This window comes from Microtus pennsylvanicus, chromosome 7, assembly GCF_037038515.1.
Source record: "Microtus pennsylvanicus isolate mMicPen1 chromosome 7, mMicPen1.hap1, whole genome shotgun sequence".
NCBI classification, from domain to species: Eukaryota; Metazoa; Chordata; class Mammalia; order Rodentia; family Cricetidae; genus Microtus; species Microtus pennsylvanicus.
This window is the reverse complement of record NC_134585.1, coordinates 75,736,548-75,807,791: the sequence shown is the minus strand read 5'-3', so window position 1 is coordinate 75,807,791 and position 71,244 is coordinate 75,736,548. Positions and strand designations below refer to the sequence as shown.

Below are 71,244 nucleotides of genomic sequence, written 5' to 3'. Positions count from 1 at the left end.
CTTCTGCAGTTAATTTCCCAAGGATTCTTTTTTTTTTCTTCGAGAAAATAAGTAGGAAGTACTTACAGAACTGAGATTTTGCATGAACATTATGGATTCCGGAACAGTCTGAGATTTGTTTGGGATAAATTTACATTTGGGTTCATAGAGCCCTGTCTTTGAGTCTCGCCGGCATTTTCTTGTCACGCAGCTGCCTCTCTGACATTCATCGACCACATTTTTGCCAGTAATACCAGTGGAGCATCTATGACAGAAAAATCAGATTACTGCCCTGGTTCTGGGTGTTGAGTCCAGGGCTTGTACGTGCCAGGTCAACCCTCTGCCATGTGTCTACTTCTTCAGCCCCCATTTTTTTAATTCCTCCATTTTTTTTTTCAGTAGTGGAAGTCAAATCTAGGCAAGTCAACACCCTAAAATATCTCTCAGTGACAGCATCGTGTCACTTGGTCATTGTGTACCAAGAACTCCATTTTGACAAGAGTAGATACAGGGCTTTCCCCATCCCTACCGTGGTTTACATGGAGTCAGCATTTTCATCCTTTACTGTTATTTTTTGGTATGTGTATGTTTGGAATATGTACTCATTGTGCATGTGTACGTATGTGTATGTGTGGAGTACAGAGTATAATCTTAGTATAACCTTAGTGCTTATCCTCAGCCATCCAATTCGCCTCTTTTGAGACAGAGACTTCTTGTCCTGGAACTCACTAGTTAGGCTAGACTGACTGGCCAGCAAGCCCCGGAGTCTTCCTTTCTCTCCCTCCCCAGTGCTGGGACTACAGACATGCACCGCCATACCATCATGCCTATGTGACTTCTGGGAATCAGTTTTAGTTTCTCACTAAGCAAATGCTTCATAGTCTGAGCCATATTCCCTGCTGAGAACTACACATTCAGTTCAGATTCCTTAAACATTCATTGCTTATTAATATGGTCAGTAAACCTATTGTCTTTCTATGAGTTAAAAAGATAGTAATTCTTATATTACAATAATATTGTAAATATTAAATGAACTAAGAATTTTTTTGGCAGAGTGAGGTGAGTCAAAATTATGCTTAAAATCCTCTTAAATATTCACATATGATGCTTACCAATGGGAAATATTATTGTAAGGGTGTGACTTTGTTTATGATACATTTGTTTAACTCTATGAAGCTGTGATACTTTGCCTGTCTGAAATACCTGATGGTCTAATAAAGAGATGAACAGTCAATAGTGAGGCAGGAGAGAGAAACAGGCAGGGCTGGCAGGTAAAGAGGATAAATAAGAGGAGAGATCTGGGAGTGAAAGGTTTTTGGTAATGAAAGAGGAAGGAAGAGATCTTCAGGGGCCAGCCACCCAGCTACACAGTAAGTCACGGAGTAAGGGTAAGATTTATAGAAGGAAGAGAATAGGAAAAGCCCCAAAGCCAAAAGATAGGTGAAATAATTTAAGTTAAAAGCTGGCAAGAAACAAGCCAAGCAAAGGCTGGGCCTTTAAAAGAAATAATGAGCCTCCATGAGTGATTTATTTGGGAGCTGGATGGCGGGCCCCTCCAAAGAGCAAAGACATCCAACAACATATTGGCATGCCAACGTGGCACTTGGATTTCCATAGTGCTTGAGAAAACTTATAAAAAAATATGACTCCTTTAAGAGCTTCTGCCTCCTGGCAAGCTGTTGAGCAGTCAGTAGGTTAAGTAGGAACAAAAAACTAAGTGAAAATCCCTGCCACAGCACAAGCACCGGCATTTTAGAGATCTAGGAAGCTTGGGGGCAGTTCTTGGCATCCTCCAACCAGGACAAGGATTTTAGGACTGGCTTTCATGATGGGAGCGGGCAGAGTCAGCCAAGAGAGCCAAGCAGAGAATCCGGTATGGGTTAGTAGTTTATATGTTTGCTCACACAGTCAAAAAAGGATAAAAGGTATGCAGTACAAAAGGTCCAGATGGGACAGACCTCTGAACTAGGTCACAGTGTGTTTAACGATTGTGTGTAGGCTTAAGAAAAAAGAAAGGGCATAGTCATAGAAAAAATGAATAGTTTAAAAAATGAAATAAAATATTTAAAGAGACAGTAAAAGTAATATAACAGAAATAAGCTTTGCAAAGATAGAAAATACAGAGGGAGTCTGGATCCTGTGTGTTCTTGTGTTGATCTTGAATTTTTTGATTGCTGAAAAGCAAAGGACAGCTGAGAGAGCTGGAACTGGAAGAGGGGCTGTCGAGATAAGCCAGCCTGGATATTTAAAGAAAGCCTTAACTTAAAAAAAAGGCAAAAATTTAATTGTCAAATGGAAATCAAAAATGCTTTGGAGAAGCAGTTTTGCTTTTGTTTCCATAGGAAGCAAGAGGATGTGGATTCCTTCAAAGCTGATATGGATCAGGTTTGATCTGGGAAGATCCCTTGAATCTTGACAGGTCCCAGTACCTATAGCTATCCCGAGATGGGGACACAAGGATTAGTTGGATATATGTTAGCACATAATGGTGCGGCTTGAATATGTGATGAGCTGTCTGAATACCTGCCCACTGGGCTGCTCAGTTCAGAGAGCTGAAGCCATAGGCAAGAAGGTATAGAATCAGTTTACCTTGTTGCTTCGAGAGCATTCTTTCCGTTCTTTCCAGACATGTAGAAGGGCCGGTCTGTGTTATATTCATCAAATACTCCCCACCGGAGATGGGCCCACTCATGGACAAAGACTCTGCCTGAGAGAGAAGATTGTCATCTGTAAAACTGTAGTTAAAATATTTGAACTCAGTTTTCTTTTATTTTCAATCCTTTTGTCCATTTCCAAAATTGAAATTGTTACAAACTCTAGAAATTTAAACTTTTTAGTAGCTCAAAAATTCAAATATGCCAGTTACAATAAGTGACTGATTATATTTAAAAGTTTGGATGCACAAAGAGGTGGAAGGTAGCTGGCATATTTTCAAATAAAGGTGTTACTTAATGTTTGCTTTCCTTAAAGTCTTAGAAATCCACATTAATGGTGGTGGTTTGCTTTTCCCTAGTGGAATATATAAATATATACAGAATAGATATTTCTACCTCGGGGTCCATACATAAGCAGATTGTCAGTCAGTAGGAAGTTTGGAGTAAAGTGTATGTACTGTCCTCTGTCTCCACATTGTCTATAATGAAGCGTGTAGGGCTCATCTCCATATTTCAGATAAGGATCAGCAACTATGACCTCTGCCTAAAATGCAGAACAAACCCAGTCAGATTTTAAGATCATTAGAAACAAGAGACTCTACAAATAAGAACTATCTTAAATCTAAACTGATCAAAGTTATGGCTGTGTTAAGTGGGTTAAAGTGCTTTCTGTTTATGAACAAGGACTGGAGTTCCAGTCCCAACACCCGCTTAAAGCTGGGTATGGTGACCCATGTCTGTAACACCAGTAGTAAGGTGGTAGAAACAGGCAGAGTACCAGAGACAGTTCTCCAGCTGGTCTAGCTAAATTGATAACTCTCAAATTCAGTAACACATCCTGTCTTAAAAAAATTATAGGTCGAAAGTAAATAGAGGAAGGCACCAAGTATTGACCTCTGACTCCTACATGAGCATGTGTGCACACATGTATACACACACAGTCACATACACTACACACATGCACAAACATGTGGACATGTACAGAAACATAGCTCACACACATGTATACACATATATACACTCAACAAAATAGTTATATTACTAGTTACTAACTCAATGATTAATAATTACTAAACCCCATATGTATTCATTTGGAAAAGGCATAAGAAACAGTTTAGGGCCTGGATGTGACACCTACTTTGTCATATGATTCTCGTTTCGGCATTAAGTACTCGGATTTTGACTTCCAGGTCATCGGGACCAAAATGCTTACATTCCTGAAATAAAATCTTCCTTTGCTGGCTTCAAACAGGTAAGTAGAGGCTTGGGTTATCATTTCCTGACAAAATTAAAAGTCCTTGTGGTAAGAATGTCAAAACAAAACGAGCAAGAATGTCTCTACCTAAACCAGAAGAAATAGATGGGGCCTCTTCTTCCTCAAATATGTTTGCACGGGGTAACTGAAAGAGTAGAATACATCTTCCTGAATCTCTGCAGTCTATGAATTCAATCCCATGTGCCCAAGGCCAACTCTGATTCTCACTTGCCCATCCCTCCAGCTAGCGGTTAGGGTGGGGGTGGGGATGAAGTCTCTGGGTGAGGTATAAATGTCATTATGAGCAGAAGTCTGTAGGCAAGTTGTTTATTTAATCAATTTCCTTAGAATTGGATTGTTTGAAAAAACTGGTAAAAGTCTGGCAACATTTGTATTTGATGTTATTAGAATTATTTTTGTTTTACTTGTAGTTATCAACTAAGTAGAGTTTATACATATAAGACTAGATTATAAAAACATATCTTTTGAAAACTTCATGTATAAATATGAATCTACATCACTCCCATCCCCTCCAACTTGCCCCATAACCTCCACTCTCTCTACCAAATTCATGACCTCCTTGTTAATTATCATAGTTACATACACACACACACACACACACACACACACACATCCATCAGAATATAAACCTACTGCATCATTTTAGTGATGGAGTCCACGAAGATATGCAGTAATGACAGCTGGTGTTTCTAAGGCTACACATTAGAGAAATTAATTTTCTGATGGAGGTTAAGTTCTTAATCAAGGTCATATGAAAAATATTGCCTATAAGTAACTGGCTGTTTCTATCTGCTATTCTCGTGTTATCCCATGGTTTCTCTTTATAAACAGCTTGGGAATTGTCCCACAAATTCCGGCAGTGTATTACTCAGTTTCTGGGTACTGTTTGTCTGCGTACTGATAGAAGGATGACTTCTTCCTACGCTATATTTTCTTGTATATAAAACACGCTCCCATAGTCCCATCTTTGTATCATAGCCTGACTGACAAGTCAAATTGGCCATATGAAGTCCTTGTGGAGAGATCACAGGCGGAACATTCACAGAGAGGAATTGCAGGTGTCTGGTCTTGCTAGATCTAAGTCCTTCAAAGATTTATGATGAATTAGGGTAGCATTGCAGGTGTCTGTCCTTGTTATATCATAGTCCTTCAAGAGATTAATAGCGATTTAAGCGGCACTTCCCTGTTCTAACTCAAAATAGCAATTCATGCTTTGTTTACAACTTACACACCAACTTCCGATGCAAGATCTAACTAAGCTCAGTTTACCTTCAGCCCTGGATTTTATGTGAATAACAGATAATTGGCCAGCTGGTTAGCTAACCTAGTGTGAATAGGATTTAGCATTACCCTGAGCTCTACGGTGGAAACCAGCTCCGCAACAGTCAGAGCTATGAAACAATTGCCCAGTCCCTCAGTCATGAACAAAAAGTTACTAGGTCCACTCCCTAGGTTCTGAAATGACTGAAGGGCAGAGAATGGATTCTTAAATCTGAAAGGTTCCCTTTTTATGCAGCCAGCTTTTGGTGAAACTGCTGATACAGATCAGCGCCGCTTACTTCCCCTTTCTTTACTCAGGTTGCCGTGGAAAAGCAGCGTTCCGGTGCTTTTCTTCTCCTCTACCTCTGTTTTAAGGACCACAAAATATTAGCCTACACTATTAGTTACACTTAAGAAATGTAAAATAATGCATGTATTCTTTGCCCTTTTCTTAGATCTCTTAATGGTTTAGGTTCCTCCCTTTGTAACCTGTAGCAGCACCCCAGCCCCTTTAGGAGGTAAGGGAACCTTTACTGATGCAGCTGCTATGGACTGCAGGTTAGCTGGTAAGTTTTGCTACTGTGACTTTTATCATTATCCTCAAAGAATGCCCGTGTCCCTGCGAATTTGCCTTGTAGTTTTTTTTTAAATTACTAACAAGTTGTTAATGATTGGATAGATGTATACTTGGGAATTTGTGTCTGGAATAATAAAGAGCACACGGAATGAAGAGAATTGGCCGCTGCGTGTGAGAAGTGTACTCCTTCCTTCATTCCCGCGAAGTTTTTCTCAGAGGAACCTGGGTTGGGGCTGGGAGCTGGTCTCTCAGCCCTTCCATGCTAGGATTGCCCAAGCACTAATGATAAAGATAAACAAGAATGAATTGTTTCAGCTGTCTGCTTGCTATGATCCTAAAAGCCAACCGTTCCATTGATAGAGGACAAAAACCCTGTGTTCCTAACCACCATGGAGATTTTGAGAGGATCTAAGAAAAAAGTACATTATTCCACAAATGATTTTATTATACAAATACATTTAAGAACTAATCAACTTTAAACATGCATTTAAGAACTAACCAACTTTAAACATGTCTAAGTTTTTCTTGAAGGTAAGATAGGTAAAGATTTTAGCATAAGGCAGCAACTTCTGGGGTTTAAGAGTATATTTGCTAGCCGGGCGGTGGTGGCGCACGCCTTTAATCCCAGCACTCGGGAGGCAGAGGCAGGCGGATCTCTGTGAGTTCGAGACCAGCCTGGTCTACAAGTGCTAGTTCCAGGACAGGCTCCAAAACCACAGAGAAACCCTGTCTCGAAAAACCAAAAAAAAAAAAAAAAAAAAAAAGAGTATATTTGCTGTATAGACTTTGTAAAAACAACAGCATTTATATAAAATATGAGAACATTTCTCCACTTGCTCTAAATCTATTACCTTAAATAGTTAATAATTTATTTAGAGCTTGGACACTGATTTTAATGTATAATAAAAATATGAAGCTAAGCAGATGCTCATCTTGACTATAGGTAATATTCCAGATATGACAAACACAGTCATAGCGGCTTTAGTAAAAAGAATTACTGACATGTAAATATGCAGATAATAAAACACTTCTTACCTTTATGCTTTGGATGAGTTTTTCATCTTCTCGTACACTGGGGTTAATTGCAACGACCACTCCCTCGTACCCATTGTTGCTGAGATGGACCAAGGAGCTTTGCGTCTCCTGCAGGAGATGCAGGCTGAGGAGCAGAAGGACCTTCGGACCTGGCACCATGTTTGCACATGCTAAGCGAGGTGGCCGCGCAAGGAGGGTATTTATGTGTCTGCTCCACTCAGGAATTTGGATGGCGACCAGAATATTTACATATATTTGATAGAGAGAAATACTGATATCAGTTGGTGACCTGCCTTATCCAATCTCCTTAGCCATTAAGTGACATGGGTTTTGTGGTGAATGTGTGTATGGTCGTTTCTAAGACAGTGGACAGTATGGAGCTGCTACAAAACATTGCTAGTCAAGCTCTGTTTGCATGAGTTTGTTTGTACAACTGTGAGTCTTCCAGTGCTAAAGGGGGGAATGAAGAGTCCCTGAACCTGCCAAAGACTACCAGAAAAACTGGCTACTGGGAGGGAAACCACGGCTTTTTGCCATGTTTCTGCCTCCAACTGTTGATGATATTCCATTGTGCCAGCCCAGGCTTGCTGCGGCTTTTCCCGTAAAATCTTTCCGTATTATCTGTCCTGGAGCATCTAAGTGTTTTTTCAGCTTCCCTGAGTCATTGTTATTGTATTTTTTAAATATGTTTTTTTGAAATGTCTTATGGCCTTTCCTGTGAAATCTTTCCATATTATCTGTCCTGGAGCATCTAAGTGTTTTTCAGCTTCCCTGAGTTATTGTTATTGTATTTTTTAATATATTTTTTGAAAGATTCTACATTTTATTACAGGACAAACCACACCACCAATTTAAACACTACCAAGTCTCCAGGTCAAATATTCAACCCCATCTGGTAGGACTGATGGATAGCCACGCTCCCATCTAAACTCTCAGTCTTGCCATGTGTGACTCCTGAAGGCCCACCTTCGCTCTTCTCCAGGCGCTTCTCTTGGATTTGACCTGATTTTCTCACCAGTTTTTATCCAAACCCATTGAGGACTAGGACGATTTTGCTTTTGTTTCTTGGTCGGGAATCACTTGAGTGTGAGAGGACGCGGCGAGAAGCCGAGTTGAGTGTATATGGCCAATGATGAAGGAGGGAGAGAGAGGAGCCTGTTACTGTAGCCTGTGTCCACTGATTAGACTCATTTGCACCTGCATGATGTATCTTCTTGCTACATTTAAAATTTTCTTGTTAACAAGAGATTATTTTCCTGAGTTTAGCTTTGCTCTGAGCCTCAATTTCCCTAACTTAGAACAAGGGCACTGAAATATGCTAAGAGACATTTTGTGAAGATTTAATGGAGTAGCATCTGAAGCTGGGTTTGGGGCCGTAGACTGCTGGGTTATAGGCGGAGTAGACCCTGTATCTTAAAGCCAGAAATAGCAAGAAAAAAAATAAAATGGGTTTCCTGGGGTTATCCGCTATTAAGTGGTCAGCCCTGAAATCATATACATATAAGTAACACTAAATGGGCCAAGCAGGTTATATATCTAGGCATCTATATAATAATATAAAAATAATAATAAAGAAAAAGAAACTGTGATGCTGAGAGGGAGCAAGGGGGTATATTTAAATAAAAAACATGAAGAAAAAGAAAAATGTATATGAAAGCAGTTTTTGTAAGTTCTGTGCAAACAAGGTCCTGAACACAGCAATAAATGTATATTGGCTGTTTATACTCATTCCTCTTTATTATTGTGAAAAAAGATGAGTGTTTCTTTGTGTCCTCTGGCCCCTGCCAGTGCTCTGTTCACCAGCAACCCAGAGCTGAGTGATGCCGGCGTTGTCCCCAAAGAACTCGGAGACTTGTTATGTGGGTTAGACTGGAATACAATAAGAAATGAAGAACAGAGCAAGCAGACTTCTGTAAGGGAATTATACTACACCCCTCGGGGGCGCAGGATTGGGAAACTTTCAGGATGGAGGGAATCAGCCGTTGGGAGAGGACCATTCTTTAGAAACTGGAAGCCCAGAGAAGCTCATTTGTCCCGAGTGAGTCTCAGAGGTGGGGAAATTTGGTATTTTGGGGGTGATTCAACCATAGAGTCTATATATTTAACACATATGCGGCATACCCTGCTTTTCAGAAGTTAGACCAGAGGAATTAACCTTGAAAATCATTCTGAGTAGTTTGTTTGTTTGCTGGCTTCTATTTAAACAAAGATTCAAGAGACTGTAGATCCTTATGATGGTTTAGCATGAGGAAAACCAGACTTTCTGTTTTGTTTAAATATTGGGCCAAATAATGGACTTCCTTAGGCAGGTTTGCGTTAAAGTCTCATCTGTCTAAGTCTTTTATAATAACTTAACTATTGATTCTGGTCAAGTTGCCAGCAGAAACCTTCCAATATCATCTTTCAGTTGGAGCTGAGCTCAAAAGTGGACAGCAAACTTAAAGGCCATGTTGTCACAACATCCTGGAAGTGGGATCTCTGTGTTAGTGACTTTATTAAATGACCTCTGCATTCTCTCCTGGATGCTTGCTTTGAAATGTGCTTCCCTCCCTGGTCACACCGAGGGTTCAAGACTAAAGATGACAACAAATCAGCTGTATACTTCCTTTTTTTTGTTTTTGTTTTTGAGACAATCTTTCATGTAGCCCAGGTTTACCTCTAACTTGCTATGTAGCTCAGGATATCTTTGAATTCTTGATCCCCCCGCCTCCTTCCCTGAGTGCTGGACCACTGAAGAGCACCACTGTGCCCAGCAGTCCATCTTCCGAGGAGTCAAGTAGAACTGAGTCATGTATTTTCCAGTCCAGAATCAAACCCTCTCATTGAGAACTTAAAGTCTTATTTCAGTGAAAACCTTCTAAACAATACTTTTTGGGGTGCCTCTTTGGTTCCTTGTGCTCCTGACTGCTTTTGTTTGTGTATTGGAAGCCTCCTTTGGTAACAGCTAATTTTAGGTGACGTTTAACCTGGGCTCTGGGATGCCCAGGTAACTGCTGGAATGCTGTCCCTGGGGTTATGTACAACAGTAGACCTGAGTGAAGATTGCCTTCCCTCATCCAGTGTCTTGAGAACCCATGAAGAACACAGCGCAGAGAAAATGGACTGGAGAGATGGCTCAGCGATTAAGAGCACATACTATTCTTGCAGAGGTCCTGGGTTCAGTTCCCAGATACACATCAGACACTCCCGTCCATTTTTAACCCTAGCTCCAGGGAATCCAATGCCGATGGCCTCCCTGAGCACCCAAACTCATTTGCATACACCCCTACATACACATACATAATTAAAAGTAATAAAAAGAAATTTTAAAAACATAGAGAAAGGGAACTCTATTCTCTGTCTGAAATGGAGACACTTATTTTCTCTTGTAAGAATTTGTATGAAATGTTGGAAGCACTAAATGAAATAACTTAGGGAAAATCCTTCAGGCAGGATTTTGACACTTTAAGCAACCCCAATAAGTATTATACATTATTATTAACTATCATATGGTGTTGTAAGTGTGAATGTTGGCACAAAACGATTGCTAATTAAAATTTGTTCTCATGGCATTATTTTGTAGACCTGTAAATAGAGTCTTCAGGGTTTGTGCAGGGAATGGAAAGTCCCCGAGCCTTCCTGAGAATAGAGGAAAGCCCTGCGGTGGCAGTGGAACCGCAGCTTTTCTGCATGCTCCTATCTTCAGCTGTAGGGAGTGCCCCACGCTCGCTAGCCCAGGCTTGGTAAAGCCTCATCTGTAGGATCTTCCCACATCATCTTCATTAGGAACAGCTGCTCTTCCCATCTTGAGTCACTGTACTGCATCCCGCCTGTTTATCTTGGGCTAGTTTGTTAAAACATAACATATCACCTGAGCGGCTCATACACTCCATTACCAGCTAGGAAACCCCCTCCCGAGCCCACAACTTTAACCTCTCTCATTCTCTTTATTTTTTTTTTTTAGCTGTAAAATGAGGACAACAGTTTCTTTCTAAAAGCAATGTTACAAAAGTTAAAGTGTGAAGCATTTGCTGGCCTACACTGCTGGCTTATGTATGTAGTGAGACCATGTTTAAAAAAAAAAGCCAAAGCCAACATAAGAAATAAATAGTTAAATGAATGAATGAGTGAATGAAAAGAAAAAAGTAAAAAGAGCACGTGGGACAGCATGTGTTCCCCAAACCCCAGTAAATCGTGGTGCTTTTGACCCACGTGGAAGAAGATGAGTTTGCTTCTCTGTGTTCTGTGCCCCTTCCCAGTGCTCCTTACACGTACAGAATGGAGTTAGTGTGGACATTCCTTTGACAGGACCTGAAGACTGGCTTCATGGGTTAAATTGGAATAAAATAATATTTAAAATACACAACAGCATGAGAGAAGTTCTGTAGAGAGTTATAACACAGCACCAGGGAACCCAGAGTCACAGGACAGCTTCTCAAGCGGAAGAGAACCAGGAAGCAGCCTTTGGGGTGGAAACTGAAGCTGAGGGAGGGAAGATGTAGGTGACCACTGCAGACGGGGAAACTTAAGCTGAGGGAGGGAAGATGTAGGTGACCACTGCAGAAGGCGACCTTCGGTTTCATCACAGGCCATTCAACTTCAGTTTGATTTACTTCTTCACGACAGAGTCTCACTAAGTAGTCCTGACTGTCCTGGAACTCAGCAAAGATGTGCCTGCCTCAGCCTCCAGGGAGCTGGTATTAAAGGCTTGGGTCATTATTCCTGAGCCTTCAGCCGATCTGAAAATGTCATATGACACAGGAGGTGTTTCCAAAGGACACCCAGAGAAGACTAACCTTGAGAAACATTGAGAGTGGTTCCTTTTGTCTCCTTTTAAACAGATGTCCTCAGCCAAAGGGTCAAGAGAATGTGGACTGCTTTGATAGGTTTCGACTCAGAAAAAGACTGCCTTTTTAAATATGAGGCAATGCTCAGCTGCCACTAGGCTTTTGGTATGGTTTGAATATGGCTTGTTTTCTATAAAACCCATCTTACAATGATGCTGAGAAGTGATTGTGCGGTGATTAGGAAGCCTTTGCTTGAGCCGTTCTTTCAGGAACAGATTGGCTCCTGCGAAGGCAGGCTATCACAAAGTGAGTCTGTTTCTTATCTTCGGCTTCTCCCACAGGCTTGTACTTGTCCTTAATCTGCATCAAGAGCTGAAGCTTCACCATGGGCCCCTGCCAGAGGCTGCCTCCCAATCTTAGACTTCAGGTCTCCAGAACCACGCCCCTTTATACCTTATCCACTCTCAAGTGGTCCGTTGGGTGACAGAAAAGAGATTACTACAACCAAATAATTTGCCCACCTATGTATTTTGCCTGCTTTTCTTTTGCTTTCTAATTTTAAAAACAATCACAGAGAACATATCATCACGCCTGAGCAGATTTGAAAGTTTTCTTTTTGGAGACAGGATCTTGCGTACTGGGCTATGCAGTTTAGTCTCACTTCCCATCCTCCTTCCTTCATACCTAATTGCTGAGCTCACCACCACGCACCACCATATCTAGTCAGGTTTTTCTTAAAAGGTTTTCAAAATTCTAAGGCTATCTAGATATTTCTTTCATTTTAAAATTTACCTTTTAATTTGGAAGACTTTTCCGTCCTGCATCCACCCATATGTGTGCAGAATACTACGTTTTTCTTATATTGAGTTAGTTTTCCAGTGCTCTATGGAAATTAGTCCGTGTTTTTTTCCAGATTTAGACTGTAAACAGACAATTTTCTCTTTCTGAGCTTTATATTGTTTCTTTGTGTGTTTATTTCTATAAAATTACATATTATATTTACTGTAATAACTTTTTCAATTTAATATTTGGAAAATGAGTTGTTCAATTTAACTCATCCTCTTCAAAGTTAGATTAAGGAAATATTCTGATTTATATACAGCAACTTAATTGATTTTTAATTGACCCAAATACAAGATTTACAACATTGAACGCTCACTTTCATGTTACAAAGAGTTGTCCAGTAGATAAAGAGGTTAGCAAATTAGTTCTAAATAAGGTTGTATTTTAGTTCTATTACAATTTCTAGTTTAAAATATGAATAAAGTTGCAACAAATACAAAAATTGTCAAACTGGGTACGGGCATTTTGGTACCCAGGTCAGGTACCTGTGGAGGAATGAATTTGACAGCCTGTGCAATGTTGGAGACCTCTGAGGTGAGATTGGCTTCGTTACTGGCCTGAATCACAACGTAGAACTTCGTACCGTTTTCTATTTTCAAAGTTTCTGGTTTGAATTCAAAATTTTCTTTTGAGCCAGCCTCTTTAGGTCTCAGACTAGCAGTATTCACTAAAGTAGCGTTCTTAAAATCTTCTTGGAGATCCTGAGAATGCTGACTCATTCTGATGATGTATCTTTGCGCTGGAAAAGAGACAGAGACAGGTGTTAGTCAGGAGGACGACTCTCTGCACTGCACTGCGCCTGCGTAGGAGTTACCAGCCTTGCATGCCGAGCTTTAGTGATGGAGAGCCCAGGAACAGTTTGTGTCTGGGTATCCCATCTCACTGACTTTAAACACAAGGACAGGAACAGTTATTTAAAAAATGTCCAGGCACAAAATCAGAGAAAAACTTAATTATCATTAATACCAGCTCTCCACCATGAGCCCAGGTTTCTTTTTAGAGAGACGTTGAAAGAGATGAACTCAGTTTTAAATTAGGACAAGGGACACACAATGTTCCTGTGCAGTAAAGACCGTGAGCATCTGTTGTGGCTTTTTATTACGTTGAGAGAAGGCGTAATGGGGTGGGGGTGGGCACCCAGGGAAAGACGAGCCGAGAGGAGCTGAGGTGAGTCAAAGGGCGCAGAAGTGATGAGCACCAAGTACACGTGCTCGGGACCCGGGCCGACCTCGACTGGCACCTTCATTTTACGACTGCCATCTTTCTCATCTCCGGTTTTAAAGTGTAAAACATTACTTAGTCATTTGGTTTATCCAACGAAAGTTTTTGGCTGCTGGTACTCTGAAGTGAGATTTTTAAATGATAATGAGTGAACGGTGTTTGGAACACTTCAGTAAATAATTCACGGTGACTGGAACATAGCTGCTGGGAAGGGCAGGAGCAGCCTGCAGCAGCACTGAATCCCACACCGAGTTTAGAAATCCAATAGAGAAATTGACATAAAATATCTTAAGAATTGTGATCTGTTTGTCTATCTGCTTCTATCTATCTATCTATCTATCTATCTATCTATCATCTATCTATCATCTGTCATCTATCTGTCTGAGGTTACATGTTTACCTATGTGTATTTTGTATTTAATTGATTTCTAAGAGTAGACTTTGTCCCAGAGAGCCCAATAGTGTTTGAAACTGAACAGTAATTGAATAAAATTGAGTAAAACCAGAAATGTTTAGAAAATTGTCTTTGTTTACAATAATAGAACCCAACAGAATGGTGTTACTTAGTCTCCTCATTTAATTTAAAAATAGTTCAAACTGAGAGAGACAATTTGATAAAAAAAAATCCAAAAAAACCTGGGTTGAAAATTTAAAGTATTTAGACACAGATAATTTGGGTCAACTTGTATCCTTTGGGTTTTGAGTTTTTACATCTGAAGTAGGTGAGCAATGGGCTGTTGTAGCCACTCCATAAATGTTACCCAGAATTAAGACTTTGGGGAAGTTTAAGCCAGTGAAAGACAATGAATTTCTTTTAGAACATTTTAAAACTCAACACCTAGCTCACCTTTTCCTTTGTCGAGGACCTCGCCAGGGGCCGTCCACGTAAGGTGGATATGATCTCCTTCAAACTTGGCCTTCAGATCTGTGACTTTACTGGGTGGGAACACATGAGTGTGGTTGCCACCGGGAGGCGCTCCAGACACGGTAAACGACCCTCCAGAGGTTAGTCTGCTGAAGTCTTCCACTGGAGCTTCTGTGGCTTCTGGAACCTCAGGTCTGGGTGGATTCAGCGTAATTTGACCTACACTCCGGCAACAACAACAAACAACAACAAACGACTTTCTATATTTTCATGTCTGTTCTTGTAGGTTGATCTTGCAGCGATTTGGTGCTAATGTTGATCAACAGCCGTCATTGAGAAGTGACAGTGTGTAGGGAAAGAAAAGCTTGTTTTAACATCACTTTGAATTGGACGAGGGAACATTACAATTCTAGCCAAACTATATTTTAACCAGTCTCTGTCTAATACTTGTCCGTAAATCTTTTGAGGACGCGAGTTGTGTTTTATCCATATTTGCTTTTTTTTTTCAGCCTCTAGCACTGAGACGGCGTCATAGAAGATGCTGTGTGAAGCTTAGAAACGTAAACAGAACAACAAGGTGGGTGTTAATAATTTGCAGAAATACAGTCTACGGGTCCACTGGACCTGAATTTGATTTTGAAGCATTCAGATGATTGATTACAAGGAATTATATCCTTGACTTTTCTGTAGTCGGTTATGTTTCTGATGCTTGTTGTGTTCTCTAGACCTACACCACACATATTTCTGTTTGAGTGTTACTTACCATTTTCAATGTAGCCTGGTATATAGAGAGACTTGTTCGGTTGTTTTAAATGTAGTTTAGTGATGTGTTTTCTTGCCTGGGCCTTGACTTTTAGGCTGTATCTCCCATTCCCATGGTACTCTGTGAAGTATCTTGAGTAGATACCATCGTTTTTGAGTGTATCAGCACCTTGGCATTGAAATGTAAGAATTAGTCATCTAGTAAGAACAATGACAGTTGTGACTGTGAGCACAGGTGATGTCGGTGACGTCACAGATAAGGGAGCACAGTTTCAGGTCCATGAGTCCTAAGGTCAGACCATTTTGCCTCCAAGCCTGTCTTGGTCACTTGATAATCCCGCGGTTTTGGAATCATTCAGTCCTTTTATGGTGCCCATTTGCTTAATAATAGCTGTTCTTTATTTCATATAAGAAACTTATCCAAAGAAGAAAATAGAAAGAAAACAAAGTGCATTAAGACGCCGACAATGGAGATGGAGAAAAATTGGCCTCAAGTTCCTTCCATGGGTAAAGTTAAACTGCAAGGGAACTTTAAAGATGGCAATGGTACTTACAGCCATGCAAAGGGTTAACACATTACAAGTAGACTTCACGCACATTGAAATACAGTTCTTAAGCACACAGAGGAAGCATTGAGGGGAGTGCAGTGAGAGAATTTTAAATTCAGTGTCGATGCCAGTTCCCATTACCTGCCCCGTTGTCCCACAGCTTCAGTGTGACTTGATGTCCATCTTCAGCTTCTATAATGGCCATGACATTGGCTCCCAGAACAGGCAAGAACCCTTGGCTGACTCGGGCGTAAACAATCATCGGGCTTGGGTACCGTGCTGTGTCTTGACTCATGTGAGCAGTCGCGATGACTGGGAGCGTGGTAGGACTTTTTGCTCGAGTGGTCACTGTCACCGTTAGCAACTGAGATATGACATTCTTATTTAAGAGGCTGTAAGTCCATGTACCTGTCTGGAAAAAAATATATTTTAAGAGCTTTGATAGTATTTTCTTACTCTGTGCTTAGGATATACAATTGCCTAGAAATCTAAAAAGAAGAATAATAATTACTTTTGTGATGATGGGAATGGAACAAGCTATGCTGGTGCACTGCTCAGGTTCTGCCGCAGCCTAAATAATGACTTTTAATATCTGAGTTTATAAACTAATAGCGTGAGAATGAATCCTTATGTGTTCCATTAGGCTTATTTTTAAGATGAATTATCTGGTACTGTTTTAGTATTGAGAACATAGAAGGGGCCTTTCTTTTCTAACATAAATTGATAATTGATGAAAAGCAAAGAGCAGACTCACCTCTGCGATGCCTGGTATTCGAAGTCGAGCAGAGTATATATTTAGCTTATCGTCTTGGAAGTCTGAGGTTGTGTATTTTTTTCCTTTCGGATCATGAAGAATAATGTCTGGCTTTTGTGCTGTCCAGGTGACAACAAAGAATGTGTCGTTGCCAACGGTGCTGTCCACCAGCACTGTACCATTTATCCGTCCCTTCCCTGCAATAGTCAAGGCTTTGCTCTCCAACTGTTAGAGAAATAAAAAAACAGACATGCTAAAACCTCAAAGTTGTTACTATGGAATTCTAAAATTTAGTTAGTTCAGTGTAATTTTAAGTTTCAAGAAAGTATTTCAGTTAAAATTAAATATATTTCAGTCAAATCATAGTTAAGGAATAAATTAAATTATTAAAATTACAAAGAGTAAAAATAATCTTGTAAGGAATAAAGGACTGTAGGAGCCACGGAAAGCAACTTGGGTAGGGAAGTGCTTTCTCCGTACAATGGGACTGCTCTGAAGGAAGAGGTGTGAGAGAATAGTTAATAATTAGGATGATGGGCGTTCACTGCAACAGTTAGAAGACAAAGGGTTTTGCTGACCTGCAGAGCCTGCTGGGCGATGTTGCCACTCCTAGATGAAATTCTACTGAAAGCATCGATAAGGCCGTTTATGTCTTCATTGGCATAAAAGCGAAGCCCTCCTAAAGGGGAGTTTTAAATGGGAAAACCCCATTTACTTTGTGCGGTCATTGATCGCTTTAACAGTCTATCTAAGATACTTAGGTATACTCCACAAAAGATTACTTTTCAAGATCCTCAGCGTTGTAGTGTCCCAGGCAGAATTCTAAAATTACTAAAACCTTGCTCAAAAGAAGTGTGATAAGAACAGAGGGAAATTTAAAGTATTGAAACTTTTTTCTAATTGATCATCAGTCACCAGAAGTAAGTGCATGCTATCTTAGCAAAGTCCAAATAAAATATAAGACCACAGAAATGAAATTTAAGCCCAGTTCTTAGAAGTTAATGACTCGCTTTTTTAGTTGGATCAAAACCACATCAGTGATAATTCAATACTGATGGTTTAGAATGAAGTAAAGATTGATAAAGATAGATAATGGAGACATTAAGGAAGAGGGAGGTTACTTGCATGTAAGAAGCTAAGAAAGAATAGGTTGCCGAGGAGAAATGATTGCTTAGAATATGATATTCATACATACTTGTAGAACTAATAAATATCAGCAAACCCACCAGCAAGATTACTGAAGTAGCCTGCACAAGGCTTAGAGTTCGTTAGGACCTGACAGAAATACTCCACGATGGGGTGAGTTCTGAATGGGCACCCAGTCAGGACTCTTAGGCAAATCATTTCTAGCCCCTAGGTTTTCCTTTGCGCTTCCTTAGAATTGGGATGTCCAAACATTTGTTGTGGGCTCGAATGTGTTTTTAAATTGAGAAATAGTCATGGATGCAGTTGAGAAACCATAGAGAACTAAGTTCTGATTAGCGGTATTGGTTGAAATCAGGGGAAGAATGACAGCGGATAATGGAGAATGTGAGAAGTCCGCAATGGAAGAGTGGAAGGGAGGAGAAAAGAACCTATGTGGGAAGAAGCAAAGATTAATTTTGAGACGGATTTTTTTTTTTTGAGCAGTTTTCAGTGTATTGGAAAGAACATGTGTGGCAGAAGAGACTACAGACGATTGCCGGTCCAAACTCTATTCTGAAGTGTACCGGTCATGGTTGACAGAGTCTCCAGTTCTTTGGCAGCGGAAGGCCCCAGAGCGATGGTGTGGATGATGGCACCACTGTGTTTGACCTCCTCAAAGCAGGAACTTATTTGATCATCTTCCCCATCTGTCAGCAATATGATCTCAGAACCGGAAGTCGTCTGGTTACTGGAGGTAATTGCCTGAACGGGAAAAGCCGCATTACTAATCACAGGAAAATAATTTCTGAATAAGTGAAAAGCAAGAAGAAACTGCGGTTTAGTCCTGGGGGACTCGTTATATTTCTGCTTTAGAGTGAGCTGAAGAGAACCTTTGTGTTATGGTTCCAAGCTGCAGTCTTGGTTTACCCAGTCTCCCCGCGGGACACAGAGGTGCCGCAGAGAGCAGGAAAGGGTGCTGCTTTCTTCTCACAGATGACTCTTTTGATCAGGTTAGAATGTTATTAAATGAGGAGCCCAGGAACTCACGACCCTTGCTGAAAGTTAAAAATAGTCAATGGCAAGTGATAGTAATTAATTTTCTTTTTTAACCTCGAATCCTTTTCTGAGCCCGTTGCAAATTGAAGTTCCACCACTAGCTTCTCGAGGCAGGTTTGCGCTGATCTCTAGATAGGAACTCTCATTGATCATTCTTATTAGATTATTTTGGATTGTAGCAGTGCTATCAAATGTGACCATGCCAACCAAGGATTCCTTTTCAATAATTTGAATTAAATACAACTCTGCTGCTTGGTTCATTCGGACGAGACGAGTGCCGTTGTTTCCCTGTAAGAAGAGAAAAGATACATGAGCAGCTCTGGAGTCTCTCAACACCTTGTCAGACCGGTGACACACAAAAGTCACCAAGGATCTTGATAATAATTCATTGGTGTATTTTAAAGTTTAGCTTCTTCATTTCATTAAAAAATAAAATCTAAGAAAAAAAATCTTTTGGAGTTTTGACAGCGGTTAAGAATTCCCACCCGCATCTGAAGAGAAACAGAGGAGGAAGAATGGGTTGGGAGAAGGGAGGAGAAAGAAACTTTGGTTGGGATATAAAAACAAAAAGGTGAAGAAATAAAAACTCAACAGAAAAGAGTCCTGTTCTTGCAGAGGATCTGGGTTCTGCTACCAGAGCCCAGATGTGGCTCACATGGACTGTGCCTCCACTTCCAGAGGATCAGATCTTCTTTTGGCCTCTGCAGACACGAGACACAGTGGCTCACATACACATATACACACAAACACATATACACATAAACACATATAAACATATACACAGAGGCTCACATACATATATACAAAGTGGCTCACACAAACATATACACATAAACACATATACACAGTGGCTCACACATATATACACATAAACACATATACACAGTGGCTCACACACACATATACACATGAAATAAAATAAACCCTAAAACTACTAGTTATTTATAAAACTCTTACATTTTTATCTAACAATCTATTAAATAATTATCTGAATGAAATATTTTTTAAAAATGTATGTTTTAATAAATACCAATTAGAAAAACATCAAAGATGTCCAACTATAGGGACTTGATTAAATTACATTATATATATGACATAATCATTAAATATGATGTATCTCTTTTTATTTTTTTGCCATTTTCCTTTTATTGAAAATAAATTACTCTCCCATACAATATATCCTGATTAGAGTTTCCCCTCCCTCTACTCCTCCCAGTTCCTCCCCACTTCCTCTCTCCTGTGGATTTGCTCCCTTTTTGTCTCTCATTAGAAAAGTACAGGCTTCTAAGAGATAACAACCGTACATGACAAAATAAAATATAATAGGATGAAGAAAACTAAGATATTGGACATGGCAACCCCACAGGAGGAAAAGAGTCCCAAGAGCAGGCTCAAGAGGCTCAGTCATTCTCACTGTCAGGAGTCCCATAAAAACACTAGGCTAACAGCTATGTCTTATGTGCAGAGGACCTTGTGTGAACCCAAGCAGGCCCTGTGCTTGCTGCTTAGCAAGACTGACATACGATTAAAATCTTTCATAGAATCATTTTTACATGGGGAGTTTTAAATGCATGTTACAGAAACATACAAAATATGATTGCATTTTTAAGAAAAGGTAAACATTAAAAATAAGAAAAGAATGAAGTGATATGTTTGATGGTGTAATCATGGATAATTTCCCTTTTTTTCCCTTTTCTTACTTTTTTCTGAGATGAGATCTTGCTAGGTTGCCCAGGTTGGCTTAAAACCAATAGACACAAAGACGTTCCTGTTTCAGCCTCCTGAGTAGCTAAGATTAGGTAGGCACCATTTCACTTGACTTCATTTGTGTGTGTGTGTGTGTGTGCATGCGTGCAATTAAAATTTTTTTAGTTAGAATTAAAAGTTTTGAGATAAAATTATCCATAATCTTATAACCTCCCTCTAATCATTTTTATCTTACCATTTTATTGGCATAAGCATATGCGTGTTAGTTTATTAAAACTAAACTAAAATTAAACGATATTTATATTTTAAAAATATTTATATTTAACTTAAGTACTTAATTTAAGGAATTCAATAGAAAGTGTCTTACAGCACCCATGCTTCCAGATTTGTCCAGCACCAAGCAGACCACTCTCTGTTTGGACTTCAGCAATGAAAATGTAGGTGGAGGCGGTGCTTCTACTCCTCCCACGGGAGAGGCATTCCGGAAATCAGCAGACTCCTCGATTACGTCCCACGTGCTTCTGCGGTTGCACATTTTATTTTGCATGTTTGGAGCTTCCTTATTGTGGGTTTTTTCTGTGCAAAATTCAACCACCTGAAAAAAAATCAATGAATGCACAATATTGTAAAAACTTGTAAGGGATCACCTTCTTTTCCAGATATGAAGTTAACTGCCACATGCATCCTGAACAGGATTTGTCTGTCTCCTGATGAGAATCACTTTGTAATCGATTGTTTGGGCACCCATCTTATGCGCTTGGAGTGGAAGTGGGCAATAACATCACTATGTGCAGCTAACACTTTTTGGAGATTTCAAAGTTAGGCTGTCAGTGAAGAATGGCGGCTGCTAATGTGATTGAGTTCCTTGTTTCCTCACCTAAGCTTTTGTGGATCTCCCATCCTGAATGAAATTTAAGGGAAGAGTATCATGGCTCCTGGTAACTTCTGTCCCCTAAAAGTGGCATAGGAGAGATGGCTGTTTTTTTTTTTATTTTTTATTTTATTATATTTTATTTTATTTTTTTGTCTATGACCCACATCTCCATAGTTAGCCCAGAAACTTGAGGACAGGCACTAGAGATCGAGCTTGTTATTATTAGTCCTGATATAAACAATACCCTTGAGAGATAATAAAAGCGTAAGAGATATAGACATTTTTCTGAGAGAATAATCGCATTTAATAATTCTGCCAGTGGAAGTTTTTATTACTATAAACCCTGGAAGTCCTCTAGGTTTTAAAAACCTGGAGGAAGAAGGAAGAGCATCCTTATAAACAAGCACAGTGTCTAGAAAGGGAACATCCTAAAGTAAGGTCTTAGAAACTGCTTTTAATAGTCATTTCATTACTTTCGTCCCCAAATACCACACCTGCAGATTTAAGCTCAGATATAGACTTATGGGCATAAATATATGTGTTTTAGTTTAAACGTCTAAATGCACATTTACAACGTGAGAGTGTTTGTTTCTGACATGGCTCAGATTAAAATCTCCCAAATGGGGTTGCGTAGAATGGGGAAAAATGTGCATGCAAACAAAGCAGTGCTTCGCCTCACTTCCGTGTGTGCGCACACTCTGTCTGTCAACCTGGCTCCTCTGCCCCTGCCACGACCATTGTCCGAATCAAGTCCCTCATCTGCCAATAGCTGTGGATAACCAGCCTGCCTCCCTGCCTCACTCAGCCTCATCCCATCCCATCCTCGCCTCCGCATCGTATCTATTGCTGAGAGAATTGAGCAGCGGGCTCTTCATTCGTCTAAAGCTGAGAAAAACCTTAGCTTTGTAGGTGCCCGATTGTAGGCTCCGCCCCATTGCCCGCCTCCTGCTTGGCATGCATTCCTTGCTTCTGTAGAACTTCTTCTCTAGACTACGACAGAAACCTTCACCTGAATTCCCATTCACCCTAATGGTAATTTTGCATAAATCAGGAAAAAGAAATTCTATTGCAGGTTCCCATTTCCCTAAAATTTTTCCAGTGAGCATTAGAATCTTCAGTGACTACGACGGAAATATTCAGACGGTTCTCAACGTGTACAGTTGCAAGGACCAGCTCTGCCTTGTCTTTTTGTTAGTCTGTCTCACTGCATAGAAGTCTCTCCCTCTGACAACTTTGCCAAGTTCATACTCATTTTCAAATCCCAGCTAAAAACTCATCACATTCTGACATTTACAGTAACACTGCTTCCTATATCTATGTCTCTTCTTGCTTTGTTTTAGATTTTTTCTCAGTACTCCCACCGTTCTCCTTTCATTAGTTCATCAGAAAAATTTATTTTTAATTCTTTACTTCGTGTCAGCTTCTAACACAGCACTGAGCTTGAAACAGAGAGAAGGATGTTAAGGAAAGGATGCACGGAAGAGAACATTCACTATTTCATGTCGTGTATGCTCTGAGTCAGAGCTCAGAGCTCAGGGTTTGGTATGTGATAGGTTTAATCTGTAGCATGATAGTTAGAAGCTAGTCTGGTGCTGGATAAGATATCTGGTTAAAGCACAGTACTTTTTTCTGAGTAGAGTCTTGTGGAATCAGCATCCCTGTATACTTGCTCAGGTGCAGAGGTGTCTTCCTTACTGCTCGGGTCCCCACAGGCAGCAGGAGTTATGTCCTCATAGATACATGCCTTGGCAATGCAGCATTTGGGACAGGCAGTGTGTTCTGATCATCCCCTTGTGTCAGGGGATTTCTTGTCTGTTTTGGTGCTGAATTCTTTTCTGATCTAGACTCAGCCAGGTAAAGTGAACTGTCCTGTGTCGGATATTTCCTGAAGGGAGATCCACTTAAAACCTGGGCTAATTTACAAGTTTCAGAAGAGAGCTTCAAGTCTATAAATTGACTTGAACTTTCACTATTGCCTAGATGCCACAGCAATTTTAATTCTATCAGTGAGGTAGTATTTGTTGCTAGTAAGTTAGTATATAAGGAATCGCTTATTTTAATTATGCTGGTCTTACAATTTAGATATGTAACTTTAATTTGTATCTTAAGTACTTTCTTATCTAAGATATTCTTACATTTGCATGAACTTTTACTATGCAAATATGTTATGTTTATATGAGTTAGGACTGGACAGTGCAGCAAAGGAAATAGCCGACAGTAAACAGACAACCTTCACCAAGGCAAAAACCGCAAACTGTGTACAACAAAGATTTATGAATTTTTAAGAAACTCAAAGAATTCAGTGGCAAAAATTGCCCAGCAATAACATGATTAAAAATCATGAGATGATCCAAATGGGAATTTTTCAAGAAATATATGCAATGGCTGGTAGGTATATGAAAAGGTGTGCATGGTCAGTAACCATCAGGGAAGTGCAAATGAAAGCCACAGTGAGATATGGCCTCACTCCTGCCAGATGGCTGAAATAATAAAAGACAAAAAGAGAATGCTGGAGAGGGTGTGAGATATATATCCAAAGAAAAGGAGACCAGTGTGTTTCAGAGATAACCAACATGCACGTTAGTCCCAGTGGCCAAAATATAGACTCAACTTACAGAATCAAGACTTTGCATGAACATTATGGAGTCCTTGGCAGTCTGTGATTTGTCTGGGATAAATGTACATTTGGGTTCAAGCAGTCCTGTCTTTGAATCTCGCCGGCATTGCCTTGCTATGCAGCTGCGTCCCCGACATTCCTGGACCACGTTTCTGCCAGAAATGCCAGTGGAGCATCTATGGTGAAAGAATTGGGTTACTTTTGTGGGGCTAGCCATTGAACCCAGGGTCTGTGCATCTAGGCAAGCCCTCTAGCCACAAAGCTATACCCTCAGCTCCAGTTTTGACGAGCCCCATCCTGTTTTTAAGTTGAACCTGGGGGAGTCAGCAATAAAGACCAATGTTCCAAAACCCCTTTTTTTCAGTGGCAACGCTGCCTGATCATGTACAAACATTTCTTTGACAAAAGTAGGCACAATGATTGCCTGTACATACCCCTGACTTTAGTCAAAACTGTATTTTCACTGCATACTTTTAAACATCCATTGGCTTCCTGGTATGATCAATAAATCTATTTTCTCTGTGGTTATGGGATAAGACAGTAATTTTAAACTTACATGGATATCATAAAGATTAAATTAGTTACAAATTACAGGGGATTTTTTTTTTAGTGAGGAAAGAAAGTCAAAATATATTTAAAATCTTAAATTTCCAAGTATAAAATATATGATTTTAAATATATAGCAATTTGTAGTTTACAGTTTTATAATCAGTTAGTTGATTATAAAAGAATTGGAAGAGCAATGCATCAAACCATTGGGTTTCACGATAAAGATAATTGTTATATCCCTGTCAGAGGTTAGGGTAGAATAGGAAAAGGATTCTGAAAACTTCTTTATATGTATAATTTCCTCCTATTCATACTTCATGACATTAGCTGGTTACACGCATTTGTTTGTACTGCAAGGACAACGGAGGTTGTTATGCCTTCCAAGAGAGGTGGCTCTAGGGTTGGCCCTGAAGCCTAGCTTACTCACGGTGAGACTCGGAGTTTCTGTGCCCAGTATAGGGAGCTCAGGAATGTGGGCCTAGAGCCTTGCTTTCACCAATGTTTTTCTTTTTTATGACTGATCACAAGGGAATGCATTCATGTTTAGTGTTTTAAATACTCATCATTTGATAATCCGTTGATAGTTTTGACTTTGTTAGAGAATTACAAAAGCAAAACAAAACATTATCCACAGTCTGAAGGATCTTCAACTCTATTGGGGAAAAAACAAAAGTCCTCGGCAGCCAAGGCTGGTTAGTAGACGCCTGCGAGAGGCGCATGCGTACTCTCTGGGAACTCTCTTCCACGCCTCTAACCTCAAACAGGAGGAGCAGAAAGATCAAGAGGAGAAATAATTAAGGTTTAATAGGCATTGTCTAGGCAAGGGGTAGTTTTGTGGCGTGACAGTCGGGGTAAGAGGCCGTGCTGAGAGCAGCCCAGCCTGGGTACAAGACTCCAGGCAGCTTGGCATACTGTACACCGCAAAGGGGACAGGATTAGACATTTCTCTATCGCCTGATCTAACTGACATTTTTTCATAGTGATATTTCCTCCAGACTGATTGTTCTCAACATTTCTTCAATGTTCTACATGTTTGCTCCCTTTAATTTAAAAGTCAAATTGAACACTTTACCACAGATAGGGCTTGAGTACATCAAACCCCAGAATTGTACTCAAACTACCCAACACAGACAGTTGAAGCTGTAGGCAAAAAGGTGTAGAATCAGTTTAGGTTACGCTGTGATACCTTGTTGCTTCGAGAACATTCTTTCCGGACATGTAGAAGGGCCGGTCTGTGTTATATTCATCAAATACTCCCCACCGGAGATGGGCCCACTCATGGACAAAGACTCTGCCTGAGAGAGAAGGTCATCTGTAAAACTGTAGTTAAAATAACTTAAGTATGATTTCCACCTACTTAAAATTCCTTGCTCATCTGCTAACCTGAACTGGAGAACTCTAAAAATCAACATAATTCCATTGCTCCAAAAAAAAAAAGATAAAATAGAATGAGAACAACAAATGACTCATTTAGTTATCAAATTTGTATATACAGCAGGTTGATTATAATCAGTATATTTCTAAATGAAGGTATTGCTTAATTCTTGCTTTTCTTATAGTCCTGAAAATTAATAGCTGTTGTTTGCTTTTCCTCAGTGGAATTAAGAAGTATAAAATAGATATTTCTACCTCGGGGTCCATAGATACGTAAATTGTCAGCCAGTAGGAAGTTTGGAGTGAAGTGTATGTACTGTCCTCTGTCTCCACACTGTCCATATTGAAGCGTGTAGGGGTCATCTCCATATTTCAGGTAAGGGTCAGCAACTATGACATCTGCCTAAAATGCAGAACAAACCCAGTCAGATTTCTAGAGTGCTAGAAACGAGAGATTTTACAAACAAGGATCATCTCATGTTCACCCATAAAAGCTATATTTCTAGTTTACTCCCAACATGATTAGCATTTACCAAAATGTACAAGCATTCATCTGTAAAAGGCACAGGAAACAGGATAGGAGGGGGATGTGACACCTACTTTGTCATATGATTCTCGTTTCGGCATTAAGTACTCGGATTTGGACTTCCAGGTCATTGGGACCAAAATGCTTACATTCCTGAAATAAAATCTTCTTTTGCTGGCTTCAAACAGGTAAGTAGAGGCTTGGGTTACCATTTCCTGACAAAATTAAAAGTACCTTGTGGTAACAACGTCACACAACAAAATCAGCATTAATGTATGTACACAAACCAGAAGCAAATCAAAACTCCTTTCCCTCAAACAGAATAATTTTACAAAGTCTCTTAAATCTGTGTTTCTTTTCTTGTGCCCAAATTCACGTGTGTTTTTGCCTACTGAGGTCAGCAGTGTAGGCTGGAGATAAAAGTGAAGATGTTGGGTTAGTTACAGAGGTAGTTAGAAGTCTGTGGGAGATGGCTGGAAAATGGTGTGGAGGGTTAAGAGTTTAATTTAGCAGTTAGCAATCTGTAGCCCACAGCAGAAGGGAAGAGTTGCCAAAGAGGATCTTGGCCAATGTCCCTGGCTCCTAGAGCTGACAGGACAGCAGATTTACATTGCACTGGGCATCCTCAGCTGGACATTCAGAAATCACTGAATTCTTGCTTCAACTGGAGTACCAATGAATAATCACTAGGAATGGTTGTTCTCCTTATACTGCTGCTTCTAATGGCTTGGATAAGATTATAAAAGTCCTCCTGGGAAAAGGTGAGAAAGTGAATGCTGTCAATCAAATGCTACACTTCCTCTTTTGTGCAGTTTTGACAAACCAGGTGGGGCTGGTGCAGATGCAAATGGTGAACATATGAGGAACAGCAATGAATCCGATGCATTGCCACCAGCAGAGAGCTACTGAAGATGCTTCTCCCGCTCTAGAAAACTGCCACGAATGCCCAAGAGGCAGAGGGTAACACCTCTCTACACTTAGCCTGTGATGAGGGCTGAGTGGAAGAAGCAAGGTGGCTGGTGACCCAAGGAGCAAGTACATACACGGGTGATGAAGAAAAGACACCCCTGCAAGTGGTCATAGGTGGCCTGGGTTAGTACTCCAACAGACAGTGGAAAGTTGGGTGACTTGGATTTACTCCTCTTATGTTTTGTTGTCTCTAGTGTCCTGGGAATCAATGTATTGTGTACAGAATGTCTTTCCCGGATGATGAAGTTTGCTCACATCTGAATCTTATACCTTTAAGGCCCCAGTTATATGAATTGAGAATTTAAAGTTTGTTATACTTGATGTTGACTTTGTTTTTAATGAACACACTGTGCATAGAAAAGAGGCAGCTGAAAATAAGTGCAATGAACCTTTCTGATTAACATCAAGTGTAATAACAGGCAAAGTCTCACTAGGTGGTAATAAAATATGAAGGGCTGATTGGTTTCAGTTTTGTCACTTATTTTATGACTATGCATCTCTAAATTTCTCATTTGCATAAGAGTTTGAATCCTTGTGCCTCACCACATCTTGGTGATACCAAGAGCATCTAAGAATAGAATACACATGCTACCTGCTGATACCATTTATTACAAGTAGAAACACACTGACTTCTAACGCGTTGAAGTTTCTCTTTAAAGTAAGACAGGTTTTTTAGGTTTTCCAAAGTTGGGCACGTAGGAGCAACTGGAGAAATGCGTAAGACAGCAGCTACTGGGGTTTAAGAGTATATTTGCTATATAGACTTTGTAAAAGCAGCATCATTAAGATAAAATATGAGAACATTTTTTTCCACTTGCTCTAAATCTATTACCTTAACTAGTTAATGATTTACTTAGGGTTTGAACACTGTTTTTAATGTATAATAAAAATATGAAGCTAAGCAGATGCTATCATGACTATAGATAATATTGCAGACATGATAAACACAGGCAAAGCGGCCTTAGTAAAAAGAATTACTGACATGCAAATATGCAGCTAATACAACCCTTCTTACCTTTATGCTTTGGATGAGTCTTTCATCTTCTGGCACACTGGGGTTAATTGCAACGACCACTCCCTCGTACCCATTGTTGCTGAGATGGACCAAGGAGCTTTGCGTCTCCTGCAGGAGATGCAGGCTGAGGAGCAGAAGGACCTTCAGACCTGGCACCATGTTTGCACATGCTAAGCAAGGTGGCCGCTCAAGGAGGGTATTTATGTGTCTGCTCCACTCAGGAATTTGGATGGCGACCAGAATATTTGCATGGGTAGAGTGAAATACTCCTATTTCTTGTTGACCTTCCTTGTTGCATTCATTCTACAGACGTCGCTGCTGAATGGCAGTGGGGATTATGGTAGGTACATTCATTGTACTTTGGAAGACAATAGGCATTTACTGAAGTGAGCCATCTTTTTGGGTTGTTTGGGTAGTTATCCTCATAGTTGTGGGTATTTGTCATTGCCATGACCACCACCCCCCCAACATCATCTAGCAGTGGAAGCCTAAGTCTTCAGGGTCTGTTCATAGTGAGGGGTGAGCACCAGGAAAGGGCAGATGAAAAGGCTTGTATTAAAAAGCAAACAACCATCAGGACTGAAGTGGGAGTGGCAGTGGTTTATGACTTCATATTGGTTCTTGAGATGGGCATGGGGTGAGCACAATGCTCCCAAACGGCTGTGGATCAAATGCAGACTTTCTTTTATTACTTTCCGTGATAGTTACATGTTTGTTTCAGCTTTCAAATGGTATCGACGTTCGAAATCCTTTTGTAACTTGAGAACTTAATAGACTTCACCTAATATTTCTTTCTTTCTTTTTCTTTTTTTGGATTGAATAAAGAGCCTTGCAGCTTGAGACAGTTGTCCAATGTCATGAAGAGCTGGCTCTGGAGTCAGATCAATGTGAGCCTGACTCCTCATGCTGGTCGCATAATAGTCACGTATTTCTTTGTTAGGGTTGTGCAATTCTTCCTTAAGCTTTGTCTGTTTTCAAAATATCTGAATTATTATGAAATGCTGGCAATGCTAGATGAGTTAATCTAGAGAAAAAACTTCATGCACGTGCCTTGACTCCTGACACCTCACGAAATAGCAGACATGGCATGCTAAAGGCGATTTGTTAATCAGCTTCTCGGCTTTTATGAGTAAATTTTGTAAAACTGTAAAGTTTGTCTTGCAAGCTTTAAATGGGGGGATGGAGAGCTGGCCAGAACTGTGGGTGCCAGAGTGAAATCTGTAACTTCTTGGGGTGCCATTAGCACTGTCTTAGTGTTGCTAGTCCAGCCAAGATGTGGTACCATTTATAAAGTCCTCCTAAAGAAATGGCTTTCTTTTCCTTGAACTTGCTTGAGCTGCTGGCATTTTGTACTGGTGGCGTTGCTTTGGCTGTTTTGACAGACACAAAATCTTTTCCTTACTAGACTGTAAATTAGCTTGGAGCTAAGGGATTTATTTTTAGCATCTCAGCCTCAATTTTGTTACCTGTAAAGTGAGAATAGTAATACCTGTTCTAGGAGTTTTGTGAAGCTTAAGTGATACAATGTGGGAAGCTGGATTTAGTGGGTGGCACTTCTGCCTTATATAGGCAGATCGTTGTACAAGCAAGCAAACAAAACAATAAAAGAAAAAAAATCCTATGGAAGACTTTGTTATGCTGTTCCGGTACATGGCAGACCTTGATAAATTCACATTTACTCTCTGCTCCTCCTTATCCTTTTAAGTTCATGTGAAAAAAGCAAGTGCTTCATGTGCCCTCCCTAGTGCTCTGCCTTCAAGTACAGACCCGAGAAAACTGTGGCATTGCCTCCAAAGATGTCAAAGCCTTGTTGCGTGGATCAGATTGGACGAATAGAGGATTCAAATAAGAAAGAGTGAAAGATGTCACTGAGCACGAGGAAGACAAATTTGAAATGGTTTCTCATGATGAAGGAATCACAAGAGCACTTGGGGACGGTCATTCTTTACACAAGGGAAGCATGGAGAAGCTAAGTCACCCTAGGTTACAGTTTCAGAAAGGGACAGCTTTGGGCTTTACTCTTGGGCAATTCACCTAAAAGCTATGGTTTGAAAAAATACAAAACATATGCTATTTTTCCAAAAGGATGACTTAAAATTATTTTGAGGGTTTGTGTTAAAAAATAGTACTTGTGAGCTGGAGACTCTAAAGAATGTGGAGTGCCAGCACTGACATTGTATGAGATAACTTTTATTCTGTTTCACTCAGGTTGTATGATGGGGTCTTCAGGCAGCTTTGACTTAAAAACTTAAGTTTAAGTAGAATTCCTTCAGTACCCAGTTACCCGTTTTTGATAAATACAAGGCAGAAAAATCTTTTAAAATTTGTAGTGTATCGAAATCAGTTTCAGGAACACATCACTCTCTACAGTAATATAGAGGAATCTCACATGAAAGAAGCCTGTCACAGAGCAAAGTGTACTAAATGACTTCACGTGGGCAAAGCACACACAGAGAGAATGGTCCGCGCTACTAGATCTGAAGGCTACGGTTACCTTGGTGAAAGGTGACCCTGAAGAGACCAGGAAGGCCATGTCTGGAAAGCTGGCAAACGATCTTCTTTCCATATTGGTCTTCACTTTGTTATGAAAACATATATGACCAAGGCCAAGGATTCCATTTAGTAGGTCCGGAGAAGAGATTAGGAAGCTGGTTGAACAAGGTATCACATAGCATAAATATTTTTGATTACCTTCCTTGGCCTGAGTCTGTGCCTCCATCCTTACCTCCTTATTCATTTGACAGTTGGCTATTGAGAATTTACCATAATTCAGTTCTCCTTTGTGAATTATGACTGACCTCTACTCTCATATACCTAACGATTAATGGAAAAGATAAACAATAAATATTCTAAAATACCAGCTAGTGTTAAATTCTTTACATATCATTTTATAGTGGAAACGTCATAGTGACTTTGCTGTTGCTCAAAACTGGGTGTTGGGAAGAGAAAAGGAATCACTGAAATCTAGTGGATGGAACAGGAGTTGCAGAAATGCCCGGTGGATCAGTGCTGTTACTTATGTGAAGTAAAACAGGGCAGGGAGGGGCTGCGAAGTATAGTTTTTGTTGCTTTTGGACAAATTTGTCTCTTGTGTCTTTCGAAGTGACTTGAAACTGTGTATAGCTGTAAGAATGGTTATCGGGTAAACTAAAATTGAAAGAATGTTGGGCGCAGGTGAAGTTCATGTGAGAGCTGGATCAACCTACATACCAGATAAAGGCTGGTTGGACAATGAAGAGGAAGTAAGTCCAAGCTTGTTATTGTAGAAGCATCGAGAGTACAGTTCAGTTATCTTTGTTTTCCTTATTTAGGTGGGGGTGATTTAACATTTCTCTTTGGGGGAATCATGTTTCCTCCTTGTAGCTTATGTGTTGAGCCTAGGGTGGATACTGGTTCTTTTGTTGTCCTTTTGCCAATGCAGAGACTGATTCATTTCAGCTGATACTCGAGAGGAAGATGAGCAAATATTTATTGAGCATGGTGATGGGTATCGGAGTTGTGATGATGATTGAGGGATTATCTCCTGCCTTAAAGGATCTCACTATGTGGAAAGAAGTCAGCACAAGTACATAGCCATTACAGTATGGAGCTACAGTGAGCCTAGAGTAACAGGAAGTTGCCTCCTTTGGGGAAGGAGGTTGGGAAAGATAGAGCATCCTCCACAGGAAGTTCAGGACCTAGATTAGGACACAGAAATGAACATGATTTACCAGGTGACTCTAAGCTATGAAAATGGGGGACAATGGACAGTGACCATCATGGAGAGTGAGAATAGTCTCAGGTTCCTGTGAGAGTAACTGACATCGTCGAAAATTCCTAGCAGTCCATGGAGGGCAGATAGAGCCCTTTGCACGGCAAGAGGAAATATGAGAATAGAGACTGGAAAGCTAGCTGGGAGAAAGCCTTGAAGGACATTGTCAGTTATATGGGTAGGTCTCACTCTGAGCATAATGCAGAGGCCAGTCCGGTTGGAGCTGCAGAGTTTCACTTTAGAGGATGGGGCAAGGCCCAGTGATAATGAGGCTCCTTCATTTGCCAATGGTGTGCTTTCTCTGCTTGGTGACTGAAAGAAAGCAATGAATGAAGCAGACATCCATGCCATAGAGACACATCTACACTTTTAGATTTTATCTAGGAGCCTGTGTGGGATGTATCCTGTATCCAGGTCAGTGAGGAGTAATGGTGGGGTATAATATGAGGGCCTGCTCATTGGGGTTTCTGTCCTGCCCAGTTCCCACAGCTGGCAAGTCCCAAAGAAAATCTCACAGAGAGTCTATATTAATGATAAACCAATTGGCCCATTAGCTCAGGCTTCTTATTAACCCTTATAAATTATATTAACCCATTATTCTCATCTATGTTGGCCACATGGCTCAGTACCTTTTTCAGTGGGGCAGGTTACATCCTGCTTCTTTGGTGGTCTGGGAAGGACTGGGGAAAGAGCTTCCTTCTTCCCAGAATACTCCTGTTCTCATTGCCCCACCTCTACTTCCTGTCTAGTTTTCCTGCCTATGCTTCCTGCCTGGCTAATGGCCAATCAGCATTTATTTTAAAACATAAGTGACAGATATAGAATTGTTCCATTTCTTCTGCACCAATGGGGAGGTTAGACAAAATATAGAAAGACCAGGTAGGGAGTACAGTTTCTATTGGCAGGTGATAGATACAGGCTGAGATGGCATAATGAAAAGAAGAAGAAGAGGAATCTTCTTTTAAAGAAAAGCTTTTTATGTGTATGCATGTGCCTGAGCGTATGAATGTGCAGTATGTGTGTGCAGAAGCCCTTTGAAGAGGATGTGAGGGCAAGACTTGTTCCGTGACTGAGTGTAAGTGGTGAGGAGCTTGGCAGATTATAGGATTGGCTTGTGGTCTCTGATGTGAGTGGCAGGGCAGTGAGTGCTTTTCTTAGCCTGAGAGAGAAATTCATAAGGTATGGATGAAGATGGTGAATGCAGTGTTTTAGAATTATAATGTTTTCCCACCAACAGTGACAAAACAGCTAACCAAACCAAACCAAATCAATACCCAAACAACTTTCTGTAATGTATCCCTAAATTTGTATGTCTACTTTTGGTTCCATAAAATTAAGCTAGTTAGTCATTTTCCCAAACTCCAAATTTTATATTGTTTCTGGGAGACACAGCTCTGACTATGCAACCAGAGTGAGAAAGGACACAACAATTTGATCATGCCAAGGTGACTCACCAAGGCATAGCAAGAAATTTCTATATGAGGTGGTCAGTGGATACTGCCTCATAGAGTCAGTCAGCAAGCTGGAAGCTGTGAGTGCCTGTGACCTTGTGACCCCTCATCCCTCACTGAAAGCCTTGACTTCAGAAGCACAAAGATGGCCTCTGAGCATAATAACACATTTGTTAACTGTAGTTGGGTTTTCCTTGGACCATCAGCTCCCAAATAATGACACGGAAGCTTCTTAGTAAGTATGAAAGCTTGGCTTTAGCTTAGGCCTGTTCCCAACTAGCGCTTATAACTTAAATTAACCCATTTAGATTAGTCTATGCTCTGCAGTGTGGCTCATTATCTCTCCTCCATATGTCCCACTTTCTCCTGTCTGGCTGGTGAGTCTCTGCCTCTTTGATTCCTTCCCAGAGTTCCTATCTCTGTCTGAAAGTCTTGCCTAGCCTCTCCTAGCTATTGGCTGTTTAGCTCTAAGTTAAACCAATCAGAAGGTGACCTGGCAGAGAAACATCTTCAGAGTGTGCAAAAAGATTATCCTACAACGTTAACAACTTTAACTGGATTGATTTTAACAAAGAAAGAAGGAAGAGTAAGTAAACAGAGCATATATGTACACATAATTGTTTCAATTATTTTACTGAGACATAGCAGAGACTAGTAGAGATTCTATAGTTAAGGGAAGTTTAACTTGAAGAGGCAAGAAGTATTATAGGAACACACACATAAACATAGAGTTTGACATATGAGAGAAAATGGGAGAGATTTGTGTATATGAGTCTGGGACACTTTGTTTCCATAATAATTTCCAATTCTATCAATTTTCCTGCAAATGTCATGATTCCATTTCTATTTATGACCAGTTATATTAAACTCGATGTGTGTCATGTACACCTTGTCTTCTTTGCCTGATTATGTTGATGAACGTCTAGGGTGTTCCACTTCTTAGCCATTGTGAATAAACATGGATGTACATGTGTCTCTGTGACGGGACCTAGAGGTTTGTGTGTGTGTATACCCAGGAGAGATTCACTTGGGTCATGTGGTACTTCTTGCTTTAAATTCACCAATTCCCATTCACACCAACCATGAATAAAAAGTTCCTCTTTCTTCACATCCTCTCTGGCATTTGCTGTTATGTGAAGTATTTCCTTGTTCTAATTGGAGGATTGTGATACCTTGTGTTCATTGGAGGATTGTGATACCTTGTGTTCAATGGAGGATTGTGATATCTTGTTCTTATGGGAGGATTGTGATACTTTGTTTTCATTGGAGGATTGTGATATCTTGTTCTCATAGGAGGATTGTGATACCTTGTTCTCACTGGAGGGCTAGGAATTCTTCCTGCAATGAGAATCTTCTCTTCTCAGCCCACTTTCTTTCTCTCCTTAACTGATCTTATCAATAGGCTTGAGGTTCCTAGGTGTGCCTCTGAGTGACGGGTTAAAACAAATCTATGACATATTTTGCTTTTCTCTGGAAAAAAGTCAATAGACTTTAGTTTCAACAATTCTTTCTTAAGATGAGCGAAAAAGTGCATAGGTGTTTATATTGAATTGAAAGACAAACATGTGGAATCTGATTCTTAAAAATGCAGTATCTTCCTGGGCCCAGTGAGATGACTGGGAGTAAAGACATTTGCTGCCAAGCATGACAGCCTGAGTTTGATCCATAGGACCCACAGGACAGAAGGAGAGATCCCATGCCCACAAATTGTCTTCTGATATCCACATGCATGCAACAGCATACACACACAGTGCCATAACATTATATATATATGTATATGTATATATATATATACACACACACTCACATGAACACATACATGCATACGTGCACATACATACACAAAATCAATAAAATAAATAAAAAGAATTAAAATAGCATCTTCTGTATCCATGAATGGCAGTAAGTATGACCTTCACTATGATAGTGTACAGTTGCTGATTTTGAGTTACTATAATGCCATTAGCTTATATTGATAACATCAAGACCACATTCATTTCTTCCCTATAAATATTACTGATTTGTTCTTTTATGTTGTGTCTTGACTACTTACACAGATACTGTTAGTTTCTCCAAGAAATTTGAAGTATCATTTCAGAAAACTTTGGCATCAGAAAAAAATACAGAACTAGAGATCAATATAAAAACAGTTTTTGTCACTATTTATTTTAAGTGAATAAAATTTTAAATTTGTAGTTTTTCATGAATGGGTGTGCTTAAAAACATTCTTTTAAATCCTCTTGAAACTATTTTTGAGTTCATGATCACATAGGATGTACTTAAAAACTCAGAAGTATCCTTTTATTCATGTTGCTTTTCAAAACGATGTTTCAGTGTTTGATGAGGACCTTCTTTTCTTCAGGACACAGACAGTGGCACTTAGAATAACACAGACAACTGCAAGGGAGCCGACCACAGACAGCACGATAGTGGAGACACTAACTCCAGACTGTGGACTTTCACCAGGACTCCCGGGACTGTCAGGACTCCCGGGGCCGTCAGGACTCCTGGGGCCGTCAGGACTCCCGGGACCGTCAGGACTAGCATCTGCTTGAGGGATGAATAGTGTTACTTGTGCGATGTTGGACAGTTCTGAACTCAAATCGCTTTTGTCGACACTTTTCATGGCAATGAATATGTAGGTTGCATTTTCTTCTGAGATGTTTTCTGGTTTGAAGGCAAAGGTTTCCTTGGAGTTGGCCTCGTTTGGTAACAGGTCAGTGGTATTCACTTGAAGAGCCTCATCAAAATTGTTTCTTAGGGCAGTAATATTTTCACTTATTCTTATGATATACTGTTGAGCTAAGAGAAATGCTATGGGTTAGTTGCTGCATCTTACCATGTTAAATTTCTTTGTAGTTATTCTCAAAAATATTTAACATGTAAAGTATGCTCATATCAAAAGTCTTACCCATTTTTCAATAAAAACTGTCTGACTTTTAATCACTTGCATGAAAAGCAAGATCTTCTTAATAAATTATAAAGTATCAGATCATAAAATTCCCACTTGGCTGAGTTCTCAGTGAGAAATCACTCTCTCTGTAACCTGTCTGCTATTGCATCACATTGGACACACCTCACCTGAGTCAAACCTGCATGACTCTTTGTTCTTACCTTTTCCAGTATCAAAATCATCTCCCGGTGCTGTCCATGTTAGGCTGATCTCTTCCCCATCAAGCGTGGCCTGAAGGTCTGTGATTTGACTTGGGGGGTACAGGTCAGGCAAAGGACCAGATGGAACATCAGATACGATAAATGCACCTCCAGATGCTGCTCTGCTGAAATTCTCCAGGACTGGCTGAGTAGCCTCTGTCGTTTCAGGTCGTGGTGGGTTCCTTTCAATTTCACCTGCATTTAAAATTCTCTAGTTTAAACTGCATGAAACTGAGCTAGTGTTTTTGGAGTTAGGTCAATCAACTTCCTGACCCTACCTGTTTTTCTTTTTTTCTTTCTCTTTCCCTTATATAGCTGGATTTTATTATGTGCTACAATCATAAGCATTCAATTAATGGGAAATGTCTTCCTCCAGAATCCTTACCAAGATGTTATCAAATAAAATTGGACAACAACTTCCTTTGAAATGAAAACTTCACTGAATGAGAATGCTATGTAATTTGTTATATGAATTAACAAAACAAAATAAAAATAAATCCAAAACCAAACAAGGTGGCATTAAGTTTAGGCTAGCCTCAAATGCACTTAAGTAGCCAAGGTTAACCTTGAAATCCTTGTCCTCCTGTCTCTGTCCCCTAAGTGATGGGGTCACAGGCGTGTGTCACCATGCCTCACTAGTATAAGCCTTAAGAAAAGTATTGCTTTATTCTCAAGTCATTTCCGATTAGAAACGCGTCTAGAGAAATCAATGCCAGTTCTATCCTTGACACTCAGATGACATCCTTCCTTCCATGCTGGACGTGATAAGGAATGATGCTCCTGATTTACTCCATTGCTTAAAAAGACCCCCAAAGTCACAAGATAAGGAGCAAGGAAAGGAAAACTTAAAACCATTGAAGCTCATGGAACCCAGAGGACAGATTTTCCCACTGGCTGGCACTGCAACTCGTAGTCCAATGGGCTGCTTCCTTTGTCCTGAGCTGAAAGGTTAACACATCGTTGTTGACATGGAAGGGTGTTCCACACTAACCTAATAATAGCTGATAGGTTTTCTGTGTCTACTGTTTGTGAGACTTATATTGAGTTAACTCAGAGACAATTATATGAAGATCTCATTCGAGAAATGGGGAAAGACACATTTTGAATTGTAAAATGTTTGGAGCCTCCATCATATCAAATTGCGAATATTATTCCCTGGGTTTATGATAATGTGAGTTACTTACCATTCACTACCCAGCCCGGGATGTAGGCGGCTCTACTTGACAGATGCCGTAAGCTTTTCCTGGCAGAATTTGTTCCTCCGTCAGCCCGCACTTTTAAGCTGTATATTCCATTTTCTGAATAAGCTGTGAAGTACCTGGAGTAGACGCCATCATCCTTGAAAGTATCAGCCCCTTGTTAAAGATATAGAGAAATAAATTACAATCATGGTAACAAATGAGGAGCTTGTGTATCAGCCCCTTGTTGAAGACAGAAAGGAGTAAATTACAGTCATGATAACAAATGAGGAGCTGGTGTATCAGCCCCTTGTTGAAGACAGAAAGAAGTAAATTACAGTCATGGTAACAAATGAGGAGCTGGTGTGCTTTCCAACCGCACATGGGCTGCTATGGGCATATTCTTGACCCTCATTTACTATTTCACATTTGAATGGAGTATATTTCCCTCATGCCCTGCCTAAATAATACATTATTGAATTGTATATCCTTTGGAATGAACACATCTGCATTCATGTAACACACTTATGCACAATGATAATTGCATGTATATAATAAATATTTAACATTTATTTTTCTATGTCCTACAAATGTATACAGAGGCCATAGACTCTTCTTACAATTTCTCTGCCAATTGGTTGACTTTCAATTTTCTTAATTATTACTATTATCATTTCAAGGTCCCTGCTACGGTAAATGTATCTTTATGCAAGATTTAATTGTCATCACTTATCATAGGCAACTAAATATACTTATTTTGCTTCATAGTAAATAACTTCTGTGTTTCTTTCCTTTTTTTTTAAAGTCTGTGTTCTCTTGTTCAATTATTTCTCTAGTCCAACATAGGAAAACCCATTTTCCCACTGGAATAAATACTTGGAGGATCTCAGAAATAAGTACACTCATGAAATTATGAGCATTGAAAGTCACCTGATAAGTTGTGAACTGTATTTCCCATTCTAATCAGAAGATGAGAAAATAAGGCTCTTGCATTAGCAGTCTCTGTATTGCTCTAGAAGCCTGGGGATTTTTAGACATGCAAATTTCCCGCACTATCTATGGCAGCACCTCTGCTAAAAAATTCTCTTTTTGGCAAGTCCTTCAGATGATTCCTCTGTATAAAAAAGTGTGATGATGCTTGCATCAGCTATTGTTAGTCAAAGTCTTATTTGTTCTTCCAGTAAAGGCATTTTAAATTAGCTTATTTCCCAATGAACTAAATGCTTATCTTCCTTCAATAAATGAAGCAAGAACCATGCAGTTATATGCAGTGTAGATGGGTTTGTGGGACTGCAAAGAGGTGGGAGGTAGTTGTAGAATTACCATTGCAATTAAAGAAAACATGGAAGTCAATCCAAGAATGTTGGAACATTGCTGCCTGGAAGCTTATCTCAAGAGCTGGGCATCATGGGGCTACCTCCCTCCAGCAGAACTTCCTGTGTCTACGTGCCCTTGTCTGGAGAATGTCACTGGGCCTGGAGGACTGACCTCATCTGGAAACAGCCTCTAACCCAGATGCCGGCCTCTCTAAACCAGATGCCTGACTTACCTTTAGCGTGAACCCTGAGATAGATCCCTGCTAGAAGGCTCTCTTGCTGCACATATGGTAACTAAGACTTGTGCTAGGTAGGAGCTGGATGATCAGAGTGTGCCACTTAAAGCAAATTAGGGTTTGTCTCCAGGCCCCCCAATCCTCTATATTCCTTATATACTGAAATAAAGTTGAGCTGATTCACTGAAGACTGTCTTCTGGAAGCCTGTCTCTGTTCGTGCTCATGGGTCTCATACAAAGCTTTCTTTCACCACTACTGCCTCTGGGGGAGAAAGAGGACCCCCCCACAATGACAGTCAAATATAGCTGAAGACAAAATTGTAAGATGATATATTGCAAAATGCACTGATAGACAACTTTACTAATTCCAGTGTGGACCAGACTGGTTATTTTGTTCACTGACTTCAACACAAGGTTCCATTTACAGAACCCACGGAGTGCAGTGAGTGCCCCACTCACCCTACAGACCGGAGGACAGAGAACAGCCAGCAAAGATCCTAGCTTCCTGCCAGTGAGACCTGGCATCTGATGCTGCAGAGCTAAGTCTTCCTCTATGTGGTGCCTCTACCTTCTTCCGGGTCCTGGCTCTCATGACTAAGTGCTTTGTTTCAGCTGTGGGGACTCACTCTTGCTTCTCTCCCTTTTCCTGTCAGGATGCCAGGTTCTGTATCCCTCCCACAAAATTATTTGTGCATTGTCTTGGATGCTTTGACCATGCTTTCTTGGTGATGCTCCTCCAAGAAGCATGTAACTGGAATTCTTGCTTATGTTCTCAGTCTTCTGCATGAGCCTGTCTTAGCTGGAGACAGGCATGGCCTGCCAAGATTACCAACATGATTTCGGCAGCAGATAACATTTATTGAATGGTTACCAAGTGTGAGACGCTTGCTAAGCACTTTGTAGGACTTACCTGATTGCATTTCCTGCTGTCCTGCTATTCATCTAGAATCTGTCTGTCTTAACTCGTCAGGTTCCCATCTTGTTGTACCCACTGCCTCAGGAACCCGTGACACACTTTGAACTATAAAAATATAGGCTTATCCATAAAAGGCTGCGGCTTACCTGCACCATTGTCCAGCAGCTCGAGCTCTTCGATGATTCCACTATTCGATTCTATGATAGCTGTCACGTGGGCTCCGATGATGGGTGTGTACCCTTGTAGAACTTCTGCATAAACGATCATAGGGCTGGGGAAACTGCCGGTGTCTCTGTTCATTTTAGCATTTACAGTGATGGGTGGCACAGAAGAACTTGCTGCTCGGGAGCTTACTGTAATTGTTAGTATTTCTTGGCTTGATTTGGCTCCAAGGTTGTAAGTCCAAATGCCCGCCTAAAAATTTTGGTGGAAACATGCAGTAAACATTTAGAGTCTGACTATATTGTTTTTCCATTATGTGATTTTAAAATAGATCACAGAAGTTTTGTGGTTTTACAAAGATCTTAATTCTTTGTAAATTGGAAATGGTTCAGACAGGGAGCCCAGATAGTGCTGAGCATGGTGTTCGCCTTCTGTGATTTCTCCATTGGAAAACAGTGTCCTGATAAGTCTGCCTTGCTCTGCCTTCATTCTTTGGCCTCAGTAGCAGAGAGTCTCTGTTTCCACGAGAATCAGTGAGAAAAGACGGCACACCGAATCACACAGACTCTTCATGTTTCTTCCTCGGTGTTCTCAGATACCTCTCCTTTCTATCAACCCATAAATTCATTTTACCTTTACCTGGACATCACAGTTTTTAGGATTTCACAGGTAATGAAAGTATATAAATTTTATTTTCATTTTGAAGATGGTAAAATTGTTGGCAGTCATATTCACAATGACTTTAGGGCCTCTTTGGGAAAATATTAGTTCAGGGTAAATTGAAAAGCTAGTGGCCTACCTGAGCTATTCCTGGGATACTGAAATAGGCCATTTTGGAAGCTGTGTCCATTGTCAAATTTGTGATTTGTGTTCCTTTGGGATCCCATAGAGAAATGCCAGGAGCTGATCTCATCCATGTCACAAGAAAGAAAGTGTCCTTTCCCACGGTGCTGTCAATTACGACAGTGCCATTCAGCCAGTGATTGTTGTCCAGTTTAACTCCTTTACTTTCAAGCTGTTTAAATACAAAACATACAAACAACAATCACAACAAAACTTAATGACTACAGAAGAAAATGGTTTTATTCTTCTGTCTTCTCCAGATAATTCTTTATATTTGCTCTGGAAGTCATCTTACAAATTCTTAACTACCGTAGAGTTCTCTCTTTTCCTCTCCCTCCTTCTCAAAAAGGGTTCTTATGTTGTCTTGTTTGACCTGGTCACCCTATGTACTTCAGGGTGGATTCAAATTCCTAGCATTCTCCTTGTCTCTTCCTAACAACAGATTTGCCATCTTTCTGAAGTCTTCTTTCTATATGACAGCTACAAGGTTAGAAATACAGGGGCTGAAGAAAGGACAGGGTATAATAAGACATTTAAAGGTGAAACATCAGTTGGAAAGTTGAGGCTGTGACCCTGCTATGTGTTCTTAGCTTTCTGGGAGAATGCTCGTGCTGAATTTTGGCATCAGAGGATGCTAAAACTCACAGAGGGTTAGTCTAAGCTATGTGTATATGTGACATGCTTACTTATCTGGCTGATGACCCAAAAGACAACACTTGGGGTAATTAGAGTATTTTAATTGAGGCAGAGTAAAGGCTTCCAAAGAAAAAGATAGGTAAGAGTCTGGGATAGGACACTTGTCTAGCGCTTTGGAGACTTTAGGTTCAGTTCCTAGGAAGACGTAAAAGACAGTTGAGACAAGCTCTCTTGGATAGATTGTTAAAGAGAAATCTTTAAGTAATTTTTTCCACACAAGATTGAGGGTGAAGCATTGCACATGGAGTTTGTTCAAAAAAAGGAAAACTGGTTGTGAAGGATAGAATCCTGGGAAGAGAGAAAACAAAAGCCAGGTCTTTCTCTGAGAGAAGACATAAAGGAGTGATTCATCTTTGTTGAAAGCTCTTAGCTGAGGAGAGTCAACATGTTACATTATTTTTAAAATCACAAAATTGCAATTGCATGTTTATCATGTAAACATAATGTTTTGAAACATTATAAATGGGCCAAGAGCTATTAACACAAGCATTTTCTCACTTCACATTGAGAACACTTAAATTCACTTTCTAATCTATTGCACCAAATATGATATGCATGCTATCTATTATAGTAGTCACTATGCTTATATAATACATCTCCTGAACTTATTTCTTACCTAACTGAAAGTTTGTATCTATCTCCTAACATCTCTCTGATCCTCACATCTTACCAGTTGATGCTTATTATGGTTTTTATTCTTTTCTATCAACTCAGCTATTTTGGATTTCAGGTATACATGAGACCAGACATCTCATCGTTCTATGCTTGGCTTATTTCACCTAACATGACGTCTTAGGCTATCTAGCTTCACCCATGTGTGTGCTTCCTAGGGGTGTCATTTTAGGAAGAATAGAATGTATCATTTCTACTCCATCCCAACCTCAACCCCAAACAGCTTCAGCCCTAATAGAAAGAAAATTCTTTCAAGCATAACTCTGTTGCCTAAAATTTTGGTCCCAGGTTATGCAGGCAAGACTTTAAATTTGGAGTAAATTTCAGTGTGAATGTCACCCACACATTTTGCCTCTTCATCAGCAAGTCTTGGAAAACAAGGTCATTTTGGTCCCACAATGGCATTAGGAGAAATGAATGTGGGGCACAGTTTTTCCTTTGTATTCCAAGCACCACCACCAAACCCAAATTCCCATCGACTCAGACGATTGTACCATGCTTCCAGCTGGTCCCCGTTTACCTTTGTTATTTTCACCCATCGTGTGTATGAATACAGCTTGGCTTTGAAAATTTCTACCTTCTTTTTCTTTTCTCTATTTAAAAACTTACCGCAGGTATCTCAAGTGAGAAAGAAGGAATTAATCTCTACTCTTTCTACACATTAAAAAAGCCACAGCCTAAAGTTTTGAACATATCTTATCTATAAATGTCTCCTTTTGCATGGTTTCACGTGTTCTGCCCTTGTACCTTTTCTTGGTTATGGCAAAAACAACCATAAAACCTCTAGGGATGGGAAAACACTGACCTGAATTGACTTCTGGGTGACATCAGCATTTTCTGAGGTAAGAGCTCCAAAAGCATCCATGAGACCATTGTTCTGGGCTACATCTGTAGAAACTTCAAACGAGCCTCCTACAATGTGAATGAGTAAGTTTTTTTTTGTTTTTGTAGAACACATGTACTTATCACATTTTAATGATTAACAAGGTAGCAGTTAAAATAAAGTCAAAGTTTCCATATAGATCAAGTAAATTGTCAGAAAATCGTTAAGATCATCTCTGAAATGTTAATTGACTATAATGCATCCTAACTGTGAAGCAAAACCCACCTTATCGCCTCAGTATAGAAACCTCTGTTGAATGAGGTTTGTCATTTTGTTGTTGTTGACAATGAAAGGCGCTACAGTTGTGCATATTTAAGCTCACAGATTTTATACAGTTCTTTAGAGGAATTATTAACCCTTATCTACATCATTTAGATTTTTTTTCAGAAGAAAATGGATTAGAAGCAGAGAATTGGAAAGACGAAAGTGTTGCTGTATTGAGGTATCTTGCCAACAACTGGAGCTGTGGAGATGAACTGACAAGCAGTGGGGACAAGTTCAAAAAAGCACTATTGTTGGTTAGAGTATTTGTGACAAAATAAATTGTATAGATGGCCATAAAAGTGTTTGAAGTGTTAGGAATTTGTATAGCAAGCCACAAAAAGCAAGTGTATATATATCTGTTACCATGAAAGTTAAATCAGTGTAGTAATTGATACTTGTATTATTGGCTCTGCATTCTCTACTGTGTTTAAGAAGGTACTAGAAGTATGTAATCAGTTTCCATCACATATTAAAATAGCAGTCACCACAGTTAACGCTTATCAAGAAATTTTGTATTTTCTCATTGCCTTTTGTTCCTGGGGAAAAAAAAAAACCCAGACTTTGTTCAAGTCCCAGCTTGGAAACCTCCACTTTTACAACATGTTGGGAACATGGAAGGCTTGTTTGCCTCAGTTTAACTCTATTCTATGCTTTTGCTGTTATGAAGGAGTGTAACCCATATGTTTGGATTGACAGTTTCATGTGTTTTTCCAGTTTATTGAACTATGAGGTAATGAGGACAGAGGTTATGTCTGTTTGATTTTGTTCTCCAATTCCTGGCCTGACTTTTGCAGAATGAAGCTTAGAAGACGTGGTTGAACATCAGTTCTATATTCATATACAGCAATTGGAAGTCTGTAATATGGAGATCGTGTTTCACCTGTTAGAATGCTCATGTTTTTCACAGCGTCCTCATACTTTGGTCCCAAGGCAATGAAGTGAACTACGGATCCACTCTCTTTCACCTCATCAACACACTCTTTCGCAGTGCTGTCCTCCCCATCACTCATCAGCACAATGTCAGCTCCATTGATTTCGAAACCTCCATTTTTAATTACCTGCAAGCATAATTCAGAATACCATTATTATACTAGATCAGCTATCCTGATGGAGAATTTACAAAAAGAAGTTGAATAGAAAAAGTGTAAGAAAGAAGAGATAATTTCTATTTTAGAATCATAGAATTTATACACAATGGTCCTGGGAGAGCACAAACATATTATTTTTCTGTCTCCTAAATACAGGGGATATCTGTTCAACTGAAAGATAGGTGGGCTCAGGCATCATGAAAAACTCCCATGACTAAATGACAGAGGCATCTGAAAAACCAAGCAAATAGATATTCAAAATATGGACTGCATTTTATTCCCCTGATACACTCTGAATAAGTCCACAGCATATGCACACACAGCCAGATGCAATAAATATCAATGTTAAGAGGTGATAGATTCTGGCAGGTGGTGGCGGCTGGTGAATCTCTGATCTGAGGCCAGCCTGGTCTATATTTCAGGACAGCCTGGGTTACAAAGAGAACCTCTGTCTCAAAAATCAAAAGACAAAACAAAGCAAAAATGGTGATGGACTCCAAATTAGAAATCTTTTGGATACTTAAATAAATGTTCTAAGCATGTTGAAGTGAGAGTTATTTACATTTATTTGAGACAGGGTCTCATGTTTCTCATGCTATCCTCAGATGATCTAGCCAAAGATGATCTTGAATTTCTGATCCTTCCCAGTGCTAAGATAACACATATCAAAGTTTCTCTTTTTGGTGTGTGTTTTGTCGCAAGCCTTTTAAGATTATTTATGTCAAAATGAGGAGGCAAGTAAGAACAGCAGCTTCACAAGAAAGGCCCTAAAAGCAAAACAGATAACAAGATACATTTGCAGTAGATTTTCACCTCGAATGCACGTCGGATTCCACTGCAGATGGAGGTCCCTCCACCGGCACTTGAAGGCAAGAGTTCCTGAAGCTTGCTTCTCTCAGCATCACTGTTTATTTGGATCATCTCACTTTTAGTAGTGGCCTGGCTATTAAAGTCGACCATTCCTACCCAGGACCCATCTTCAATGATCTGAATTAGAAAATATTGTGCTGCTTGCTTCAGTCGATTGAGGCGATCAGAAATCTGATTGAAAAATGATAAGGAGAAAAAACCTAAGTGATTTTCAGTTGGATGGTAAGGGCAGACCTCATAAAAGGGGTGCATGAAGTTTATTGGCAAGAATGGTCTATAACTATTAATTTGTACTGTCAAAGAAAGCAATTGTAATTTTTTAACTGGTAAATATATGAAGTGTGGTTATGTGTAGCATGGGACACATAAGAAGGGGTTCCCAGTCGCTAACTCCCCAAGTTAAAGGTGCAGCTTGCATTGCCACTAAGGCAGTGACTCTCATCTTAGTGGCACAATTCCCACTGTAGCCACTCCTGTTAAAATTTATAACCTACGGTTCAAAACCCCAATCAGACTTTCCTGGTCTCCAAACACAGCTGGACTGACCAATTCAGGACGGAGCAGTCTCCTCAAGGGTGAAATTTACCTGAGTTCCAGGTAATTCTGAGAAGGTCGGTCTGCCCTGTCACCTTCTGCTAACCTTCCCCCACTGCTTCTCCTCCAGTGGGCTGACTGTGTTGGCTTTTTGCTAACTCACCAGCAATCATCTCTCTTCACTAGATGAATACCCGGAAGGCACACTTCATGCATTTATTTTCTCTAGATCCTCCTTGCAACCCATACCCAAATTTGCTTGGGACCTTCTTGAACCAAATCACAACAAAGCCCCTACATATCCAGAGCTTTGCTCTACCTGCTTCTCTGTTGTTTTTGTCGTCTTTCTTTTCTGTTTTTTATTACGTTTGGTTTGTGTGGTGAGTGTGTGGCTGTCCAAGGATACTTGTGCCACAGCACACATGTCATGGAACACACGCAGAGGTTAGAGGGCAACTACAGTGAGTCAGAGCTTACCTTCCACATTTGAACCAGAGTTTGAACTCAAGTCGTTAGGCTTAGCTGCAAGTGCCTTTACCCACTGAGCTGTTTTCTGCCATTATTATTATTATTATTATTATTATTATTATTATTATTATTATTATCTTCATCCCACCAGCCCAGTTTTGCCTTTAACTTGGATCTACTAGTACCCTGTCTGGAGTAGGCTCCTCATCTTTGAATCAGCAATCTCTTCTCTTGTAAGACATTTCTAGGACTACTCACGTGTGAGACTTCTGAGCATTCTTCTGTCTTTCACAAACCCTCGTGTTATTGAGGCTCATTTCACCAATTTCTATTGCTCTTTGCCCTTTCAGCAACCACCTTCCCTTATCCACTGAAGCTTTAATTTCTGCTTTATCATGCCCGTCCCTCTGCCACTGTGCAGTCATTCTGAATACTTTATCACATGACATCTGATTATTGTGTTTCTTGTCCATTTGGGCAGCTATCTGTTGGTCACACATATGTTATGAACTCCAGATTGGATGTGGTTCAGGGTCCTAGTAGAATTCTTGCTCTGACTGGGAGAGGCAGATGCAGTATTGATAAAATATTCAGAAGCAGAGATACGCAAAAGGATCAGCAGCTATACAGTACCCTAAGAGTCCAGTCCTTCTCCTGCCAGAAACTAGCCTCTCTCCTAAGTTTTAGATGGCAGGATTGACGTAGGCAGATAGGAAAGGGTGAGGGGAGAGAAAACATTATTAGAATATAAAAATATCTGCTTGTTTGGTTTGCTTTCTGAGACAGGCTCCCACTGTGTAACCCACAGACATTGAACTTCCCTAGTCTCCCAAATTCTAGTATTACAAGAACATACTTCCACAGCTCAGCCAAAAGGAACTATGGACTTCTCAAGAACATGCACCTCTGTTTTCAAAGTCTAGCACAATGCCTGCTATTCGGTGCCTGATAACAGAGTAAAGGAAAGACTACATGGAGCCATTTGTTCTTCACGGTGATGCTGTTCTTTTTATGTCTGAGGAGAGCACTTGAGCAGCTGGGAAATAACAGGATACCATGTTAGGCATTCTGCTCATTGATCTTGTTGCTTGAGCTGAACTGGAGTCTAAGCACACACTAATATACAGCAGTCTCATTTTTCCCTCGTGTGGAGGATCCATGGTTAAAAACAATGTTATTTCAATATCGTGTTCCCACTAAAGGGAATTCCTTAGGTTAGCTGATCTTAGATGCCTTTCTCTAAGCAAAATATTTTTTCAATATCTTTCAGGTTATGATCTCAGGAAGTAATAGTACTTTATGACATCATACAGTTTTTAAAAATCCACATAACAAGTAGTGTTGAGGGTTTTTTTGTTTTGTTTGTTTGTTTTTTGTCTTTCAGTTATCCCCATTCCTACCCTACAAGACAAAATGAGCCATGAACTTACAGTCATACTACCAGACACATCAAGAACGAGGCACGCGATTCTCTCATGGATTTTCAGCAGCGAGAAGGTGGGTGGAGAGGGTGGCGTGTCCATGGGCACGTTGTCAATAAAATCCTCGGAACTGCTGATTACGTCCCATGTGCTTCTCTGATTGCACTTTTCATTATGTAGACTTGGAGCCTCTTGGTTATGGTTTTCATCTTTGCAGAATTCAGTCACCTAAAAATGTAGTAAATGTAGAAAATTACTATTTCATGTACTTAAAAAACGATCTGAAAAATAAAGCGAGTGTATGTTCGGAGTTAGAATGTCAAAGTAACTAAGCTAGAAAAGTGGCAGTAGTTGATTCTTTGCTAAGGTCCAGGACCTCACTAGCCATGGAAACTGGTGGTGTTGACAGTACCAGGCTTGACTCAAATCCAATTAGACAGCCGTTGGCCGCCACCAACCTGTTGAGTGACATTATTGCACCTTTATGCTTATCTTGCCATGCTGGTCACTGTCCTGGCTCATAGGTGTTGCAGTTGGAGAACTGTTTAATTGCTTCCCTCCCTTGGCAACTTGCATAGTTTTTTTCTGGAACCATAGATGTTAGACCACAGGAAAGAGGCTCTTAGGTTAGAATCAGCTTAGGTCATCTGAGTTCTATGCTCTAAATGTGTGGTGTATTCAGGAATAGGGGCTAATTATCAAGGTCTGAAATGTAATCAAGGGCTGCATCAGTAATATATTTATTGGGCTGCCCTGACCAACCACATGGTACTGGAGTTCTTGTTAGTCTGTGGTTCATGTGTAGCGGCACTGCTAGCCCATGTCTTAACCCCTCCTCTCTCTGTGTGTATGTGTGTGTGCACATGTGCTTAGAATCTTATATAAATAAAAATATGAAATAATATGATTTCTTGAGTCTTAAACAACCACGGTGTGACTTGTCTCTTGTCCCTCATCCTTACATCCACAGATAGATGTAGTGGTACTTCATCAAAGGAGTCTCTTTTTACAATAATAGGGTCCATCCCAAAATCCACAATTAGATACAATGAAGAGATCAACAGATCTTGTGGATCCCAGCCCCAATGGATACATCTACATCACAGCTCCTGCATCTATTGTTGTTGAATATTTAACTATGTAAAGATGTGTTACATTTGTCTATGTTGTGGAGTATTACTTTAACTGTGTAAAGGTGTGTTACATTTGTTTCGGATGCATTTGTTTAATTATGATGATGTGTTGGTTTGTTTCACTTTGCCTGCCTAATAAAGAGCTGAATGGCCAACAGCTAGGCAGACAGAAGGATAGATGGAGCAGGCAGAGAAAATAAATAGAAGGAGAAATCTAGGCTTGAGAAGAATGGGAGAGAAGGAGAAGAGAACAAGGGAGAGAGGTACATGCCTGGGGCAGAGTCAGGTAACTGACAGCCAGATATGATATGGAGACAGTGGGAAAGTAAAGAAGAAAGAAAGAGAGAGAGACAGAGAGACAGAGAGACAGAGAGAGAGAGACAGAGAGAGAGAGACAGACAGAGAGAGAGAGAGAGAGAGAGAGAGAGAGAGAGAGAGAGAGAGAGAGAGGAGAGGTAAAAAAGTTCCAAGGCAAAATGTAGATAAAGAGAAACAGGTTCAGTAACAAGAGCTAGTAAGAAAGAAGCCTAAGCTAAGGTGAGCATTCATAACTAGTAATAAATCTCCACGTCATGATTTGGGAGCTGGTTGGTGGTCCAAAAGAAAAAGCTTGCTATGATCAGGGAATATTTTGAAAAGGAGGTAGGTAGATTGTAAGATTATAAGAGTCAGAATACCTGGAAGTCTGCGGAAGTCTCTACTAGAAATGGCCGCATAAACAAGACCCAGACAATGGCAACTTCAAGGGATGTGAATGTGGATGTGGAGGACCCAGACTTTCAAGGGCCCTACCTCTAGTCAAAGAACCACAGGCAACTGGTGGTTTCTGGGAGTATTAAAAACTTATTTTTTTTCAAAAACAAGTCAGGTGGTGGTAGCACACACCTTTCATCTTAGCACTGAGGAGGCAGAGGCAGAGGCAGGAGGATCTCTGTGAGTTTGAGGTCAGCCTGGTCTACAGAGTGAGTTCTAGTACAGGCACCAAAGCTACACAGAAAAACCCTGTCTCGAAAAACCGAGAGAGAGAGAGAGAGAGAGAGAGAGAGAGAGAGAGAGAGAGAGAATGTATTTAACAAATATGCATTGCTGAAGTGAAATATAATTAACACTGAAGTAGATTTAATATTATAATAGCTAAGAACAATTAGCTAAGTATTAATGTACAGAAGTGCTAATAATATATAATAGCAGATGAGTACTTACCGTATATATGAGAATATACTTATTTCTCATGTCATATTTAAGATCAACTATATCTCAGGTGGTAGAGTGCTTGCCTAGCAATGTAAAGTGCCTTATTTTCATCTGAATCATCGTTATAACTCTAAGATGAATGAAATCAGACAAGTCACTCTGACACAGTGACAGGCGTACTTACAGATTCGATGCTTTGCATGTACATTATGGATGCCTTTTCTGATTGATCTTTATCAAGAAAGAATTGACAGTCTCTTTCATATAACTTCGTGGTGGAATTAATTCTGCAATTTCTGTACGTACAGCTGTCTCCTTGGCATCTTTCGACCTTATTCATACCGGTGATACCTAGAGTACACCTAGAAATATAGATGTGAATCTTAGAGATAGCAGGCATTTATTTGAAAAAGTGGTCCTGCTCACACTGAGTTTGTGATACAGTATTTCTTTTGTATCTGCTATGACTTTCCCACACTGATGGCAAAGGTTAAGGAGGGCATCACAAAACTACATGTTCTCTGGTTATTCAAGGAGTATCATTTTATCCGGAGGAAAATGTGGCTGGAATCAGAGTGAGGTACTACCAAGAAAGGCAATGGAAGAAAGAATGATAGGTTTGTGTGTTATTGCATGGGGTGGGCATAGGTGGCAGCGATCCTAACAGACAGACCAGGCTTTAGCTGCAAGTCATTTCATCTGCTTGCAGTTCAAAGCCAGCAAGAGAATTGTAGACTTAGTCATTTAGGGAAGTGCATAAATATGCCCATGCCACTATTGTTCCAAAACTGAGGAACATAATAATGCCATCCATATGACCAGTTGTAATGATATCCTGTAGCAGAAATGACATGTAGCAGCATCATGACAAAAACAGAATATACCCAATACCTTCTAAGACTTGGCGTGGGGCTTCTGCGGCAGGTCTGCACCTTTCACCTCACCCCCTTCTCTGTGACAAGAACTTCAAACCAGGGGGATTTCAAAAGTGATGACGATGCTGTCACTAAGTTTTAAATTCATTTTCTCCAACTGTTCTGATCTCTTAATTTCAGAATCAGGATAATGGCCTGTTATTAGTTATGATGCTACACTGATATTTTAAAATGATCTCCATAAATCTCAAAGAAGTTCTGAATTGGCCCCTTGCAGTTGCTTGACTTCTCACCCAGCCCACATTTCACTCATTATGTAATGTAAATAACTTTGATATCTCAGCATCTACCTGGTCTGGATGAGTTCTGGCATCTATGGGAGACATGTGTAAATAAAATATGTCCAATAGCCACGCAAATGCTTGACATTGACATTGAAGCTATGGTTTTTTGTTTTTTTGTTTTGTTTTGTTTTTCCCAAGAAAATGTTTCTCTGTGTAGCTTTGGAGTCTCCCTGTCCTGGAATTCTCTCTGTAGACTAGGCTAGTCTCGAACTCACAGAGATCTACCTGCCTCTGCCTCCCGAGTGTTGGGATTAAAGGTGTGCGCCACCATCACCAGACTCAAAGCTATGTATATTTTACAGTTATCATCTTCAAGGATAATGGTCTAAAATAAGCGTAAAACAGGCTTGGAATATTGCATCTGCTATGTGCGTTGGGACAAAAATGAATGCTTGTCATTGCAAAGTAATATAGGGCAATTAAAAGCCTATTTGTGAGGTCATTCCAGGGTACTTAGGAGTCATACCTTGTTGCTTCAATTTTCTTTGATGAAGCGGCATAGTATGGCTTCTCTTCATTGTACTCATCAAATACTCCCCAGCGAAGATGGGCCCATTCATGGACAAACAGCCTTCCTATAAGAAAAAATTTCAAATACATGATCATAATTCAAGTGGAAAATTTCATATCCCCAAAATTTCTGGGTCAGAGAGGATAGCTCAGTGGGTAAACGTACTTGCCATCAACCCTGACAAGCTGAGTTCAATCCTTGGACCCCATGTGGTAGGGGAGAGAACTGACTCACAAGTTGTCCTCTGGTACTCCTAAACACACACACACACACACACACACACGCACGCACACACACACACACACAAGCACACACATACACACACAAGCACACACACACGCACACACACACACAAGCACACATAGGCACATACGCGCACACACACACACAAGCACACACACACGCACACACACGCGCACACACACACAAGCACACACATACACACACACGCACACACACACGCACACACAAGCACACATAGGCACATACGCACACACACACACACAAGCATACACACAAGCACACGCACACACACATGCACACGCAAGCACACACATATGCACACACAAGCACACACACATGCACACACACACATACACACACAGACTACATTTAGGTTTAGATTTTCTGTACCTCTTGAAGTTTATATTTTGTTTATAAAAGGATTTTGTAGTAAATGATATTACATTTTTGTATAGGATACTAATTTTTAATTACACATCATGTTAAATCAATGGAACATTAATAGAACATAGGCTGCAGTCACACTAAACTAGGATTTGACTTTCAGTTCTTGGGGAGCCAAAGGTCTCACAAGTTTTAATGGTTTAAGGCCAACCCGGTCAACACCCTAGTCATTCTACTTTATAGCTATTTTGAGAGTGCAATTTTAGGAAAGATAGCCTGAAAATGCCCCTGAAGGGGTTGGCAATGAAAAGAGACTGAGATATGCTATTATAGATTATATCGAAAGGAAAAGTAAATCACTTGTTTAATGCCGCCCAGCTAATAAATAGAGCAACCTGGACTTAGATATAAGCCCTTCTTCTCCAGGGTCTGTTTATTTAATCTGAGTAAAGAGTTGGTTGTTGGCAAGTGTGTAATGTTTAAGCCCCACCTGTAGGTCCATATTCAGCTTCTTTTTTCCCCAGCACAACGTCGGGAGTGAAGTGGATGTATTCTCCTCCCTCTCCACAACCTGTGAACTGCCGGGTGTATGGTTCATCTCTGCCTGGGACGGCAGGGGGTGCAACTTTAACATCTGCCTGAGAATGTTTAAAAATACCGTTAAAACTTGAAGAGCAGAAGAAACAAGTTAGAAAGACTACGAATGAATCAATTTGTGCCCAAACTACCAAGCAGCAGAAAGCATTCTCTCTCTCTCTCTCTCTCTCTCTCTCTCTCTCTCTCTCTCTCTCTCTCTCTCTCTCTCGGTAAAGAAAAGATTGACACTTACATGTGCGTAGCTCTCCTGTCTTGGCCTCCGGTACTGAGGTTTGTTTCCCCAACTCTCAGGAATTAATATTGATACATTTTTTAAATAAAATCTTTTTTCCGTGGCTTCAAACAAGTACGTAGATGCTTCAGTCACCATTTTCTATTATCAAAAGGAAAAGGAACACGTAAAGGAATATGTATGAAACAGCCAAGCAAGGGTGGTGTCATGCTGCAGGACCTCATCAGGCATTCTCCTAAAGCAGTTACTACAAAAGTAAACCATTCATCAAGACCATTCAGCAGTGGTCTCTGCCCACACTTTATCCTGTCAATCCCAAACTTGCTTCACCCTGTGCTTAGAAAGGCTCCCATCTGCAAGGATGGCTAGTTGCCTGGTGATTGCAGTAATTGATTCATATGAATATACATATATATTAGAGTCATTTATTTGGTTCTAATTTTGTGTTATCACTTTCCGGATGACTTATAGAATGCTCTGAAGCCCAGCGACCTTACTCTTTAATGGACACAAGTCTGGAATGAACTAAGAAATATTCTAAGACTGCTTGATGTCATTCCTGATTTCAAGAAACTTGAGTCAAAAACATCTTTTGCAGATGAAAGCGAAGGAAAATAGTCCACAGGAGTCCTCAGGATGGGACTCTCCGTACTCCTGGAAGGGCTAGGAACACTGCACACTTGGAGGGAGGTGCAGTGGAAAATTCTAAAGCACAGAATTGTCGCCCTGCTACCAACATGAAAATACATGATTTTCCTCAGTATCAAAGTCACTATGATTTATTAAAAGAATTTCTCTTTACAGAGTTCCTGTCTAATAAAGGTAAACAGTAGGTGAAAACCACCCAAGGCAACCTATTCCTTACAACCAGAGCTCTCAGCGGTAAGTAAAATATAAATAAATATAAAAGAAAGGAAAATAAGTAAAGGTAAAAATATCCTTTCCTCTCAGGAGCCATCTTGCTCTCCACTGCCGTATTTATCAGGGCAGACCCCTCCAGCGCCTCCAGCTTTAACATAAGCCCACATCAGAACTGCTCCTCAAGGCCTCCCTCTTTCCCCCTGCTCCACTCAGAGAGTCCAGGGTTCTGACTCACATGTGTGGCAAGAAGTCAGCAAAGTCATTAGTAAGTCATGAGATGATGAGTCAGAGACTGGAGTTCAGAGAAATGAAGGCCTAGTGCAAGAAGGCTGTGAAGAACTCTAAGGCACGCGGGAAGTTGCTCAGCACCCACAGAAGGACCATGAAAGAATTCTCTCTCTCTCCCTGTTTGCCACTGCCCCCAACATTTTAAAGAGAGATATGTAGTTTGTCATGTTCTGCTGGAACAGGGGGCTCCCTGTATCCAGGAGACAACAGTGTTTTGATGGCTCAAATGGAGTTATGGATTGGACCAGTAGGCTTGCTGTGTACAATTGTGTAGGTTGTGTATTATATAGCCCCAGGGGACTGCATTTCCTGTGGAGTCTCCATGGCCACTGGCTATCTTAGCTAGCAGTGTGTTCTTAGTTCGTGGAGACATGACAGAGACCCTGTAGGTGACTGCTATCTCCAGGGATACCTCAGGTGCCCAATAATGATTCCTCAGAGTTTTCTAATCAGTTTTCTAACCTATGATAGTCCTTCTAAATTCCTCCTCAAAATTCCTACAATGTTTCTGATTTTTAAAAAGTGAAATATCAGTGTTTGCAAATGTGATCATGTTTTAAACCCAGAAGGAACACAAACACAAGGTACAAATCATTGTGTAAGAAGTAGATGATGGCCATTCACAAAATTGCCTGATGATATCGGACTTTGCAAAAGGCCCAGTTTCAAAAACCACTAAACTATAGACATGTTGGCAAAGGACTGCGTTTCTCCTTGTAATGTTCAATAGAAGACCATGCTAAGAATACATTATTTTTTTGTCTCTAAAAATACCTAGCAAATAACCTGTTTCTGAATTCAAAAAAGGTTGAAACTGACCCTTTACCCCCATACACCAAGAATCTTTCATTCAGAGTTCGTTCTCATTGGTTATAGAAAAAGCAATCTTTATCTTTTAGAGCTCAAAGAGTACCAGCAAGTATTATCTCTGGGTTGCAGTGTAGTTTCCAGAATGACAAGAAGGTGCCAAAGAAAATCACCAGAGACAGTCCAGTTCGTGCCCAGTAGGGAGTTCCACGGGCAGCAGTAGGATCCCTAGTGGGCAGGAGCTGAAGACAAGAAGCAGAGATGTCAAGCGACTGGTGGAGCTGTAAGGCCAGTCTCCACATGGAACGCTAGAGTTGGAAGAAACTTCAGCAAACCAATGCCCTCAGTTGCGTGGCCGGGTTCTTCCTCTGTTGTCAACTATCTGGTTGACTCATATTCTCTACACACTCTTGTCTCTGTGTTATCTAAGCATATACTTTACAGCTCATTCTGGATTCAGATCCCTGTCTCTTTGTCCTGGATGTCTGAAAAGCACCTCAATCTGAAACTACACTAAGCTAATTCCTCCCCATCACCCCGGATTTGTCCAGTTCTTTCTTACTCGGAATTTTCCTTCCCAGCTGATGAAAGTTATAGCCAAGTATTTAAGTCAAAGTTGTGAAGTTTTTCTTGCCTCTTAACATTTCCTCCCTACCTGTCCCTTCCCACACATGTAAACCAACAACAATATTGTCTTTGATACACTCAAAACATGTTCAGAGTCATACACGTTAATCATTCCTGCTATCCCATTGTCGTCATCAACATCCCTATTGGCCAGCTACAGCCTAGATCCTTCTGCATCCCTACACTACAACGTTCATACAGTGGATGTGATAAGTGCAAGCCTTCTACAGTTTTAAGTAGTCAGGATGGTCCTAGAATAGACACCAAAGTGTCCATAATTTCCGCTAAGATCTCCTTCATGGATTCTCATATCACTCAGAGGGAAAGCAAAAACATCCTTTTCTAATGGTCTGGATTCTGCCACCGTATGTGACCTTATCCCAGCTCCTTTAAGCCTCCCTTCCTGCTGCTTATTCCCTGTTATTTCCTTGATCACGCAAGATGCTATCACCCCCATGAAGCTCTCATCTCTTCTCTTACTCATCTTGGGTCTGCTCAGATGTCACATCATGACGGAGGGCTTCTCTGGGTATCCTGAAGGAAACAGTTACTAGGCTCTTGCTTACTGCAGCACCCTGCTCTGTCATCCTTCCCCGACTTTGCCACCCATGCCTGCAAACATCACATCTGCTATCCCGCTCACTTCGGTATCAGTGATGACTCTGAAAAAGAATACAAACCCTATAGTTCTTTTTTATTTTAACTTATTTCTCCTCCTTCAAGGATACAATAAGCATGTGTGTGTACACACAAAATAAATAAGTAGATTTCAAAAACAGAACAAATCCAACTTCTCAATTACACACCAGGAAACAAGATCAGAGAGGCCTCTGCTTTGTCTTGGATCGTAGGCTAGAAAACGAAGTCCCTTCTAGAACCTCTAGGACTTTCCTCTAGAGCATTTTAGAGCCTTCATCTCACTCTGCATTCCCAAATCAAGCACACAGTTTTTGACCTTGCCAGGGCACTCAGAGGTTTCCATAGGAACGCTTACAACTGCTATTAACCTTTCCACTCCTCAGAGCGTGAACACAAGCAAGCCCACCTTCTCTTACCTGTATTCCTTCAATTATTGCTTCATCTTCTGGCATAGCAGGATCGATAGCAACAATAACATCCTCATAGCCATTCCCATTCAGCTTCATCAGGGAAGAGTCTGATCCCTGGAGCTGGCACAGGAGAAGGAGGAGGAAAACAAGACCCCTGGAGAGCCCCATCCCTCCTGTCTGGTTTCTCCGAGGCTTCTTCTTTGTGTCTCCTGCCAGGTCTATATATACTCCCCCAAATCACCTGCTGATGATGGAGAGATGCCGACTACGTAAAGGTCAATGTTCACATATGGGAAGTCACTTGGGTAGTTTATGCAATAGTTTTATGATTTGGCAATGGTTAAAGAGTTCAGAAGCATTATAAAACACAAAGTACACTTTCTTCTCAGGACAAAAGATATTGCTTCCTAAGTTTAGTTAATTTCCCAAGTATACACATAGACTTTGTGCTTTCTATAGAATGGGCTCTGAAAGGAAAATCATCATAAAATGAAGAGCAGTGATAACACTCTCTATTTTAATTATTATCTAGACTGTCATCTAAGCAATAATGGTATAAATGAAAAATTAGGGAAGATGAACTTGATGCTCGAAGGCTGTAAAGAGTTTGATTAAATTTAGGAAATTTGATAACTTCAAGTTTTTAGAATAAACAAATAGCATTCCTAGTAATAAAGAAATAGAATTTGTTTTTTATATCATAATTTGCTGGTTATTGTTGAGGGAGAATAAATGATAGAAGATTTTAATTAGTTAATTTTGTTCTCTGACATTTTCATACATGTACTTAATATGTTCTCTTTACTCTCACCGCATCTTCTTCTACCCTCACCCTGTCAACCCCACCCCACTGCTCCCTAAAAGTCCCTTTGCTACACACATGTCTCTTTGCTGTTTTGTGACCCACTCACTTTAACCTGGGCTATCTATGTGACCATGGCTTTGGAACTGTCTGTTGGAGGCTTTTGGACTCATCAGTGGCACACAACTGAAGGTGATGACTGCCCCTCCCTGAGAATTTATCAATAACCAGTAGTTGAGTAGGAAGTGTAGGGTCCCTTGAGCTCCTCCCTGATCTCCGATCGACTGTTGGCAGGCTTAGTTTTGTGTGGCCTCATGCAGGTCGCCACAGCTGCTGTTAAATCACAATTGCAATGGCTGTGTTGTTCTCTGAAGCTATTATTTAATCATTTTCCCTCTCTGCCAGTGCGTTCACTCCTTCTGTCTCCCCTTGTGATGTTCCCTGACTCATTGAAGGGGTGGTATAAATATATATTTTAGGTCTGCACCATCAACCGTCATGTATTCTCAGCACCCTAAGCAGCCAAGAGTCTGCATTCTCTCCAGTCACTGCAAAGGGAGTCTTCAAAGAATAAGGTTTGGAGAAGTGTTTGTTTTGGGGTATGTATAAATATTTAAAAGACAACATGATGCTTCGTCAATTTAGCTAAACAACTTATCTTTGTTAACAATTCTCTCTTGTGCTCACTTGTCTCTCAGATATTTTATTGGATAAATACTAATTTTCTTTGAAGAACCACAAAAGAAATGGATTTTTACTTTTCCATGTCTAATTTATCATGAAAAAGTTTCTTATATCTTCCTTATAGAAAAAAACACAGCAGGAACATACTGTAGAGCCTAAAAGTTGGCCTGTAAACCCCACTTGCCCAAGGACAGAAAACTTCCTGGAGTACAGGGCTGTTGTTCATATAAGATCACAAGTCATGTGTTTTCACATGTAAACAAGGTTGGCTGCCTCAACTGCACCGGATGTGCTTTATCACATGTAGGTGGGAGGCACAGAGGTATGGATTATGTCAGGATGTACGCTTGCCCATGATTGGACGACAGTGGGAAGCCTTGTGGGTTCTGCCTTTATGAGAATCTGACTAACATAACTCAGTGCTGTTCTCTGGGACTCGTGGGAATGGACCTGGCCAGTGCCTGTCTTCCTGGCCAGCATTAAATGACGTTGCTGTAACCAGGCAATTGTGGCTTTGTCTGTCTCGTAGTTTTCAGATTTAACAACACAGTGGGGGATTAGTTTTTAGATTTTTTTAAAAACATTTTAGTCTAGGTTCTTCATTGGTATTTCAAGTGAACAACATCAAGTTCTTTTTATTTATTTTTTTCATACAATATAATTTGATCATATTCTTCTCCTCCCCCAAATCCTCCCGGATTCTCCCTATCTCCTCCCTCACCCAACTTTATAACTTTATTCTCTCTCTCTCTCTCTCTCTCTCTCTCTCTCTCTCTCTCTCTCTCTCTCTCTCTCTCTCTCTCTCTCTGCAACAAGCAAAACATGAAAATCAAAAACAAAGTCATCAAACACCCAAAACAGATCTAATGTGTTTTTGTTGTTTGTTGTTTATCTTGTTGTTGTATCATTTTGGTATGTTTTCTTAACTTACAATTCTTGAGGGAGAGTTAGAAATGTTGATGACCTTGTTTATGTCTGGGATCTACCACCCTGATTTTTAAAGATAAAGGTTACTCACATGCTAAGAGAGTAACAGCAATCTTTCTCTTTGGAATAAGAAAATTTTGAATTATAGTTGAAGTCTCTATGATTTCATTTCTATTTCCTGGAAGAGCTTTTTATCTGAAGGGTGCTGGGTTTTAGTCATCACAACTTAGTCACCATTAACGTGGAATTTGGGCCTTTAAGTGGGTTGGGCTTTACTGTGTGAGGCTTAATGTCCTCACTAAGGAAGCTAACATGAAAATGTTGCCCCCTCTTTTGATTTAACGTCCAGATTTCTCTGCTCTCTGCCCTTTGTTCTCTTCTGTTCCCTGTTGTTGAGTTTTTAAATTCCTGGAGCTCCACTTATTTTCTGTGCTATGAGGCAATGCAGAAGTTCTTTCTTTACCTCCACTCAGACCCGTGAATTCACCCCCATCAGCGTGAGGGAAAGACTTGTTTCCCGAGCTCTGCAGTCTGATACAAGCACAGGGAGACATTCCCTACCAGTCTGAGTGAGGATGGAATGCCTCTGGGGTTTCCATTTCCTCTTCCTGTTGGAGCTCTGTGTTCTGATCAATGTTTCCTACAGTATTAGCCAAGAGGCACAAAACCCCCACTTGGCAAGGTCTCTTTTGGATATAATTGGGCAGGGTGGCATATCTTCTGGCCTGTTTGTCTCACACCTCATGAAATCATCTTATTACAGTATCACTTTCCTTTCTCAAATTCTTCAAGATCTTATCTGTGCTTCGTCTTGGCACGTGCTGTATTTTCTATTAGGAACTCCTTGCAACTTGGTTCTAACTTCTAGTCTCAGTCCCAAATATTAGTGGTAAGGAATTTCTCCGCCCATTGAGTTTATTACATAGCTCATTCACAGTCTATTAACAATTATTTTTGTCATCATTATTCATTTAAATGAACAAATGCACTTTAAAAAAGAGTCACCTATTTTCATCTAATGTGCAGGAATGTTGGGCCTGAATGTATATGTGTGCCTGGTTCCTGCAGAGGTCAAAAGAGGGTGTTGGATTCTCCTGGAACTGGAATTGCAACATGAGTCCTGGGCATTGAACCCAGGTCTTCCGCAAGAGTAGCCATATGCTTAACAGCTGAGCCAACTCTCCGGCCCTGTGCACGCTCATCTTTTTAACCAGCTTTCTCATTCACTTCTGATGAAGAGTCTGCTTTGTTGTGAAGCCTTCCTGAACCAGCCTGTCATTTCCCTTCTTTGTAGTCCTCTACCTTCTGTATGTCAAAGGGAGTCCCCCACCTCAGGATTTAGATGAGACTCTGGAGATCCAGACAGTAAAGACAGTGCCAGGAAGCAGTTCTGAGATCAGCTAGTACAGCTGCAGCTGGTTTGTAGCTGAGAACACCAAGGTCCGAGAACCACAGTTGACTTAATGGCAAGACACATCGGAGAGCCTGACTTGTACCCCAGGGTGACCCATTTTGTCTTTTGTTGAGCAAGCCTTTACTTCTCCACATTCTCTCTGGCTGCTCCATGGCTTTCCCCTGAGCACAGGGCACCCATCTCTTTTTAGAACTTGTAAACTCAGTGGCTGCAATAGAAATATGGTAACCCGACTCTTAACAATCTTTTCATATAATTGGAAGAATGAAAAGACTGTTAAAACCTATCCTAGAGCAAAATTTCCCGAAATTGGTTTTGTCTGGGGTTTCATTGTTCAGCCCGATCTGCACAATGCATTCTTTGTGGATCTTGCTATCTTGCAAAGATTAGAGAGATCAAATATTTGCTGGGTTTATCTGAGTCTAACTGTTCTCAGAGAGTTAGTTTACATGAACTCACTAACTTTTTTTTTTTGGTTTTTCAAGACAGGGTTTCTCTGTGGTTTTGGAGCCTGTCCTGGAACTAGCTCTTCAGGCACTCTTTGAAGTACGTGTCCCCATTTACTTTCTCAAACAGTGAAACAGGCTCAGAGATGATAATAAAGATAATAAACCAAGTATCCACATTTGGTTAGCCAGGAAGTGGGATTTGTACCCAGGTTTGCCTATTTATATACTGGGTATGCTCGGGTACATTGTGCCTTGTTAGTTATATCTTGAGACATGGTCTTCTACCCAAATTCCTCCAAATGTCTTTTATGCTCCAGTATGCAGCCTTCTCCCTCTGCCCATACCTACATCTCTTTAGGGAATCGGCCTTGCATTCTTCCATGGAGAATGGACTTTGTGCTAAGGAAACTGCTTTACATAGCTCCTGTTTGGAGAGCTGGTCTTCTGCAGTGCTCGGGCGTGCAATATGAGTGCCCTTGTCTCTGTCTAAAACAACGGCAGAGATCCTGTGGGTCAGCCTTGTGTGCCCTGTGGGGGACTCTGCCTGCCACCACATTCTTGCTTGCTATTCTCTTTGACTGTTGAGTTTCTTCTACCCACGTTTTCCCCTCTGATAAAATCCTTAGTAAACTGCTTTGTCTCGAATTGCTCACAGGAAGTCTAGAATAAGATAGAAGTCAAACTTTATCAAATGATATTTATTAAGCCCTTATGTGTGTGACGTGCTTCACGGGATAACTTAGTCCTCAGAACAGCACCACCCATAGATAACAGCTCTCATTTTACAAATGAGAGAGCCGAGCCTTCCTTTCCCATTCAGTCACACACCCAACAGGACTGAGAACTAAGTGGACACCCTGATCTGAATCTAAGTCACTTTGTAACCTTTATGCTGCATTCCTGGAGAGTTCATCATTTTCTCTGTCAGAAATCCAGCTCAGAGCTGGTCAAATCCTATCTGAAGAAAGTTATTAAAAGTCAACACTAAAAATCCCAGCCCAAACAAAAGTATTGCGTGTTTTATACCTATATTTTCTTCAATTTGTGAAGCTGGTGAGAAAGCAGAATTCCTGTCTGAGGAATCCTAGCAGGCCCAGTCATGTCATCCTCACAGTGAGCCCTTAACTATTTATGGAGCATACGCTCCGTGATAAGCTCAGGTGATACACTCTGTGATAAGCTCAGGTGATACGCTCTGTGATAAGCTCAGGTGATACGCTCTGTGATAAGCTCAGGTGACAGGACATCTTTTTCCACAGGGGGCATGCGGATCAGTGAGGAAGACTGACTGATGAAGCTCCATCATGCAGGTGGATGAGTAACTTAATAAAGGTGAATGATAGAAAGGATGAAGCTAAGAAACACACCCAGGAAATACATGTGTATGTCAGGGCTGCTGAGAGAGCCGGGCAGTGATGACATCTAGGATGGGCCGTAAGGACAGGGCAGGAGTTAGATGATTCTCTTACCCTGTTCCGTTCTGTTTTATTCTGGAAGATACCAGAGTTGTGATCGAAAGAGAAGCCAGACTGTCACAGATGAGGACACAGCGGACATCCCTTCTTCTCCTAGGTACATTTCTAACAAAGGTCTCGATCCCCAAGCACTCACTCTGGTGGGCAGAGCAACACGGATTCTGACTGGGAACTGGAGTGAGTGGAGTTTCTGTGTTCTTTAAAATAGTGCAGAATTATTTCATCATTAGGATGTGTTTCTTCCTCCCATCAAACGATGCAGAAGTTATGAAGATGATAGGAAACTAGTATTGTTTCCTAGTTCCAACGGCACCATGTTTTTTTTTTTTCCTGTGGTATATATGTGAATCCAACTTTCTGTGTAATGAAGTAGCAAGAACCTTGCTTGCCTTACAGAGGAATCTGGCATGGATACCTCCTTTGAGGTAGTGATTGAGACTCTTGGGCTCACTTTTAATTCTGTTGACCACTCGTCAATGTGGTTAGGACATAAGTGGTCTCTGCACACACTTGTTACACCGACTCACTTAGCAAAAGTGACTTTTAAAAAGTACATTTATTCTGGGAGAGGTTTTTGCAGGCGTCGATGGCAACACTCCCTAAGGAAAAATGGTTTCACACTGGGTTGAGTGTACAGATTGGGCTGTTTGAGGTTAACCCCCATCTTTGTCGCATGGCTGTTCTATTACCCTCTTACTACTTCCATGTCCCAGGGTAGGGAAAATAAAATTTCCCTCAGAATGTTGCAAGACAAAAGAGAATTAAAGACAGGACTCTAGGATCAAAACCCCATGCCATTGTCCTTTGCGTCTCATCAGCCCTCATTGTTTGCCATGTTCAGAGAGTCCAGTTTTATCCCATGCTTTTTCAGTCACAGTCCAGCTGGCCTTGGTGAGCTCCCAATAGATCAGCTCCACTGTCTCAGTGGGTGGGTGCACCCCTCGTGGTCCCGACTTCTTTGCTCATGTTCTCCCTCCTTCTGCTCCTCATTGGGACCTTGGGAGCTCAGTCCAGTGCTCCAGTGTGGGTCTCTGTCTCTATCTCCATCCATCACCAGATGAAGGTTCTATGATGATATGCAAGATATTCGTCAGTATTGCTCTAGGATAGGGTCATTTCAGGTTCCCTATCCTCAGCTGCCCAAGGAACTAACTGGGGACCTCGGCTTGCAATGGCACGGGGTTTTGATCCTACGTAATGTTCTGGCTTTGTGGGAGCCTAGCCAGTTTGGATGTTCACCTTCCTAGATATGGACAGAGGGGGGAGGACCTAGGACTTACCACAGGGCAGAAAACCCTGACTGCTCTTTGGACTGGAGAGGGAGGGGGAAAGGAGTAGGGGGAGGGGGAGAAGGGTGGGAGGAGGGGGAGAAGGGTGGGAGGAGGGGAAGGGAAAAGGGAGGCTGGGAGGAGGTGGAAACTTGTTTTTTTTTTTTTCTCTTTTCCTCAATAAAAAAAAAGGAAAAAAATAACTACAGAAAAAAAAGATGTAAATAATAAAGGGTATTAATTTATAAATTCCAGAAACTATAAAAAAAAAGACAGGACTCTAAAGACATGCTGGCATAGTGTTGAGCACTGGTTTGCCTTCTGCCATTGGGAATTGGGCAGTACCAAGTCAGGAAGACCTGACTGTGTTGGTGAAGTCTTGGAGGCTCGGTGTTGACTCAGGTGATCCAGTCACGGGAGGGGGAACCCACTTTCTATGAGTTTTATTTGGGGAAACCTAACCAAGTTCTCACGGAAAATGCTGATGACAAACACCTCCTTCTTCCACAGGTGGAAGAAAACAGAACTGCTTCTGAAATAGTCGTCCTAATAAAATCTGCCTTCAGGAGAAGCCAGTAGGCCAAGCCAGTAGCTGCGAGTTTCTCAGGGCCCATATGACATGGGAGAAGAGTTAAACTCTGTCAGATTTAGGCTCCCATGTGAAGAAGGAATTACTCAAGTGAGTTCACTCAGCTGCCCCATCCTCTGAAGGAGGGAGAATGATTCTGAGGTTATTTGAGGCACCCACAGGGCAGAGGCATGGGCTCACTAAGAGAAACTGACTTCACAGGATCAAAGCATGCCTTCTTCCTGTGGGCACACTTTGTCACCACATCTAAATCCATTTCAGATCCTCTCACCCAGTTCATCATGGATAGGCTGGAAAATAAAACAAAGCCTTACTGAAAGTCAAGGAACAGTGTGAAGAGACGGGGAAGCCAAGAGCCAGGAACAACAGAGCACAGCCTCCTTATCAGACCAGAGTTTATTATTTATCTTTATTGAAAAAATTTTCATATATATTCAGATCATGCTTTTCCCTCCCTACCTCTTAACCTTGTTTTCTCTCTCTTTCAAAATAAACAAAAACAAAAGCACAAGAAACCACCACAAAAACACAAAAATAAAAATCAAAACAAACAAGTGAAAGACCAGTAAGACAAAAATGCCAGACAAAACAAACTTAATGAAAATGTTCACAAAAATACCATTGTGTTAATTTTGTGTTGGCCAACTACTCGTGGGCATGAGGCCTGCCCTGAGGTGTGGTTGATATACCCAGATGCTTCACTGGAGAAATGTGGTTTCCCTTTGTCAGGTGGCATCAGTTTCAGAGAGCTCCTTGGTTAGTGGTAGGACCCATGCCCACGTTCCATTCTTAGTGCTGGAACTCTATCTGGCTTGAACCTGTGCTTGCTTCTTGGGACTTTGTGTTTACTTCCCCTTCCTCCTGCTTGGATTTTGTCTGGTGTGAACTTGGTTAGGACTTGTGGAAGGTTTCACTCTCTGCGAGTTTATATGCACATCAGTATTGCTGGGTCTGGAAGAAGGTTTTCTGGAAAGAGATGTCCTTGGGGCCACCCACAAGCTCTGGTTCTTCCCCCCACCCCTAACCCCTCTTTATTCTGTTCTCTGCAAGACTAATAACCTTGGTTAAAAACAGGCTAATATACTGGAGAAAGCTGATCCTCTCTGTGTCAACTTGCATTAGTTGCAAACATCTTCTTGATTGGAGGTCAGACCCCCATGTCCACTTCCCCTCTCAGTAATGTAACCCCATCTGGTTTGAACCTGTGCAGATCTTGTGTGTACTGCCATAGTCTCTGTGAGTTCATATGCACATCTATCCCATAAATTCTTGATGATACTGTTTTCTTGGCATCATCTATTATCTTACAATCTTTCCGTTTCCTTTTCTGCATAGATCCTTGAGCTTGGAGAGGAGGGATTTGACGAAGACACCCCGTTTAGAACTGAGTGTCCAATTCACTGCACGTTGTCTAGTTGTTGGATGCTGTGTTAAAATGTCATGTACTGGAAGAAGTTTCTCTGATGAGAGCTGAGTGAGGAACTAATCTGTGGATATTAAGCTATGTCATTAGGAGCCATTTTATTGTTATTTTTTTCTCTCTCTCTCTCTTTTTCTTTTAAAGCAGAGTGATAGTAGTAAGTTTCCCCCTAGGCTCACAACTTATCTATTCTCAGTTTCTTGGCCACTCTAGCAGTGTCCGGTATGGGTTCTATTTCATGAAGTGGGCTTTAACTCCAATCAAAAAGTGATTGGTCACTCCCATAACATTTGTGCCACTATTGCAGGCAGGCCACTGTTGAAGGTCACAGGGTCTGTTAATGTGGGTAATATTAATGATTATCTTTCTTTTCTGGTAGCCTGCAGAGTACCTTCCAGTACCATGACCATTGGTCATTAAGGGTAAAGCTTCTTGTTAGGTACCAGCTTGACTTCTCTGTGTTCGATGACCTAAATAAGTGTTGTTTTCAGCAAGAGGGCTTTACTGTCAAGTTGCAGCGAGTTTCATCGGGGCTCCTTTGGTCAACAACTTAACATGATATTGAGACACTGGAGGTCTTACTTGGTGGCTTAAGATGTAGCTGCAGCATTGTCTCCCTTATTATTTTGTGACTTTATGTAGGTTCCATCCATACGTGTATAGTCGTAGGTTTCCATATGGTTTTTCACATGGCAGGTTCTTTCTATATTTCTTAGATTGATGGTTTTTCACTCGCAATGATAACACGGTTGCTGTGCCTGGGCCCTCAAACCTACACTCTTAATCAGAGGGAGGTGGTGGCCCCAACAGTAGTATTAGCTCTTTTGTTAGAAGTTTTACCAAAATCCTCAAAAGATTTCAAACACCAGCAAATAGGACGGACCTTCAGATCGTGGCTGTTCTGCTGGTCAGGAGGAGTCATTTGTGTATCAGCTGCAATGGCTGATCACCTGAGAGCTTGTTAGCAATGCAGATGCGCAGGCGTTAGCCCAGATCTGATGGATCACAGCTTTTATTTCAACAAGGTTCCAGGAAGAAACCGCATTGTATCAAGATTCCATTAATCGCATTGACTTTCGAGAGCTGCTGGTGCTCACCATATGGGCAGAATTGTAATCCATTGGCTCTGTTAGGTTGCCTTGCAGGCACGTTCCTGCTTCCCAGCCACAGCTCTCGGGAGGAGAAACAGGCTCTGCATAGCAGGCTTGACACCCAAATAATCCTTCATGCTTGGCCTATTTTCTTTGCAATGTTCACATCTTTACTTTTTTTTTTTTTTTTAGTAGTCATGAGCTTGGATGTTGGTACAGCCAGCTTGTGTATTTGTGTTTTGGTATGCCCACCTATCTCTCATTCTCCTGCCGATCCTTGCCACCTGTGAAGAAATGTTGTGCGTTGCTCCTGTTTCCATGAAATAGTAGCCCAAGTATTTACTAATGATTGGTTGGGTTGCTTGTTTCTAAGCACTTTTAGTCCCCCCGCCCATTTTTTAACATGTGTTTCAAAGCAACACAATGAAAGTCATCATTGAACTTATTTATAAACAATAAAGCTTAACCGAGTCTAAGGTCAACAGAGAGAAGACAAAGGCTACTTTAGTGAGGTTAACAGGAGTGAAGAGTGGTTTTGTTTGTGGAACAAGACGTGACAAGTATTTCAGCAGCTCCACAACAGCACATGGACAGGTCTTTCTGTGCAAAGGGTTCTTCATTCAGGAAATCCCAGTGTAGGATTCAAGAACGGACCATTGTTGCAACACTGGCCTGCACCAACAAGCCTGAACATGTAGCCTGAACAGGGCATGGCACTCTGTGGTTCTCTGTCAGAGTTATGAAGCACTCTTCTATAACTTAAGTTATAGAATCTCAATTTATGGTAGCTGACCCCTCCATGCTCCTTGTCACATACGCATGCTGAACTAAATCACATGATGAGAATCGTCCCACTATTCCTAAAAGACTACAAACATCATCCAGCTGGCCTTGGTGAGCTCCAAGATCAGCCCCACCGTCTCAGTGGGTGGGTGCACCCCTCACGGTCCTAACTTCCTTGCTCATGTTCTCCCTCCTTCTGCTCCTCATTTGGACCTTAGGAGCTCAGTCCAGGGTTCCAATGTGGGTCTCTGTCTCTAGCTTCATCCATTGCCAGATGGAGTTTCTATGGTGATATGCAAGATATTCATCAGTATGGCTATATGATAGGACAGTATCAGGCTCCCTCTCCTCACCTGCTCAAGGATCTAGCTGGGGGACATCTCCATGGATTCCTGGGAACACCTCTAAAGTCAAGTCTCTCACCAACCCTAAAATGGCTCCCTTAATTAAGATATATACTTCTCTACTCCCATATCCACCCTGCTTCCATCCCAACCCGAGCTCACCAAGGCCACCTGGATGATGGAGCATGTGATCAAACCAAACTCCCTGAATGTGGCTGACAAGGAGGGCTGACTGAGAAGCCAAGGACATTGGCACTGGGTTTTGATCCTACTGCATGTACTGACTTTGTGGGAGCCTAGTTTGTTTGGATGCTCACCTTCCTAGTACTGGATGTAGCGGGGAGGACTTTGGACTTCCCACAGGGCAGGAAACCCTGACTGCTCTTTGGACTGGAGAGGGAGGGGAAGATGGATGGGGGGAGCGGAAGGGAAATGGGAGGAGGGAAGGAGGTGGAAACAGTCAAGTATGCCCTTTGTTCTGGAGATTGGTCTGAAACTCCCTAGGGAGAGCACTTGGTTGGGATGGAGATGAAGGCTTGGCTGCTTGCTGAAGAAGCTTTTCTGGCCTCTACCTGCCATCCCTCTCATGGCTGTCTTTGTCTCTTCTCTTCTCTTCTCTTCTCTTCTCTTCTCTTCTCTTCTCTTCTCTTCTCTTCTCTTCTCTGTCTGTCTTTCTCTCATTATCACTCTTAATGGAGTTCATCCTCAGGTTTGAAAGGAAAGCCTCTCATTCCCTCTGAAGCTCCATCATGTAGATAGCTCCATAAATTGTATCTACCCAAGGCCCCTTCATGTCCTTGAGGCTCTTTCATGATAGTAAAACATAGAAGTGAATTGTGCCAACTTCCTTTCTGGGCTGACTGCCACTTTATCATCTTTCATAACAAATATGAAGTTGGGAAAGAATTCAGAGTTTCTGAGAGCTAAAATCAAGAGCTTCACACTGAGGTACTTCTTCACACCTGTTAGAGCTGTAGACTAGCTATGTGTCAGAAACAAACAAAGGGCTGTAGCCATAGACCAGTTGCTGAAGTGCTTTCCTTGGGAGCATGGGGACCAGAGTTTAGTGACCTCGGGACAATCCAACAAATAAACATTCTGTCTGCAGTGGTATGCACTCGTAATCTCGGCACTAGAAATGAGGAAGAGACAGACAGATCTTTTGGACTCACTAGCTGGGCAGCTCAGTCTACTTGGCTAGTTCCAGGATAATGAGAGATAACCACTGTCTCAAACAAATCAAAACATAAAGCAAAGGCGATAAGCAAAATCTGAGTTTGTCATAGGCCTCCACATGTATATGCACATACATGTACCTTCACAATGAACACACACACTCATATACACAATCTATATCTATATACACACTCACCTATATGTTTGTATGTATGTATTAATGTATTACACACACACGCACACACACACATACACACACACTCATATACACAATCTATATCTATATACACACTCACATATATGTTTGTATGTATGTATTAATGTATTATACACACACACATATATATATATATATACACACACACAGTCAATAGATGATGGATAGATAAAAACCAGAAAATAAGTAAGGATACACAGAAAATAGAAGCGCTGTGCATTTCTGGTATAAGTATTGCAGCCATCCTAGAAAACGTGTGGTCAGTTGTCACAATAAACACCAGCAGAATCACTTTGGGGTATACACCACAGTAAATGAAATTGAGAGAGTGAACTGTACGCATGGTCATAGCTTTATGATTCACAACAGCAGCTCGAGTATCCATTCATGGCTAAATGGAAGAGGAATCTATGGCGGAATATTTTCCAGCCTTCAAAATGAAGAAAATCTTCATGCATGCCACCCTGTGGGTAGCCGTGCAGATGGATGGCCTGCAGGCAAAATGATGCGGTCATACAAGGACAAGTGTTCTCATCCGCTTACATAGAGCACTCAGAGGAGTCAGATGTAGGGGCAGAAAGGAAATCAGTGGTTGTCGGGGGCTGGGATGAGCAAGAGGGAGTTACTGTTTAACGGAGAAGGTGCTTCAGCTGGAGCAGATGATGAAGAGGATTGAGGTCTGCTTTACGGTGTGAATGTGCTCAGTGCTGTGGCTGTGCACCTAAGGAGGGTTAGCAGGAAACTTTGGTGGTCTGTGTATTTTACTGGGTCACTACAAAATGAATAATAAATACAAGAAATGTCTTACAAGAAGTTGAAAACACCCAAAGAATAAAATCAAATATCAAATTATAAGAAAGATATTATGTTTATAGTTGGAAATGAGAATGGCAAAATTAGTTATCCATAAAATTTTCATTCCGCCTTATTTTGTCTTTGCACAGTAGCTGTCCAACTCAGATCACAGTCTCTCCTGACAGACTGAATCTCTTGATTCCTCCTGTTATATTGGCCAGCACCTTTGTTCTCATGCAAAGATGGTCCTGTCTTGTTAGTACAGTTTACCATCTGTGAGCATCGCCCAAGTTTAAAGTTCAAGACCTGCGGCTTACAAGGGACTTTCCAGATTCATGGCTTAGCTGCTGTTCTGCCCTTTTCACCTCTGGGTTGTTGTCCTCATGCTTTTGGGATGAATCGTTCTGACTTT

At 40.8% G+C, this 71,244-nt stretch overlaps 3 protein-coding genes and 1 long non-coding RNA gene across 5 annotated transcripts in view; 1 reads left to right on the top strand and 3 right to left on the bottom strand.

Annotated features, from left to right (window-relative positions):
* LOC142854831 (uncharacterized) overlaps nt 1-4,952 on the top strand; it is a 27,902-nt gene extending 22,950 nt beyond the window's left edge. Inside the window, exons 4-5 of the long non-coding RNA XR_012911378.1 lie at nt 3,824-3,885; nt 4,741-4,952. This is a non-coding gene — a long non-coding RNA (uncharacterized LOC142854831). The remainder of the gene's footprint in view (nt 1-3,823; nt 3,886-4,740) is intronic.
* The window catches only part of LOC142854828 (calcium-activated chloride channel regulator 3A-1-like), a 23,911-nt gene extending 16,971 nt beyond the window's left edge, over nt 1-6,940 (bottom strand). Inside the window, exons 1-5 of the mRNA XM_075981163.1 lie at nt 6,782-6,940; nt 3,772-3,912; nt 3,030-3,177; nt 2,569-2,686; nt 67-244 (exon numbers count right to left, since the gene is read on the bottom strand). Of these exons, the coding sequence (XP_075837278.1) occupies nt 67-244; nt 2,569-2,686; nt 3,030-3,177; nt 3,772-3,912; nt 6,782-6,940 (744 nt within the window). The remainder of the gene's footprint in view (nt 1-66; nt 245-2,568; nt 2,687-3,029; nt 3,178-3,771; nt 3,913-6,781) is intronic.
* Nucleotides 6,941-12,731: 5,791 nt separating this feature from the next.
* On the bottom strand, nt 12,732-28,510 carry LOC142854827 (calcium-activated chloride channel regulator 3A-1-like). Its single transcript, XM_075981162.1, has 14 exons — nt 28,352-28,510; nt 26,442-26,582; nt 26,097-26,244; nt 25,654-25,762; nt 23,917-24,094; nt 20,795-21,022; nt 18,775-19,008; nt 18,249-18,426; nt 17,118-17,218; nt 16,540-16,764; nt 15,927-16,197; nt 15,239-15,406; nt 14,458-14,694; nt 12,732-13,129 (listed from the first exon to the last, which is right to left on the bottom strand). Exons 1-14 carry the CDS (start codon nt 28,508-28,510, stop codon nt 12,798-12,800), a joined length of 2,709 nt encoding a protein of 902 aa, XP_075837277.1. The 3' UTR covers nt 12,732-12,797.
* A 7,177-nt stretch (nt 28,511-35,687) lies between these two features.
* Clca4 (chloride channel accessory 4) lies at nt 35,688-57,604 on the bottom strand. 2 transcript variants are annotated; one of them, XM_075981161.1, is made up of 15 exons: nt 57,405-57,604; nt 53,767-53,907; nt 53,428-53,575; nt 52,266-52,374; nt 50,765-50,942; nt 48,263-48,481; nt 45,774-46,001; nt 44,753-44,930; nt 43,531-43,637; nt 41,314-41,529; nt 40,499-40,766; nt 37,891-38,061; nt 36,668-36,901; nt 36,096-36,355; nt 35,688-36,059 (listed from the first exon to the last, which is right to left on the bottom strand). In XM_075981161.1, exons 1-15 carry the CDS (start codon nt 57,564-57,566, stop codon nt 35,871-35,873), a joined length of 2,808 nt encoding a protein of 935 aa, XP_075837276.1. In that variant the 5' UTR covers nt 57,567-57,604; the 3' UTR covers nt 35,688-35,870. The 2 variants fall into 2 exon arrangements, with proteins under 2 accessions (XP_075837276.1, XP_075837275.1); XM_075981160.1 differs by having other exon boundaries at nt 35,688-36,355.
* Nucleotides 57,605-71,244: the final 13,640 nt, after the last annotated feature.

Coding starts and splice junctions, on each gene's coding strand:
- LOC142854827 (XM_075981162.1), bottom strand. CDS start 28,510: ATGGTGCCAGGTCTGAAGGTCCTTCTGCTCCTCAGCCTGCATCTCCTG. Junction 26,583..28,351: donor GACTCATCCAAAGCATAAAG/GTAAGAAGGGTT, acceptor TAATTTTGTCAG/GAAATGGTAACCCAAGCCTC. Junction 19,009..20,794: donor AATCTGGAAGCATGGGTGCT/GTAAGACACTTT, acceptor CTCTTCTTACAG/GGAAACAACGGCACTCGTCT.
- Clca4 (XM_075981160.1), bottom strand. CDS start 57,566: ATGGGGCTCTCCAGGGGTCTTGTTTTCCTCCTCCTTCTCCTGTGCCAG. Junction 44,931..45,773: donor GAATCCGACGTGCATTCGAG/GTGAAAATCTAC, acceptor TTATGCTTGCAG/GTAATTAAAAATGGAGGTTT. Junction 36,356..36,667: donor TGATTTTGATACTGGAAAAG/GTAAGAACAAAG, acceptor CATTTCTCTTAG/CTCAACAGTATATCATAAGA.